Source organism: Vicia villosa, unplaced genomic scaffold (assembly GCF_029867415.1).
Source record: "Vicia villosa cultivar HV-30 ecotype Madison, WI unplaced genomic scaffold, Vvil1.0 ctg.000345F_1_1, whole genome shotgun sequence".
Taxonomy (NCBI): Eukaryota; Viridiplantae; Streptophyta; class Magnoliopsida; order Fabales; family Fabaceae; genus Vicia; species Vicia villosa.
This window is the reverse complement of record NW_026705154.1, coordinates 760,831-811,538: the sequence shown is the minus strand read 5'-3', so window position 1 is coordinate 811,538 and position 50,708 is coordinate 760,831. Positions and strand designations below refer to the sequence as shown.

Below are 50,708 nucleotides of genomic sequence, written 5' to 3'. Positions count from 1 at the left end.
TTAGTTTTTTTCCTATTTCCATTCTAAGATAGTAAAACGAAAAGTAATGAGAAAGTTTTAAGATTGTACAATTAGAATTAAAACTTTCTCAGTACAGTTTTAATTCTCACCATACGTTAAAGTAACTAGAATGTTAACCCGCGCGTTGCGCGGTTGACCTATAATATATTATTGTCATTGTATAAAATATTTTAAATTTCAAAATATTATTGTTATATTTATTATTATGATTATAAAATCCAGAAAAAAATATATTTAAGGATGTTAATTCAATATTACACATTTATATTCACACAATTATGAATATAATAATATAAATAAATAATTACCTGATTTAAAATGTAACTCAATTCCCATCAATTTTTTTACACGGAACTTAATTAAATATAATTTTTTTCTTGAATAATAAAGTATATATAACATCAAATTCTTTAATTCTTACTTTATTCCTTTTACTTTTCATTTTTCTTATATAGTATTTATTGTTTTAATTAAATCTTATTTTTAATATTCATGTATTGTCTATAGTGTGTATTAGTTATAATTTTTAATTTTATTGAGACACTATATTTTTATAATATTAAAGTAAGAGCTATTAAGGTGGGATTTAAAGATTTCATACAAAAAATGAGAGTTAAAAGTTATAAAGATTAATAAAAAGAAATATTTTCAAAAAGTAGTTTTTTTTTTATAGTGACACTCTTTTTAAATAAGATTTTATATCGTCATTTATTTATTTTATTAGACTATACACATGTGCTTACCTGAATGAATATTAGACTTCCCAACAACAATAATGTAATACAATTTTATCATAATCTTTTGATTCACATGGAAAAAAGTCATATCACATCAACCAATAAAAAACTATAAAAATAGTTAGAATATCAGACTAACAAAAGTTATATCAAGTAGGTTATGACCTGCGCGATGCACGGGATTATTATTATTTTTTATAGTTCATATTTATTTTTTTATATTTCAAAAATATTAAATCGCAATTATAAAAATCTAAAAACATCATTGTTATTGAAAATGTAAGTACAATTGAATTTCAATTATTTGGCTCTCTACTTATTGATTTTATTCAATCACATAATAAACTTGTAAATAAATAAAAATAAAATATTATGTGATTTCAACCGAAAAAAGATAAATTTTAATGTTCAAATCACTTATAAGATGTAATTAAAATGATGAATGAAAAGTAAGACAATAAAAAAAAAATTAATTTTCACATCTTTTTTATTTTTTTCGGTTAATTATAGTAAAGAGAAAGTAAACTATAATTATTATGGACATATTAATATAATTTATTTAATTTTATATAGTATCATCTCCTATATTTAAAAATTCTAAAATCAAATTTTATAATTTCAAGTTTAGTCGATGCAATTAAAAGGGTTAGAGACAAACTTACCTCTAAGATTCGTTTGTCATCGATTTCTTGAACACTAAAGATACAATTGAAACCACAATATAAAGATGAGATAAAGTTACTTAAGTTAGTATTATATAACATTAACTAATGAATAGTCACGATAATATGAAAATTAAGAAAGATAAACAAAAATTACATTACAAAATTAAAATTCTACTACAAAATTACTGCTAAAAAGTGATTACAAATCAAAGTCAAACATTAACTAATGAATAGTCAAGATAATATAAAGATTAAGAAAAATAAACAAAAATAACAATACAAAATTAAAAAGCTGTTAAAATATTGCAACTTTTGTTAAATGATCACAAATCAAAATCAAAACCAACATTTATATTTAATATTTAGTATATATACATGATTGGATGAATATTTCTTGAAAGAGACGTAGTTGTCAGAGTGACAATTTCTAAAACAATTTTGCGACAACAGTTCTACATAAAATAGAAATTCTGGGGACAATGAAATTTGTGGATGGCTTGATCTAGCAGAACAAACATGATCAACAGTGGCACGGAAGATGAATTTTCATATTGACTTAAGAGATGAAAATGGAGATTGGGGAAAAGTTAACAGATTAAAGAGGAAACATGATTAGTTGGAATTTAAATAGAGTTAAATTGTGAATGGATCATATTAATTAAGATATAGATGGGAATTAGTGAAAAATTCTAAACGTTTATTAATTAGAAAATTAAAAGTGAGAAATGAAGTGTAACAGTGACTAAAATAATGAGTTAATAAATATTAAAATATTATTATTATTATTATCGGTTACAGTTAGAACAATAATTAGAATATATTTAAGAGTAAATATATTATCGGTTACGTTTAATAATTAGAATATTATTATTTATAAAAATTGTAACTGATAAATAATAATAAATATTGCATAAAGGACCTATTAAAATAGACTTTATGATATCTTTAATGAATATAAAAAAAAATGAATAATGATAGGAAGTTATGGAATAGAAAAAATTTATTATATGTTTAGAATAATTCAAAGACTATTATAATATTATTATATGAAATATTATTATAATTTTATTTAGTATAACAAAAAAATTTGATTACTCATTAATAAATTATAAGTTTAAAGAGAATTATTTATTAACATTGTAGCAATAATAAAATTATGTAACTTTCATTATAATTTTATTTAGTATAACAAAGACTATTATAATTTTATATTATACTAAAATATTTTTACTAATATTTTTGACTAAAATTATATTGTCTTCATAATAAGAATATAATTTATTTATTAATTTTCTAATAAGAATACATTTTAAAATAAATAGAATATAAAAATGTTACATATTAAATTTTCAAAGAGTCGTGTATTTAATTATTGAGTTATAATTCTATAAAATGAAAAACTAATTAAACTATGTATTTCAAAATATTACAATACAAATAGTTAACTAATATTAAAAAATTTAAGAGATTGACACGTCAGCATTGGTGTTATATTAGAATGACACATCATTTTTAGGGTTTAAGGTTGTTGCAAAGGTTGTCATCATGACAACCTTGCATTTAGATTAAGTAGATGAGAAAGTTTATTTGCTTGTTGCCACTTTTATCTTTTAAATTCAGAAACCATGCTCACCATATTTTCATTCACAACAATTAACAACCAAAGAAATAAAAAAAAAAAACGAAGATAACAGTCACCAAAATCATGGCTCTGAGTCTGAGCTATGTTGTAATCTGGAGTAAGGTGATAGTGGAAGCATTGTGAAGTTTGTAAATTTCTAGATTGTGTGGAGTTTCTCTGTCGTGCAAGTTTCCTACCTAGTTTCAATTTTCATTTTATGAGTAAAGAAAAAAGATAGTGCATAGCTTTCTAACTATAGTTTTTGTTTTGACAAAACAATTGGTGAGGTTTGTTCTATCCTGAGCTTCCCACTTAATTAAGAAAATATTAATTTTAATTTTAGGATCTTTATTCGAATGGAGGACACATGAAATGATGATGGCAAATTCTGTCCCATAGATGCCAACTTTTTGGATCATCCTCAATTACATGTTTACTGTAGCTTTCTGGTGGCGCAAAGAACAAAGGTTAAGAAGCGCTAATTCTCCCGTTTAATCATTCTGGTTACACTATTCTTTCTTAAAAAGCAGTGCTAATTCTATCTTACCATCTTTCAATTCTCAGGATTTATTGAAAATATATCTGAATGTTAAGTTTTGTTTCACTCTCGGCAGCCCCAAAATAAAGACTTAACTTTCAGTTATATTTTCAGTAGGTCTTGAGGATTGAACTGATAGAATAGAGTTAGCCTTTTTAAGAAAGAAAGAATAACCAAAATGATTAGAGTAATACATACCTTGCAGGAATAACAACCTGCGGTAGAGTCTCAACCCTCGGCATTGTTCTTGATGCTCTAGTAAAAAGCTACAATAAAAAAGCAAACATGTAAGCTCCTATATAGCTAAATTTATAGCATTGTTTTTTGCTTTTTTTTCATACCGCTGTTTATAAAGCATTCTCTTTACCACAAGAAGCTGAGAAGTACCTTGTCTCACATGCTCTTGAAAGTGCTACTTGCTCTATTAGTGCTAGTAGTGCTGCTAATGTAAATGTCAGTAGTTTAGGAAAACTTGTTCTTTGTTCTTATCATGTTTGTTTGAGACACTCTTTGTTCTTACTTTTGTTCTTGTCTTAAACTTGTTGGGATGGGATTAAGACCTAATTGGATTAAAACAATACACACTTGAACCTTTATTAATGCAGGATGGAGATGGATCATCTTCATTTTCAACATATTTGCAACTAGCAGACTTGTCTCCTAATATATGCGTAAGCTTATTTGTTGGTTATAAAATTGAAACTTCGATATCTTTATAAATTTTGTAATTGATCATTTTTTTAACATCATTCATTTTCAACATATTTGCAACTATGTTATGAACATAACTTTGGGGCTAAGAGAAATAGAGAGAAAACTACACTAAAAAGATAATAACAATTCTAAAATTAATTTCTTCATTCATTTCATTTGATGATCTATTACATTCACAAGGCATCTATTTATAACATTACAATCCATTAATTAACCACTATCTAGATCCTTCTAAATAGTAATGACTCATCACTATTAATCCAAATGGGCCTATAAAACTTGGGCCTTAATCATTACAAACTAGTAGACTTGTCTCCTAAATAGATGCGTAAGTTTAGCCTGAAGCTCCATATATACTAACTGCGTCTGATTTTCTTAGCTTATTTGTTGGTTATAAAATTGAAAGTTTTTATAGTGTTAGACATTAATCTATACTATAAATATAAGAAAGTAAATGACCATCAATTTTATAAATTAATCCTAATTAAGTCTAATTAAACAGCTATATTTATGTTCCTAATTGTCATTTTCCTATAGACGGCATATCATATGAGAATGTCTTTTTTATAGGAGAATGTGAGAATTAATCTGAACCATTGGATTTTAAAATAAATGGAGAAGATTATGGGTGAATCTTTTTTTCTCTCTCCTACATTTTGAAATATATGCTTTTTCACCCTACGTGAAATAATGTGTAAGATCTCTTTTTAAATTTGATGTGAAGTATACTTGCTATTATATGGAGCATTTTCCAACACAATTTTTGCAACTTCATCATTGTAACACGCTAAGAGTTTTATCAATTCAATAAAATTGCATTGGTTTAATGATTCTTTACTTTCATCATGACCTCTAAACGCACAAGCTTTAAAAGTTAACCAACGAACAATATCAATTGAAGTCCTGAGACGTAGTCGATTCTTCATAATTTCAGTGAAACTTTGAGTTAGAATAATATTCCTAATGTACCCATCTTGATTCAATAAATTTCGACAAGCTTGCATAACATTGTTGTGTGGTGAACAAGGATCTTTCCCTATGTGTTTAAGAAATGCACAATGCTTTTCATTTCTAACTTTCTTCCAACCTCTAAAACCAGTAGAAATGTATACATCTGAACCAAGACGTCCACTTGGACTTTTGCTAAAAAATAACATGGTGAACAATAACAACCAAAGAAATAAAAAAAAAAACGAAGATAACAGTCACCAAAATCATGGCTCTGAGTCTGAGCTATGTTGTAATCTGGAGTAAGGTGATAGTGGAAGCATTGTGAAGTTTGTAAATTTCTAGATTGTGTGGAGTTTCTCTGTCGTGCAAGTTTCCTACCTAGTTTCAATTTTCATTTTATGAGTAAAGAAAAAAGATAGTGCATAGCTTTCTAACTATAGTTTTTGTTTTGACAAAACAATTGGTGAGGTTTGTTCTATCCTGAGCTTCCCACTTAATTAAGAAAATATTAATTTTAATTTTAGGATCTTTATTCGAATGGAGGACACATGAAATGATGATGGCAAATTCTGTCCCATAGATGCCAACTTTTTGGATCATCCTCAATTACATGTTTACTGTAGCTTTCTGGTGGCGCAAAGAACAAAGGTTAAGAAGCGCTAATTCTCCCGTTTAATCATTCTGGTTACACTATTCTTTCTTAAAAAGCAGTGCTAATTCTATCTTACCATCTTTCAATTCTCAGGATTTATTGAAAATATATCTGAATGTTAAGTTTTGTTTCACTCTCGGCAGCCCCAAAATAAAGACTTAACTTTCAGTTATATTTTCAGTAGGTCTTGAGGATTGAACTGATAGAATAGAGTTAGCCTTTTTAAGAAAGAAAGAATAACCAAAATGATTAGAGTAATACATACCTTGCAGGAATAACAACCTGCGGTAGAGTCTCAACCCTCGGCATTGTTCTTGATGCTCTAGTAAAAAGCTACAATAAAAAAGCAAACATGTAAGCTCCTATATAGCTAAATTTATAGCATTGTTTTTTGCTTTTTTTTCATACCGCTGTTTATAAAGCATTCTCTTTACCACAAGAAGCTGAGAAGTACCTTGTCTCACATGCTCTTGAAAGTGCTACTTGCTCTATTAGTGCTAGTAGTGCTGCTAATGTAAATGTCAGTAGTTTAGGAAAACTTGTTCTTTGTTCTTATCATGTTTGTTTGAGACACTCTTTGTTCTTACTTTTGTTCTTGTCTTAAACTTGTTGGGATGGGATTAAGACCTAATTGGATTAAAACAATACACACTTGAACCTTTATTAATGCAGGATGGAGATGGATCATCTTCATTTTCAACATATTTGCAACTAGCAGACTTGTCTCCTAATATATGCGTAAGCTTATTTGTTGGTTATAAAATTGAAACTTCGATATCTTTATAAATTTTGTAATTGATCATTTTTTTAACATCATTCATTTTCAACATATTTGCAACTATGTTATGAACATAACTTTGGGGCTAAGAGAAATAGAGAGAAAACTACACTAAAAAGATAATAACAATTCTAAAATTAATTTCTTCATTCATTTCATTTGATGATCTATTACATTCACAAGGCATCTATTTATAACATTACAATCCATTAATTAACCACTATCTAGATCCTTCTAAATAGTAATGACTCATCACTATTAATCCAAATGGGCCTATAAAACTTGGGCCTTAATCATTACAAACTAGTAGACTTGTCTCCTAAATAGATGCGTAAGTTTAGCCTGAAGCTCCATATATACTAACTGCGTCTGATTTTCTTAGCTTATTTGTTGGTTATAAAATTGAAAGTTTTTATAGTGTTAGACATTAATCTATACTATAAATATAAGAAAGTAAATGACCATCAATTTTATAAATTAATCCTAATTAAGTCTAATTAAACAGCTATATTTATGTTCCTAATTGTCATTTTCCTATAGACGGCATATCATATGAGAATGTCTTTTTTATAGGAGAATGTGAGAATTAATCTGAACCATTGGATTTTAAAATAAATGGAGAAGATTATGGGTGAATCTTTTTTTCTCTCTCCTACATTTTGAAATATATGCTTTTTCACCCTACGTGAAATAATGTGTAAGATCTCTTTTTAAATTTGATGTGAAGTATACTTGCTATTATATGGAGCATTTTCCAACACAATTTTTGCAACTTCATCATTGTAACACGCTAAGAGTTTTATCAATTCAATAAAATTGCATTGGTTTAATGATTCTTTACTTTCATCATGACCTCTAAACGCACAAGCTTTAAAAGTTAACCAACGAACAATATCAATTGAAGTCCTGAGACGTAGTCGATTCTTCATAATTTCAGTGAAACTTTGAGTTAGAATAATATTCCTAATGTACCCATCTTGATTCAATAAATTTCGACAAGCTTGCATAACATTGTTGTGTGGTGAACAAGGATCTTTCCCTATGTGTTTAAGAAATGCACAATGCTTTTCATTTCTAACTTTCTTCCAACCTCTAAAACCAGTAGAAATGTATACATCTGAACCAAGACGTCCACTTGGACTTTTGCTAAAAAATAACATGGTGAACAATAACAACCAAAGAAATAAAAAAAAAAACGAAGATAACAGTCACCAAAATCATGGCTCTGAGTCTGAGCTATGTTGTAATCTGGAGTAAGGTGATAGTGGAAGCATTGTGAAGTTTGTAAATTTCTAGATTGTGTGGAGTTTCTCTGTCGTGCAAGTTTCCTACCTAGTTTCAATTTTCATTTTATGAGTAAAGAAAAAAGATAGTGCATAGCTTTCTAACTATAGTTTTTGTTTTGACAAAACAATTGGTGAGGTTTGTTCTATCCTGAGCTTCCCACTTAATTAAGAAAATATTAATTTTAATTTTAGGATCTTTATTCGAATGGAGGACACATGAAATGATGATGGCAAATTCTGTCCCATAGATGCCAACTTTTTGGATCATCCTCAATTACATGTTTACTGTAGCTTTCTGGTGGCGCAAAGAACAAAGGTTAAGAAGCGCTAATTCTCCCGTTTAATCATTCTGGTTACACTATTCTTTCTTAAAAAGCAGTGCTAATTCTATCTTACCATCTTTCAATTCTCAGGATTTATTGAAAATATATCTGAATGTTAAGTTTTGTTTCACTCTCGGCAGCCCCAAAATAAAGACTTAACTTTCAGTTATATTTTCAGTAGGTCTTGAGGATTGAACTGATAGAATAGAGTTAGCCTTTTTAAGAAAGAAAGAATAACCAAAATGATTAGAGTAATACATACCTTGCAGGAATAACAACCTGCGGTAGAGTCTCAACCCTCGGCATTGTTCTTGATGCTCTAGTAAAAAGCTACAATAAAAAAGCAAACATGTAAGCTCCTATATAGCTAAATTTATAGCATTGTTTTTTGCTTTTTTTTCATACCGCTGTTTATAAAGCATTCTCTTTACCACAAGAAGCTGAGAAGTACCTTGTCTCACATGCTCTTGAAAGTGCTACTTGCTCTATTAGTGCTAGTAGTGCTGCTAATGTAAATGTCAGTAGTTTAGGAAAACTTGTTCTTTGTTCTTATCATGTTTGTTTGAGACACTCTTTGTTCTTACTTTTGTTCTTGTCTTAAACTTGTTGGGATGGGATTAAGACCTAATTGGATTAAAACAATACACACTTGAACCTTTATTAATGCAGGATGGAGATGGATCATCTTCATTTTCAACATATTTGCAACTAGCAGACTTGTCTCCTAATATATGCGTAAGCTTATTTGTTGGTTATAAAATTGAAACTTCGATATCTTTATAAATTTTGTAATTGATCATTTTTTTAACATCATTCATTTTCAACATATTTGCAACTATGTTATGAACATAACTTTGGGGCTAAGAGAAATAGAGAGAAAACTACACTAAAAAGATAATAACAATTCTAAAATTAATTTCTTCATTCATTTCATTTGATGATCTATTACATTCACAAGGCATCTATTTATAACATTACAATCCATTAATTAACCACTATCTAGATCCTTCTAAATAGTAATGACTCATCACTATTAATCCAAATGGGCCTATAAAACTTGGGCCTTAATCATTACAAACTAGTAGACTTGTCTCCTAAATAGATGCGTAAGTTTAGCCTGAAGCTCCATATATACTAACTGCGTCTGATTTTCTTAGCTTATTTGTTGGTTATAAAATTGAAAGTTTTTATAGTGTTAGACATTAATCTATACTATAAATATAAGAAAGTAAATGACCATCAATTTTATAAATTAATCCTAATTAAGTCTAATTAAACAGCTATATTTATGTTCCTAATTGTCATTTTCCTATAGACGGCATATCATATGAGAATGTCTTTTTTATAGGAGAATGTGAGAATTAATCTGAACCATTGGATTTTAAAATAAATGGAGAAGATTATGGGTGAATCTTTTTTTCTCTCTCCTACATTTTGAAATATATGCTTTTTCACCCTACGTGAAATAATGTGTAAGATCTCTTTTTAAATTTGATGTGAAGTATACTTGCTATTATATGGAGCATTTTCCAACACAATTTTTGCAACTTCATCATTGTAACACGCTAAGAGTTTTATCAATTCAATAAAATTGCATTGGTTTAATGATTCTTTACTTTCATCATGACCTCTAAACGCACAAGCTTTAAAAGTTAACCAACGAACAATATCAATTGAAGTCCTGAGACGTAGTCGATTCTTCATAATTTCAGTGAAACTTTGAGTTAGAATAATATTCCTAATGTACCCATCTTGATTCAATAAATTTCGACAAGCTTGCATAACATTGTTGTGTGGTGAACAAGGATCTTTCCCTATGTGTTTAAGAAATGCACAATGCTTTTCATTTCTAACTTTCTTCCAACCTCTAAAACCAGTAGAAATGTATACATCTGAACCAAGACGTCCACTTGGACTTTTGCTAAAAAATAACATGGTGAACAATAACAACCAAAGAAATAAAAAAAAAACGAAGATAACAGTCACCAAAATCATGGCTCTGAGTCTGAGCTATGTTGTAATCTGGAGTAAGGTGATAGTGGAAGCATTGTGAAGTTTGTAAATTTCTAGATTGTGTGGAGTTTCTCTGTCGTGCAAGTTTCCTACCTAGTTTCAATTTTCATTTTATGAGTAAAGAAAAAAGATAGTGCATAGCTTTCTAACTATAGTTTTTGTTTTGACAAAACAATTGGTGAGGTTTGTTCTATCCTGAGCTTCCCACTTAATTAAGAAAATATTAATTTTAATTTTAGGATCTTTATTCGAATGGAGGACACATGAAATGATGATGGCAAATTCTGTCCCATAGATGCCAACTTTTTGGATCATCCTCAATTACATGTTTACTGTAGCTTTCTGGTGGCGCAAAGAACAAAGGTTAAGAAGCGCTAATTCTCCCGTTTAATCATTCTGGTTACACTATTCTTTCTTAAAAAGCAGTGCTAATTCTATCTTACCATCTTTCAATTCTCAGGATTTATTGAAAATATATCTGAATGTTAAGTTTTGTTTCACTCTCGGCAGCCCCAAAATAAAGACTTAACTTTCAGTTATATTTTCAGTAGGTCTTGAGGATTGAACTGATAGAATAGAGTTAGCCTTTTTAAGAAAGAAAGAATAACCAAAATGATTAGAGTAATACATACCTTGCAGGAATAACAACCTGCGGTAGAGTCTCAACCCTCGGCATTGTTCTTGATGCTCTAGTAAAAAGCTACAATAAAAAAGCAAACATGTAAGCTCCTATATAGCTAAATTTATAGCATTGTTTTTTGCTTTTTTTTCATACCGCTGTTTATAAAGCATTCTCTTTACCACAAGAAGCTGAGAAGTACCTTGTCTCACATGCTCTTGAAAGTGCTACTTGCTCTATTAGTGCTAGTAGTGCTGCTAATGTAAATGTCAGTAGTTTAGGAAAACTTGTTCTTTGTTCTTATCATGTTTGTTTGAGACACTCTTTGTTCTTACTTTTGTTCTTGTCTTAAACTTGTTGGGATGGGATTAAGACCTAATTGGATTAAAACAATACACACTTGAACCTTTATTAATGCAGGATGGAGATGGATCATCTTCATTTTCAACATATTTGCAACTAGCAGACTTGTCTCCTAATATATGCGTAAGCTTATTTGTTGGTTATAAAATTGAAACTTCGATATCTTTATAAATTTTGTAATTGATCATTTTTTTAACATCATTCATTTTCAACATATTTGCAACTATGTTATGAACATAACTTTGGGGCTAAGAGAAATAGAGAGAAAACTACACTAAAAAGATAATAACAATTCTAAAATTAATTTCTTCATTCATTTCATTTGATGATCTATTACATTCACAAGGCATCTATTTATAACATTACAATCCATTAATTAACCACTATCTAGATCCTTCTAAATAGTAATGACTCATCACTATTAATCCAAATGGGCCTATAAAACTTGGGCCTTAATCATTACAAACTAGTAGACTTGTCTCCTAAATAGATGCGTAAGTTTAGCCTGAAGCTCCATATATACTAACTGCGTCTGATTTTCTTAGCTTATTTGTTGGTTATAAAATTGAAAGTTTTTATAGTGTTAGACATTAATCTATACTATAAATATAAGAAAGTAAATGACCATCAATTTTATAAATTAATCCTAATTAAGTCTAATTAAACAGCTATATTTATGTTCCTAATTGTCATTTTCCTATAGACGGCATATCATATGAGAATGTCTTTTTTATAGGAGAATGTGAGAATTAATCTGAACCATTGGATTTTAAAATAAATGGAGAAGATTATGGGTGAATCTTTTTTTCTCTCTCCTACATTTTGAAATATATGCTTTTTCACCCTACGTGAAATAATGTGTAAGATCTCTTTTTAAATTTGATGTGAAGTATACTTGCTATTATATGGAGCATTTTCCAACACAATTTTTGCAACTTCATCATTGTAACACGCTAAGAGTTTTATCAATTCAATAAAATTGCATTGGTTTAATGATTCTTTACTTTCATCATGACCTCTAAACGCACAAGCTTTAAAAGTTAACCAACGAACAATATCAATTGAAGTCCTGAGACGTAGTCGATTCTTCATAATTTCAGTGAAACTTTGAGTTAGAATAATATTCCTAATGTACCCATCTTGATTCAATAAATTTCGACAAGCTTGCATAACATTGTTGTGTGGTGAACAAGGATCTTTCCCTATGTGTTTAAGAAATGCACAATGCTTTTCATTTCTAACTTTCTTCCAACCTCTAAAACCAGTAGAAATGTATACATCTGAACCAAGACGTCCACTTGGACTTTTGCTAAAAAATAACATGGTGAACAATAACAACCAAAGAAATAAAAAAAAAACGAAGATAACAGTCACCAAAATCATGGCTCTGAGTCTGAGCTATGTTGTAATCTGGAGTAAGGTGATAGTGGAAGCATTGTGAAGTTTGTAAATTTCTAGATTGTGTGGAGTTTCTCTGTCGTGCAAGTTTCCTACCTAGTTTCAATTTTCATTTTATGAGTAAAGAAAAAAGATAGTGCATAGCTTTCTAACTATAGTTTTTGTTTTGACAAAACAATTGGTGAGGTTTGTTCTATCCTGAGCTTCCCACTTAATTAAGAAAATATTAATTTTAATTTTAGGATCTTTATTCGAATGGAGGACACATGAAATGATGATGGCAAATTCTGTCCCATAGATGCCAACTTTTTGGATCATCCTCAATTACATGTTTACTGTAGCTTTCTGGTGGCGCAAAGAACAAAGGTTAAGAAGCGCTAATTCTCCCGTTTAATCATTCTGGTTACACTATTCTTTCTTAAAAAGCAGTGCTAATTCTATCTTACCATCTTTCAATTCTCAGGATTTATTGAAAATATATCTGAATGTTAAGTTTTGTTTCACTCTCGGCAGCCCCAAAATAAAGACTTAACTTTCAGTTATATTTTCAGTAGGTCTTGAGGATTGAACTGATAGAATAGAGTTAGCCTTTTTAAGAAAGAAAGAATAACCAAAATGATTAGAGTAATACATACCTTGCAGGAATAACAACCTGCGGTAGAGTCTCAACCCTCGGCATTGTTCTTGATGCTCTAGTAAAAAGCTACAATAAAAAAGCAAACATGTAAGCTCCTATATAGCTAAATTTATAGCATTGTTTTTTGCTTTTTTTTCATACCGCTGTTTATAAAGCATTCTCTTTACCACAAGAAGCTGAGAAGTACCTTGTCTCACATGCTCTTGAAAGTGCTACTTGCTCTATTAGTGCTAGTAGTGCTGCTAATGTAAATGTCAGTAGTTTAGGAAAACTTGTTCTTTGTTCTTATCATGTTTGTTTGAGACACTCTTTGTTCTTACTTTTGTTCTTGTCTTAAACTTGTTGGGATGGGATTAAGACCTAATTGGATTAAAACAATACACACTTGAACCTTTATTAATGCAGGATGGAGATGGATCATCTTCATTTTCAACATATTTGCAACTAGCAGACTTGTCTCCTAATATATGCGTAAGCTTATTTGTTGGTTATAAAATTGAAACTTCGATATCTTTATAAATTTTGTAATTGATCATTTTTTTAACATCATTCATTTTCAACATATTTGCAACTATGTTATGAACATAACTTTGGGGCTAAGAGAAATAGAGAGAAAACTACACTAAAAAGATAATAACAATTCTAAAATTAATTTCTTCATTCATTTCATTTGATGATCTATTACATTCACAAGGCATCTATTTATAACATTACAATCCATTAATTAACCACTATCTAGATCCTTCTAAATAGTAATGACTCATCACTATTAATCCAAATGGGCCTATAAAACTTGGGCCTTAATCATTACAAACTAGTAGACTTGTCTCCTAAATAGATGCGTAAGTTTAGCCTGAAGCTCCATATATACTAACTGCGTCTGATTTTCTTAGCTTATTTGTTGGTTATAAAATTGAAAGTTTTTATAGTGTTAGACATTAATCTATACTATAAATATAAGAAAGTAAATGACCATCAATTTTATAAATTAATCCTAATTAAGTCTAATTAAACAGCTATATTTATGTTCCTAATTGTCATTTTCCTATAGACGGCATATCATATGAGAATGTCTTTTTTATAGGAGAATGTGAGAATTAATCTGAACCATTGGATTTTAAAATAAATGGAGAAGATTATGGGTGAATCTTTTTTTCTCTCTCCTACATTTTGAAATATATGCTTTTTCACCCTACGTGAAATAATGTGTAAGATCTCTTTTTAAATTTGATGTGAAGTATACTTGCTATTATATGGAGCATTTTCCAACACAATTTTTGCAACTTCATCATTGTAACACGCTAAGAGTTTTATCAATTCAATAAAATTGCATTGGTTTAATGATTCTTTACTTTCATCATGACCTCTAAACGCACAAGCTTTAAAAGTTAACCAACGAACAATATCAATTGAAGTCCTGAGACGTAGTCGATTCTTCATAATTTCAGTGAAACTTTGAGTTAGAATAATATTCCTAATGTACCCATCTTGATTCAATAAATTTCGACAAGCTTGCATAACATTGTTGTGTGGTGAACAAGGATCTTTCCCTATGTGTTTAAGAAATGCACAATGCTTTTCATTTCTAACTTTCTTCCAACCTCTAAAACCAGTAGAAATGTATACATCTGAACCAAGACGTCCACTTGGACTTTTGCTAAAAAATAACATGGTGAACAATAAGCAGCATCTTCTGAAGGTGAATATGAAGGCTAAGAAAAACACAAGAAAGGTGGGTTTGAATTGGGTTTTCCAAAAACTTTAATTCTTTTGAAGAAATATTTCAAGAAGTTGGTGAGATAGTTCGAAGGGAGAAGAAGAATAATACTTTCGATTATCCAGGTTCACCTTAGAAAATGCTAGTCTTGTCCACCCACTAAGGTAATTTCGCCTTAAACAAGAACTTAATATACTAATCTTGAAAGATTACAAACAACCACTAAGAGTTTAGAAAGACACATTAGCCCTCTCAAGTATACAGACTAACAACCTAGTCACTTGAGGAATACAAATCTCAACAGATTAACAAATGAAAATGTTTAAAAGATATTTCTTCTAATAAACAGATTGAAATATAAATAGTTTAACTCAAATGTTTAACACAATCTATGAGCAACAACTCTTGTGTTTATATAGATTCTTAGAAATTAGATTTCTCACAGCGGAGTGTTAAGTGCAAATTCTTTAAGATCTTTCTTTTTCTCTTTTTCCCCTTTTCTCTTTGAAGTTTATTTGTTGAGTTTTAAAATATAGCTTGAATAACGTTGTTGATCGGCAACTTCTTCAAATAAGACTGTCTCATACATATAGTCTCATGAGAAGATGACTGTCGAGAGAGGACAAGACGATGTATTCCTTGATGCAACGACTCCAAAAAGTCTTAGGGAACAGTGAGTACACGAAAGACGGAATCCTACACTACGTACTGCAATAGATCAAATAACGTAGACGTTCCAAGAGAAACTAATCTTCAGATTCAAAATGAAGTCTTTAGAGTCGAAAGCAGCAACCTATTTGAACGACGCATTCAAATTTCTGAACTCAAAGCAAGAAGCGTATTTGAACTGAGATCTGATCTTAAGTAGTCGCTTACCTTCAGAAAGATTGTAAATCCTTTTTTCTAATGAGTCATTCAACATTCTTGAGAACTGCTGATGTCACTTCAGAATTAAGATGAATAGTTCTTCTAATGTGTGATGATGTTGATTTTGATGATTATCTGGACAACAATCCTAATCAACCGAAATAGTGAATCTGCACACTTAAGAAACTATTAGAGTATACGATTGTTTCATACAAATATATGTATTGTTATCATCAAAACTTAAAGATTGAATGCAGAACCAAATCTTGTTCTAACAATCTCCCCTTTTTGATGATGACAAAACCATATATTTTGATGTAACAATTTGACAGGGTAATATCACAAAAAATAAACAAATAAGCTTTTAAATAGAGTAAACTCCCCCTGGGATATATAAGCTCCCCCTGAGTCAAATACATATAAATTTTAGAAGGAATGAATATCTGAAAATTGTTTGGAAGACTCCACCTGAGTTAAACAATCTCCCCCTGAATCTAAGACTTAAGACTTTAACAAAGATGAAGGGGTTTTTGCGCCTTGTTTACATTTCATTTGATCTCATTATAAATATTCATTATAGTCGGAGCATCAGATATCAAAGCATTTAGATTAGTAAGTGTCAGAGCTCATGATTATTCATAAGTTATAGTACATATTTCTCATGTATCTCATAACTTAGTGAATTATATCAGAGCAAAATAAAGTCAGATCATGCTTGATAGAATAGTACAAGAACTTTTGATTCATCAGTAGCAGAGCATTATAATATGTGAATGATATTTTTCTGATCACTAAAGCATGGTTAAAAGGATTTTATCTTATCAGATAAATTGACTGTCCTAGTCTCTGCATGTCTTTAGATATTCCAATAACAAAATTTTATCAAATAAAGTTTTTTTAGATATTTCTGACTAACTATCAGAAGTTCTCTCATCTTATTCAGGATTCAATTCGTTTATCAGAGTTGGTGTATTCCTGAATCTCAAATTTAAATCTCATTTTTGAATTTGAAATGTAAGCAGCGAGATTTCTTGAGAATGAATATTGATCAAAATCATAAATACATTTCTCCCCCTTTTTGTCATAGTAAAAAAGATTTTAAAAAATTGATTCCGTCATTAATAAATATTCCAGAGAGTAATTTTGAAAGATAATATAAACATGAAATGGTGAAAAATTGACAAAAGAAGTGGTATAATCACGTGACCAATATGTCTTGAAAAACTCAATGTATTTTAAATAGATTAAAAAATCATTTAACTCAAAAAATTGCATGGTTAAGCTGTGGCTAAAAAGGCCTAAAAACATTGATTATGATTAAACAATAACAAAATAGAGCTTCTTTATTTTTACAGTTAAGCTATGGTAAATCTACACATAATCTTTGAAAACTTAAAACCATATTAATTTTTAAATTAACTAATCATACAATATATATCTTAAATTGTTGTTATTTTTAATAGATTTTATTATTTAATTAGTTTATAAAATAATTTAAAATGTTAATTAATTAGATCTATATAAATATAAAAAATGAGATCCTAAATGGTAGTCTTGGTGAGCTGACCCTCCTTAGCAGGTATATAACATGTTTTAGTCATGAGAACTTGTTCACTACGTACGGTGGGTTTTAAGGTTATTTAGGTAACCACATAAATTAATCAACAATAAATAGTGAAAGAATTTATTTACAATAAGATTTTTGTTATGAAATAAGGAGAAATAAGATCAAAGAGAAGAGAGAAAGATAGAATGATTTTGTATTATTTCATCGGTGTATTTCCACAAAGAGATTGGTCATATTTATAGGATAATATTCAGACAATGTAATAAATACAAATTATTATAAATAAGGAATAAAATTATTGGGAAACAAATATCCAATTATTCATAACACTCCCCCTTGGATGTTTGTTTTGGATATGTCTCGTTAAAACCTTTACTAGAAAAAACCCAGTGGGAAAAAATCTAGTGAAGGAAAAAGAGTACAATATCCTTTTAAACAAATTTATTTCTCCCCCTCAGCTGAACGTTCATTTCTTTGACGATGAAGACCAAACTTTTGTACTAGTTGATTAAAAGTTCTACTTGGAAGTGACTTTGTGAAAAGGTCTGCAAGATTATCACATGAACGACTTTGTTGTATGTTTATATCACCATTCTTCTGAAGATAATTAGTGAAAATAACTTTGGAGAGATGTGTTTTGTTCAGTCTCCTTTAGTGTGATGATCTTGTAATTGAGCAATACATGGCGTATTATCTTCATATATGGTCGTTGTATTTTGTTTTTCCATAAGACAAACCACAAGTACTTTGTATGTGTTGGATTAAGAATCTCAATCAAACGTATTCTCAACTTTTCTCATGTAGTGCTAAAAGTTCTGCATGATTAGATGAAGTTGCTGCTATTGTTTGTTTCACCGGTTTCCATGAAGTAGTTGTATCACCACATGTAAGTAAATAACATGTTTGTGATCTACCATTGCGAGGATCTGACAAGTAACCTGCATCTTCATAACATGTTAATTCGAGTCTGGATACTTTGGTATAAAACAGACTCGTGTCTATTGTAGCGCTAACATAACGAAGTATATATTTGACTCCAGTCCAATGTCTTCGTGTAGGTAAAGAATTGTATCTTGCTAATAAATTGACCGAAATGATATATCAGGCGTGTATAGTTAGCAAGGTACATCAGTGCTCCAATTACACTGAGATATGGTACTTCAGGACCAAACAATTCTTCATCCTTTTCTCAAGACCTGAAAGGATCTTTCTCTACATCTAATGATCTAACAACCATTGGAGTAGACAACAGGTGATATTTGTCCATATAGAAGTATTTTAAAACTTTTTCTATATAGCATTCTTGATGTACAAATATTCATTTGTCAAAATGCTCAATTTGTAAACCTAGACATAATTTTGTCTTTCCTAGTTCCTTCATCTCAAACTCTTTCTTTATACAATTCATAGCTTTTAGAAGCTCTTCAGGAGTTCCAATAATATTTTTTTATAAAAATACAAGGACAAATGGAGTTATTTGTATATCTCACTCTAAGCAAATATTTACTAAGACGGTTATACCACATGCGTACAAATTGTTTCAAACCATAGAGAGACTTATTCAATTTTATGGAATAGCTTTCTCGAGATTCGGAATTATGTGTCTCTGGTATATTAACCCTTTAGGGAGTTTCATGTAAATGTCACTATCAAGTGATCCGTATAAATAAAATATTACAACATACATCATGTTCATATTAAGCCCTTCAAGTACTATAAGGCTAATAAAATATCGAAAAATTAATTGAATCCACTACAGGTGGATATGTTTTATCAAAACCAATCTTAGGTCTTTGTGAAAATCATTGAGCAACAAATCAAACTTTTTACCATTCTTATTCTGCTTTTTCACAAAAACTCATTTATATGCCATTGATTTTTACACCTTAAGGTGTTCGGACTACAGGTCCAAAATTGGGTCACTTGTAAAGTGAGTTTAAATCTTATTCAATTGAATATGTTTATTTTGGTAAATTCTTACTTTGTCTACAATCTTTAATAGACTTTGACTCATGATCCTCTTTGTCATTTAGCGTTATATTGTACATAAATATATTATCAATGTTGACTTCGTATCGATTCCATTGTATTCCATTTTGGACATAATTTATCGAGATCTCTTTATTTTCATAAATTTTAGGTACCTGATCAATATCTTCTGGAGATGAAATTTTTATTATGTCCGAAGATTCTTTTAGATTTTCTATATCCTCACATGGGTCATCTTTAATTTTAGCTTATTTGCTTGGTAGAGGATTATTAATATTGGAACCGACTTTTCTACCATGCTTCATGCACGGTTTCAATTCATTTGCTATATTAGATTATCCAACAGGGGAATCCACTTTGATTGTGATATTAGATTATGTAAATGGTTGTATATAATTTGCAAATGAATAATATTTCGAACTTCTGTTTCATATTGGTTTGTACGAGGATCAAGAATTAAAATTGTTCATTTGAACTTCTTGTTCATGATTTCAGCTGCTTATTCTCTCCCCCTAATATTGCGAAAATTAATTTATCAAGTGATAATCAGCCTATTGGGCTGCAATCAAGTATTTGATTATTTGCTCAAATTATATCCTCAAAATTGAGATTCATATTAATTATATTTTTTCAATATTCTTTCATGACTCATCTTAATGTATTATATTGGAGCAATTGGAACATACGCAACACATCCAAATGTTCACTTAGATGAGAAGTATTAGAATAAATTACGGAGGACTAAGATATAATATCTTGTTGGCTTGATGCGAATAAATATCTTAATATCATACTTTGGGTGTTTCAACTATATACTGTATAATTGATAATCCCATAAGTATAAACCATATAATTAACTTTAGACGTCTAAAGAATGGATCTTCAGGTCCATTTTCTTTTTATGAACATATATTACATGATGTTCTATATCAATTTTAATAATATATGTGATACTTATACATGAATTTCTAAAAAATTCAGAAAACAAGATCTTAGTCTAATTAGTTGAGAAAATAATTTCACAAACTTCTGGTTGTGAGTAGACATATGCATGATCTTTTAGTCGATGCAACAATTAATGTCATAAAAACTCAATTTCTCAATTTTTCTTTTGGAAACACAAATTTTAATGGATTGAAGAAACTTCTGGTTCTTCAAAACTAATTCTCGCATCATAATACATCTGAGATGACCCAACCAATTTTGCCAACAATACACTTAAGTGTGATCTCTAAACTTTTGGTTTACAATAATGCATAAGATTCTATTCTTTTAATTTGTTTCAATCTCTAAATGACTTGGAAGGTATTGATTTTATCATCATAAAAATATTTTACAATACGCATTCATCGTACATAAATTGAATATAAATATTTATTTTCATAAGATCAATTTCATTAATCATCATATTATTAATATAGTAATTAATCAATAAATACTATATATAATAATTTGTGATATCTCACAAATATTTTGGCTCTGTTTGGTAAGACGTGTTTTCGAGCTTGTAGCTTATGTCTTATGTCTTATAAGCTCATTTGATAATTTAGACCCGTTTGGTAACGGTCTTTTCATAACGAACTTATAGCTTATTTTACTAGCTTATAGCTTATTTTCCAGACGCTATTTCAAATAGCGTTTTAGCTTATGTCTTGTAGCTTATTATATTTTCTTCCTTTTTATCCTTATTATTTTAATTAAAATCCATTTTTGACCATTATAATTTATTTTAGTTTAAAAAAATAATTATATATTAAATATCTTTTATGTCATTTTACATTTATAAGTTAATTGAACCGCTAATTTTACCAAACACTTCAATGGCTTATAAGCTATCAGTCTCAATCATCCGCTATAAGCTATAAGTCAACAGTCATCAGCCATCAGTCATAAGCTATAAGCTATCAGCTAGATTATCAGTCAACCGCTATTTTTACCAAACAGACCCTCTATGATTCTAACAAATATCCAAAAAATATATTCAAAAAAAAATCTATTTCACTTATTTATCTCAATCATATCATATATAGATCTTTGAAAATTATTTAATTTATTTTCAATAAATTAATTGAGTAGTATTTAACAATAAAATGAAATATCTTAAATCTTATTATTTATACATATAAATACATATATCAAATATATTATCACAATATTAATATTATATGCACGCCCTCACAATAAATTATATTACACTCAAATTGAAAGTAGATATTAATATATTTTATACACACAAAACTTTCAGCTATAATAAAATATATTAATTTTTTTTAATTAAAATATCACAAATAATTTTAAAATCAAAGTTATTTTAAAATTTTAATTGATAAAACATTCACTTTAAACTTTTCATTTATTTCGGAATAATTGTATTTTCAAAATCACAAAAATAAATTTATCCAACTACTAAGGAGACATGCTTTTATATTTAACAAAATACTAGCTTTTCAAATAAACAATAATTAATATAATCTATAATATTTCAAATCGGTAATAATTGGTACCCTAACAATTTTAGAGAGTTCCTAACATAAAAAAACTTCTTTACAATAATACAAATGTTTATAATTCTTCAAGAACTATAACATACACAAATATTTATAATTCTTCAAGAACTATAACATACATGTTTGTATAATTCATCAAAAAAAATTCATTGTGCAATCCTGGGATATTTTATAAGTTCTCCAAGAATCATAGCAAACAATTATTATTGGCTATCCTTCAAGAATGTTTGATAAGTTCTTCAGGAACTCAATCACACAAATATTTTATTAATAAAAATAATAATATTTGCAATCCTTCCGGGATGTTTGATAAGTTCTTCAGGAACTCAATCACAAATCTTTTATTCATAAAAATAATAATATTTGCGATCCTTCAAAGATGCTTTATAAGTTCTTTGCAATCCTTCAAGATGCTTTATAAGTTCTTCAGGAACTATATAAATATCTTGTTTTGCTATCCTTTAGGGATGCTTCAAGAACTATATAAGAAATTCAATATATTTCGATCCTTTAAGGATTCTTCATATGTTCTTCGGGAACAATATAAGAAATTCAATATTTTTCATTTTGCTATCCTTCAAAATAGTTTGGTAATTTCTTCAATAGTTAAAACTTCAATTTTTTTTCCATGTTTAGTAGAGTTTTTTTTTTCTTCATGTTTGGTAGAGTTTCGTGCTGATAACATGTTAATGTTATGAAATAAGGAAAAAGAAGATAAAAGAGAAAGATAGAATGATTCCGTATTATTTCATCGGTGTATTTCTATAAAGACATTGGTCCTATTTATAGGATAATATTCGGACAAGGTAATAAATACAATTTGTTATAAATAAGGAATAAAATTATTGGGAAACAAATATCCAATTATTCATAACAATTTTATATTTTTATAAAAAAAATTATTAGTTGAAATTAATTGTAATGGATTGTTAGTATAATCTTTTTTATCATAAACACTACACTATTGTATAAATAATTAAAAAAATCAAATATTAATAAATATTCATGATTACAATAAAAAAATGCAACCACAATAATAAGAGTAAATTTAAACAGTGTACTATATATAATTATGGATAGCGTGTGTGGCCAGTCATGACTAATAAATTTGAATTGAATAATGCGTGTGTGACAACATATGCAAAGCACGTGGTCGCATATGTTATACCCCAATTCAAAAATTTAAAGCATCCAATGTTAATTTAATATTTTTATTTAAAGGTGCATGTATATCATAACTGACACGCTTTTATAATTATTCACACATAAAAATATTACACATTGATTCAAACAAAATTAATAATTTAATTGGTAGAGTAAATAAATAAATAAATAATCACTTAAACTTAGACTCCCTAAATTCCTTTTTTAATTATTTTATTCTCTTAATGTTTTTTTGGTGTTTATTGCAACATTTACTAGTCAATATTTATAATTATTTATTAAAAAAAGTGGCATGAAATAATAATTCGTTAAGAATTCTCTTGAAATTGTTTTTATTTATAAATGATTTACAAGTTTTTTTATTTATTTATGTGGTTAAATAATTTCAAACTAAATAGATTAAATAAATACATATATTCAATTTTTTTCATGAAGATAAAAGGTTTCTCTTGAGATATATTAATAACATAAGTACATATTTGAAAAATTTTCGAATAATTTTACCATAAAAATAGATAAATTCTAACACCATTCATTGGGTCTCTTATGCACCATGCGCGTTATCAAAAATGCTTATATAAAAATTTGGTTTATTCCGTACATACGCATCTACGGAGACGTTAAAAACATAGTTAACGTTAAAAAAAATGCAAATCATTTCAGTTTAATAAACTTTCAGAGATATATCTATGAAACATGTTAAAAACAAAGTGTTATGTAGATTCTAAATTCTAATTTTTTAACAAAACATCAAATTATAGTACAATTTATATGTATACAAGTACAATGTATTCTTTTAGTGTAATAAGATATTCTCTAAAAATATTAAAAAATTATTAATTTAATATTTTTTTATATAAATCAAATATAATTTGTATGATTAATCTTCTAAATTAAGGAAAATTACAGAATCTCAATCAAAATATAATTTATGTGTTTCAATAGAAATTAGTGTTAAGAAAATATTCGGTTTTAAAAAAAAGAATATAGACATTATCATTGTTAACATAAAATTGATTATCTCAAATATCCAAAAGATTCATCAGTTATGAATAATTTAAATCAAATAGCTTTAAATACAAAATAATAAAAGTCAATTTTAATCAATTTTCATCAATTACAAAACATACCTTAAATAAATCAATTTTCACATTTTGCTTGGGACCCAATATTAGGTAAAAGAGAAACTCATAAGAAATTTCCTAATGTCAAAATTCCAAAGACAGAAGTTGAATAGTCTGAACTCTGTCACATGAAAATGACATCATTACAAACCGCGTTTCATAGGTTTTTTTTTCTTTGTTCCATTTAAATAACACTTTTCCTTAACCCTTGTCTCTCATCTCATTCATCTTCTTCTCTTTTCTAAATCCTTAACTTCTTCCTTCAATCACTATAATCTTCTTTTAGTCTAAGGTTTATAGTTAGTGATGTTCTTTCTATCTAAATCATCTCTTTTTGTTTTCATCTTTTTCTCTTCTTTTCTTCTCTTTCAAGTGAATGCTATTAGATCTAGACCCAACAAAATCACAATCAAAGCCAATGAATTTGAGTCCAAAGATGATACCTTTATGATATTCAAAGAGGCCCCAGAATATAGAAATCAGCACAAATGCAAAGTGGTTGATAGAAGAATTGATTCTTCTGTTGATCAATTTGTGTGTGATTCCTCACTCGTTCATGTTTCAATGACTATTGATTGGGATTACTTGAGAGGCTCTATGGCTGCTATTCATTCGGTTCTTAAACACACTTCGTGTCCTAAGAATCTGTTCTTTCATTTCATTGCATCAGATTCAAGATTGGTGAAAAAAGATGAGTTTGATAGGATTGTTCATAGTTCTTTTCCTTCATTGAGATTCAAGGTTTATGTTTTCAATGAAAGTTTAGTTGAGAATTTGATATCGCCTTCGATAAGACAAGCTTTAGAGAATCCTTTGAATTATGCAAGAAGCTATTTGGCTGATTTGCTTGAAGAATGTGTTGAGAGAGTTATATATCTGGATTCAGATGTTATAGTTGTGGATGATATTCAAGAACTATGGAAAGTTTCGTTGAGTGATTCGAAGGTGATTGGTGCACCGGAGTATTGTCATGCGAATTTCACTAGGTATTTCAGCTATGAGTTTTGGTCGAGTTATGAGTTTTCGGAAGAATTTAAGGGAAGAAAATCGAGGCCGTGTTATTTCAACACGGGTGTGATGGTAATGGATTTGGCGAAATGGAGAGAAGGCGAATACACGAAGAAGATTGAGAAATGGATGGAGATTCAGAAGGAGAGGAGGGTTTATAAACTGGGATCATTGCCTCCTTTTTTGATGGTTTTTGGTGGTGAGGTGGAAGCTATTGATCATAGATGGAATCAACATGGTCTTGGTGGTGATAATGTTGTGGATAGCTGTAGGAGTTTGCATTCTGGACCTGTTAGTTTGTTGCATTGGAGTGGGAAAGGGAAGCCTTGGAGAAGACTTGATGCAAAGAAACCGTGTTCTGTTGATTTTTTGTGGAAGCCTTATGATTTGTATGTTCCTCATTTGGGATATAAACATTCATTGGTTTAGGAAAGTAGAATTTATATTGATTCATTTGTTAGTGAAAAGACATTCTTTTATTCGAGTGTATAGACACAGCAACCAAAAGATTTTTTGGTGATACATACAATTTCAGTCTTTTTTATCTTCATGTTCACAGACAATCAATTATACTCATTTTATCATGTTATGATGTTATTTCTTAGAACATGTTTATTATGTCATTTTATTGATGACAGTTTGATGACAGTTTGCAGCTGCAGTTCAAATTGGATTCAATCATAAGGGTCTCCAACTTTGACTCACAATAACTATTTTAATAGCCTCTTATTTTGACAATTACATGGATGGTTAAGATGAATTTGACTTGTTTTAAAAAAAACAATAAGATGAATTTTTAGAAAACATGATGAATTGTTACATTTTAATGCTTGCGATTTACTCCTATCTAAATAGTGATTTGATCAAATTCTTCTACGCCACAATGTTATAGCCCCTCTATAGTGTTTTTCTCATCATTGACTGGCTTTGTCCGGTCAGTTCTTTTCTGTTTGCATCAATTGTTCTTTTTGTTGTGTTCAAATTTCTTTGAAAGCAAAGTACCTCTAGTGCTCTCCAATGTCTTCTCTTATACCATCAAAACCATAGCGCTACACCGCCCATGTAGGCCTCTATAGCTGCTATTTGTTCAAATTCGCCGCTACTATAGTTGCTATTTATCAACACTATGTAGAATCTTTATTATAAAACTCTATAGTTGATTTAGTACTAGATTCTTAAAATGTGATATGATTTCATGCTTAGCATGATGAATCAAGAGAAGAAGTGCTTAAAGTAAGGATTGTCACTGATTATTCCTTTCACATATTTCCAGTTTTACATTGAACTTGTGTCAGAAAATTTTTTATAGGGATTTGGGGGTTGAAGAAAAGAAGAAGAAGAAGAAGAAAAGAATATACAAGGCTTCCACCATTACTCTCTATAAAAGTCCAACAACACAGCTCAAATGCAATCTGTTTTCCAATCCTCTTAAGTGATGACCCAATAACATACACCTGCAAATCGAAACAACACATCAACATCATTAAACACAGTAAAGAACTTAACTAGTTATTAAAGAGACCTCAGAAAATGAATGATTCATCAATTCTTCGGATTTGTGGACATGACTCACAGAACCACGCAAAAAATGTTGTGAAGGCATTGACAGTGGAATTTACTAACCAGAAAAGCAACTTCGCTAGGTAATCGCGAGAAGTGGCTACTGTATCACTTAGCTCGTCACTATCGTCAAAGTGATAGTCTACGTTTCCTTCTACCGATTGTTCCATAAAGTTAGAGCTAGCTTCGTCGACAAGGAATCTTCTCATAATGTTTTGAACAAGTTGGTGAATTATATCCTCCACTTCAACTGACGAAGGTCGAGACATTTCATTGACCTGCCAAGACATGCAATGTGAATCACAAAGTTGAATTAAACTCGGCACCATGAATAGAAATAAGCTAAAAGAAAAAGGGAGATATTTTCAATTGCAAGTTGAAATCCAGTGTTATCAATAACAGGTTGAGAAGATAGTGATTTGTTCAAATTTTGCTATTCTATATAGTGCTATAAGCACCATTTGACAATACTTCGTAAATATAAATTAAACAGAAGGTGAGAGACATTACCCTATCAGGATCAAAAGAGCGGAGATATTCCAGTAAATTATTCCGAATTCCCCTGTCATGTTCTAATTGCATCATTTCTTGCTTCTGGGCATTCAGCTCCTGAAAGAAAATGAACATTCTCACATTATGTTTGGCTCTTTGAGCTTGCCTTTTAGATGGTCTATGAGTAATAAAACCATATGCATACATAGACCGGTGAAAATAGAATCAACCTTTAAACTGAATAACAATAGTGGTGCCACTTTAACTTAGACATTTCTAGAGAATGTTAATAGTGTGGCATTAATACCTACATGGTTAATCGCAGATAGCGTTGTGTAACACCGGCCCCTTAAAATGCTATAGTGGTATAGCATGTTATTGACAACATAGATTACTACTTCTGGTTCTAGCGGGAAGTGATGAAAACAACTACTGACAATTCGGAGAAGCTTGAGAAAATAAGTCGGAAATAGTTTTTGAACACAAACCCAGGCCCTGTTTGAATAAACTACTAAATTAAATGCTTGTAGCATAAACGCTTATCATATATGTGCTTATGTACAAGCTTTTTTTATCATAAAAGATAAATTAAAGTTGAAGCTATAAGTTGGTTTTCATATAAGCTATAAGCTGGTTTTCATATAAGCTATAAGCTGGTTTTCATATAAACTATAAGCTGTTTTTATAAACTATCCTAGAGAGTTTAAGAAAATAAGCTTAAAGCAGATTATAGACATATCATAAATCGTATCCATAAGTTATCCCTAAGTCTAACAAATCTTTAAGTCAATACATAAGCTCAAAAAAGTCAATCCAACAACTAAAGATGTAAGATCATATGGTGCAGTGGAGTTAGAAGATCCAGTTTCAGAAGACAGCTGGACTGTTAATCGACAAAGATTGAAACTCTATCTTGGTGGTGAAATTGACCGGCACACCACAACAATTCCACTACACGATCCTTGAATTCACATGAACACGCGTCGAACTAATGATGTAAAACAAGCGCTTTGTAAGTATTTAAGTTTCCATTTCATTATCATATGAACAAAAATGCGAACTAAACAAGAAAATTAAAAGAGGTTTACCTCCTTCGTGTTTGACAACTCAGACTGCAACTGTTGAATGTATTTCAGAGCCTGGGGCGGCAAATCTCCAAAGACTCCTGTGCCACTACTGCTGTTGTTCCAAGTTTCCAAACCGTTGAGTCCTGAGTCAGAAACAACCTTCGTATTTTTCCCATGTTCTTCTCCTCCACGCTTGACCTCCAAACTCTCCAAAGGCGTTTCACACTCTGACACTCCATCCACACAAGACATTTCCAGATTCCTCGTCAAGGACATCCTATACTCCGCATTCCACAGCGTGTACCTAATAAAAACAACCAATTCAAAATTTATCAATTTCTCACACAAAAACGCCAACTATGCAGACAAAACCAGAAACCAAACAGTTACAAAAATAGAGCAGTTTAGCACTCTACATTATTCTCACAGTAATCGTCTAAAAATTTAAAATTTTACAAAATTAATCCTTCCCCGACCCTTCCAAAACACACAGATTGACACCAAATTCATAAATCATGACACCAAGGAGATGCATTTGGTGTCATCTTAATTTTAATATGGAGCAGCAATTAATATACAGTAACACCAAAAAAAAATGGTGTATTGGTACACAACCGGTCGATTGCACTCGTCACAGAACCATTCCAGCACTGCTCCAGTGATCATTGCTCTAGGCTGCCTTGCACCTATGTTATCAATCTCGGATAGTAGCACGGCACGGGAGCGGGGAGCAGAAGAACTGACGTTTAAGTATTCATAGTTAGAAAAAAAATATCATAAGTCTTAACCAAAACATACTTGTAAATGCCATTAAAATAAGCTTGCTATCATTAAAAAATTAAGGTTACTATCGTATACAGCTGACACGGCGCTCTCGGACGCATCAGAGCAGTGTCGTTGCAAATCAAATCCCATTATTGTGGCCGTTCCAGCCGAGTCACCCCCCGAACGGGGCAGTCTTGCCCGATTTTCTTGGCTGTGTCAATCTGTGCCGAGATAACGGTCAAAACGCCGAGTTTGATAACATAGCCTTGCACTATTCTCTCATACTTTGCATCCAGCAACATTACGCTCGAGCATCCCTCCCTCCTTTCATAGAACCCCTCCTATGTTTTTGTGATATTTACTCCAATGAATCTAAACATTGGCCTCGGCTAGCACCAACTCAAGGTGCCCCGCCCTGAGCTTTGGTCAAATAAATCCATTCTCCAATCAGTACTGCTACTCAAGCCTCCCTAATCAGCCACTTGTGCACTGGTACCCAAAATTCATATTTTGTGCACAACATAGAGCACCTTGAGTTGGGGTTAACATTTTTGAATGAGACTAATTCAACAAAAATAATAATTAGAAGAGACTCTAATGTTTTTTAGCGTTAAATTGAGAATTTTGATTTGTCCTAGTATGCTCCTATGTTATTAATCTCAGATGGCGTCGCGTAGCACCGACCCCTTAAAATGGGATAGCAGGATAGCCGTTATTGGAAAGACTATAAATCAGTGTGAAAAGTAAACGTCAATACTCAAAAATAGAAAATACACAAAATTAAAGAGGCTTTTATAGTTAAAAAGTAAAGAATCTAAAGTACTACATAGCAATAAAAATTAAACAGAGAAAAAAACACAACAGAACTGAACCAAAAGTAGAAAGACCATAATGATTGTTTGTGAGAAAAAACATAATGGAATGAAGAACATAGTTTGACTCTTAAATGGATCAAAATTAGCATTTATACCCTTAAAATAGACGGGGTTTATAAAGAGGCGTTGTGGAATTTTGCCCCAAAACCCTATTAGATGTTTGGGCCGCAAATAGCGGAAGCTACACCGGCTATTGTTGATGGCGGCTCACAGGCCAAAAGCGTCGCGCCGAACGCTATCACCGCTACGCTATTATGCTATTGTGTGCCATTGACAAAATAGGTATCCTCCACACTCAACTGCAAAAACTAATCCGTTTAAGTATCCACACTGCGATAAAGAACCACCTCTCCCAAATGTTCAAACTTCTAATCACATAGAACTCGAGCTCCCTCGGATCACACCAATTTGGTTTAGTGTCCTCCACACTCAAGTGCAAAAACTAATCCTTTTAAGAATCAAAATCAGAATTAAGAACCACATCTCCCAAATGTTCAAACTCAACATCACTAGTCTAATCTCACACACATCATTACGCATCAAAATTAATCTCTTGACTAAAATAATTAAATAAAAATACATAAAAAAAATGAGGTAGATAAGGACTAAGGTAGTTATAGTTACCCTGTGATGATGGAAGAAACAAGCAACCGATGAAGAGGCTGAATAGAAAGACTAACAGTAACCGAAAAGTGATCAGAAGGCAACAAACCAAGCATAGTCGAAATAGTTTGTTTCATAGAATCCTTAGCAGCGGTAGAAACACCAATAGAGATAACGGAGTTATCGAGGGGTTTGATACGGCGAAGCATGTTAGCGATGACGGTAAAGCCTCTATCGAAACTCGAATTACGAGTCGAAACGACGTCGTCTCCGTCGACGTGGCAGGATATGAGAAAAGGACGGTGACGGGAGCGGCGGAGGAAGAAGAGAGAGGGAAGTTGTTTGGGTTTGGGGAGAGGTGGTGGATAGAGTGATGTGTTGGTGATGCGGGAGAGGATGAAGGGTTGAGATGAAATTGATGATGCCATGTGGAATTTGATGATGATGATAATGGAAGAAGAAGAAGAAGGAAGTAACGATGGAATCTGTATCGTTACAAAAAAATAAAAACCTTCAACCTTAGCCTTGACATTAGCTTGTGTTTTTGTTTTGTGTTGTGTGGGTAAGTTGTATATAGTATACAGTAATGTTTTCAACCTCAACCCAGCTCGCCGGTTCAACCGGTTCAACTCAACCTAAACTTATATGATCTTAAATTATTCAATTATTTTTTAAATTAAAATTTAAGTCTATACTTTCATTATAGTTGATTATTTTAATATTAAAAAGAGTGAAGACCCATTTTGGTCCCTCACAAAAACTACAGAACCCAAATTAGTCCTCCACAAAAAATAGGACCCGATTTAATCCCTTACAAAATATAACCGGGTCATATTAGTCCTTCTGGGGATATTTTATTCAAACCGGTTTTTTCTTCTACTTTTAAACCGTGACTGGACCGCCAAGTCGTATTTTATTTTTCATTTTTTAAATACTAAATTGATTTTTATTTTTAATTTCGATTTTATTTTTAAACAATTCAGATTTTAAAATACAAAAAAAAAAAGATAAGATTTGTTCTGAAAAGGAATCGAACTTAAGACATTTAGGTCACATCCTATGCCTTTACCACTATGCCAACGTACACTTGTGACAAATAATTCGCATGATTTATAGTAATATTAAACAATTCTAAATTTAAAATATAAAATATAAAATTTGTACCCATGAGGTCTCAAACTCAAGTCCCTTCAAATTTAATGATAGTCACTTCACTGTAAATATGAAAAGTGATTTAAGAGCGGGTGAATCAGTTAGATTAATCGGTATTAGTGCATTTTTCTCGATTATGAATGTTAGCAATATTGTTCTAATTTTTTCGAAATTGTTATAATAGTTTCAAAAAATCAAAACATTGTTAACATTCATTATCGAGAAAAATTCACTAATATCAATTAATCTAATTCATGCAACCCCTCTTAGATTACTTTTCATATTTACAATAAAGTGACTACCATTTAATTTGAAGGGACTTGGGTTTGAGACCCCATAGGTATCAAAATTTATATTTTTTGTTTTAAATTCAGAATTGTTTAATATTACTATAAATCATGTCAATTATTTGTCATCAATGTATGTTGATATAGTGGTAAAAGCATAGGATGTGACCTAAATGTCTTGAGTTCGATTCCTTCTCAGAACAAATCTTATCTTTTTTTATATTTTAAAATCTGAATTGTTTAAAAATAAAATCGAAATTAAAAATAAAAATCAATTTAGTATTTAAAAAATGAAAAATGAAAAATAAAATACGACTTGGCGGTCCAGTCACGGTTTAAAAGTGGAAGAAAAAACTGGTTTTGGAAAAAATATCCCCAGAAGGACTAATATGACCCCGGTTATATTTTGTAAGGGATTAAATCGGGTTCTATTTTTTGTGGAGGACTAATTTGGGTTCTGTAGTTTTTGTGAGGGACCAAAATGGGTCTTCACTCTATTAAAAATAGAATATTATTGATCGCTAAAAATATTAAAGTCTAGGTCTGACATGTCGTCTATCATAAATTTATTTTTATTTTTAAGTTTCAGTCTAACGTTTTTAAAGTTCGATGAATCTATTAATCTGTTTAAAACCTATTTTATTTTATTATATGTAAATAATCAATTTAATTAATGTTTGTATAGACTAAAAAACTCAAAAAATATATATTATAATACTAAAAGTTTGTTTGCATTGATTTGTTTAATATTATTTAATAGTATAAATTTTGTAAGACTATTTATTTAAAAAAAAATAACTTATGACACTGTTTTTGAGATATTTTTCAGTCTATTTTTTTTCTTTTTGTATTTTAATTAAGAGTTAAAAGGTAGTGCACTGACAGTGTAAAATAGTTTTACACTGTCATCCAATAGAAAGTTATCAATTAGCCTTGTCATTAAATTATTTTTTAAATAAAATAATGGTTTAATTAAATACATGGTGGTGATTGGTTGACTGTGTAAAATATTTTTACACTGTCAGTGCATCATCCCTTTTCTCTTTAATTAAAACTACAATACGCAATATAATAATAATAATAATAATAATAATAATAATAAAATTATTTATATTTTTTAAATAGGTTAATTTGATAGGCTTATAAACATTTTCATTGTTTGAGGTCTAGCCTTTTTAATTTAATAGACGTATGAATAAGATCATAGACTTATGAAAATAGTCGGTCCTTAGCATGTGTAAATTAAACCGTAGACTCTTGTTAGTTGACTGTCTTATTTTCATACAAAACTAAAATTGTATATGTATTAATAAAAAATAGATATAACATTACTAGTTCAATATTTCTAATTCGGTTTATATAAACAGAGAGTTTTTTTAAGGAAGAGATTTAGTAAAAAAAAATATGACAATTGATTAAATGAATCTACAAATTAATTAAGAAATTCTTTTTTAGATATGATCCCTAATAAAATGTGTTTTGTCTAAGAGTGCAGTACCATATTCTTCGTTACATTTACGACACTAGACTTGTCATACTTAATCAGACAAGTTTGAAATTAATTTCATAATTATTTAACTACTGTTTCATTCGGATAACTTGTGAATAACAACTACCCGTAAGGACGTATTCCATTTCGACTATAGACATTGCAACACTTGCTTATGTTTTTTACTATGTTAAGAAACAAGAGACTTAACAAGAAAACGACATGTTCTACTTGTATTGTTGGGTGAGAATATGAAGTTAGGGAAACGGTCTATAGGGGTGAATAAATCTTTATTAAAAATTCGACTGATTTTCCAAAAATAAAATATTAGAAGTTTTTCAAAAATGCGTTGAAGGCTTAAAGCGGAAATAGAGATCTTATGCTTTTATTGAATTCAACCACGTTGATAAATATATAATTCACAAATCATATTGTTCAAACAATGATTAATTGAGCAATTGTTGATTACACGAGATATGTCATGTACAATAATTTAATTAATATCGAATTCTAACGTCACTAGTTTTCTAGAGTTTAATCCGCATTAAAGCTCAATTAGGCACTAATTCTCACAAAATCTAACTTTATATAATAAATTGCTACTGACAGAATTGAATGATAAACGACGCTAAGAATTGATAACCTAAGAGTGCAATATCCTACGAAAATTAAAATACAAGAGTGAGTGATAGAGGGGGAGATAGAGATAGAGAGAGTACATTGGAATATATAGTGGTTCAGCTTTATCGTCCTCGCGGGAGCCTACTCCACTCTTTAATGGTTTCCCATTAGAACTACTTTTCTTCCATTAAGTTTTGAAAAATATTATTCAAGTTCATACAATCACCAATCCATAATAATGATGAGAAAATTAAATTTCCTATCTCGATATTGACTTGTGTACAACTTAATGCCGAACTCTTTTGTGAAATCTTTACTCGATTCTCGCTTCTTGAATCTTCCAGCTTCAACAATCTGCTCATAGTTTTTGTGTGTGGCAACCAACTTTGATCCCACCGATTTCTTAAACAATGAATTGTCCAAAGATGGAGAAAAACTCCACCTTGTTTGTAGCCTTTCACTAGTATTTTTGTTTACTAATATGATCTTTCCCAAAATACCCCTACAATGAAAGATTTCCACCGCTCCTACAAATTTATAGTTAGGTTCACCAAGGCTAACATGTACGAATTCTTTTATAATCATTCTCCTATCGTTATTAATACGAAAAGTTGTGCTAGGAATGAAATAACTAAGAAACAAATCATCATAGAAAGAATAACACTAACAGAGAAATGACTTTGGCATAAAAGAGTAGCCCATATTCATATGGAACACTTAAACAAATTAGTTAGACGTGATCTAGTCGTTGGTTTACCAAAGATAAAATTTGTCAAAGATAAATTATGTGATGCTTGTCAAAAGGAAAAGCAAATCATATCAACTTTCAAGCCAATGAATGTGGTATCAACTACAAGGCCACTTTAATTGTTGCACATGGACTTGTTTGGTCCATCAAGAACAAGAAGCTTCATGGACATTGTTTTTTGTGCAAAAAATTGATGCTTTCAAATCATTTAAGAAGTATGCAAAGCAATTTCAAAATAAAAAAATCATTACATATTGCATCAATTAGAAGTGACCATGCAAGTTAATATTATAATTGCACTCATGCACATTTCATTTCCAGGAATACAAAGAAATTTCGATTCGGAGGATCCAACAGCTTCAAAGTTTAAAGCATAAACCTGATCGATTTACTGTCATAGTTCGTGAAATTCCATTACGCCTTGAACACAAGGCTTATGATTGTTGTCTTGATCACTTTTTCTCTAAACATTATCCCAACACTTACTATTCCTATCAAATGGTGTACAATACTGAAAATCTTGACAAGTTGATGGTACGAACTACAATGTAAATTCACCCAAAAATAAGGAAACTCTCAAAGAGTATATTGATAGGTTCAAAATATCGGAAGTATAAGTAGGAGTATCCAATGACTTGAAGAATTGTTAGATATTTAAGAAATGATTGAGAATGAACTACCTGTTTTGTGAGGAATTATGGCTAGAGGATTCGAGAAGCATGGGCAATTTTTTCACAAGAGTCAATTTGTATATTAATTATGAAGAAAAGATATTAGTTAAAGATGTGGAGAGAAATAAAGGGTCAGAGAACCCTGCAAATAGTCAGTCTAAGGATAACAAGCACTATGAAGGAAAGGACAAAGACGCACACCATGGGTACAATCCAAGTTCTTTTCTCAATATCCTCTCAACACCTCGAGAGAGAAAAATCTTACGAGAATGGGCCATAACCAAATTCGAAGATGCCAAAGTAAGAATCTCACATCCCGTCAAGGAGTCGGCTAGGATGGACAAGTTAAGGTTTTATCGCATCTACAAAAGCCATTGGCATAATATGCATAGATGTGTCCATTAGAAATACACTATTAAATAATTGATTAACAAACCAAGCATATCCGAAAACAGTTTATTTCAATGATTTTCTTTTCTTTCACCAACAGTATCTGACCCATTATATTGTTTAATTTGGTTTCGGAGTCAGTTCTGACATCAAGTGATTCCAGCCCCTTCTCGATCGTAGTTGTAGGGAATCAAATGAAGATGCTCATCTCATAATCTATCGAATTATTGGTGACCATAATGAAAACTAATGTAAATTTTCAATAAATGTGAAAATGATTGGTGTTTGTTGAAAATTTATTTGTTGAGGAAGTCATATATCACCTAGTATTATAAATAAAGAAGAAGACCAAGACTAGATATTTGTTTTTGAAAAGTGTTGGTGTATGTGAGATTGTGAGGATATTTGAGCGTAATCTATGCATTATAACAAATTTTACACGCTGTTATTGTGATTATAATTTTCATTTTATATTTTTGTACTGTGTATATGATTCTTTTTATTAATTAATTTATGTTTGAATATATTTGTATAAAAATTAGTTGAATAATAAATTTTAATATAAAAGACTGTTTAAATTTAAAAGATGCAAATTATATATATATTTTTAAGTCACAATCAATAGTAAAGACAAAATTAATTTTGTTTCAGTGATAGTTCTAAAATTAATTGTATAGCTCTAAAGGTCGGTAATTACGTGTTAATTTGTCTTCTTTATATAAGTGGCATAGAGAGATAAGCACTGTATCTTATGTCGGCTCAATTTTGCAATAGTGCAGTTTTTAAACTACCATTAGGAGTATTATTATATGTAGGTATCCTTCTAATTTATACCATACAAATAAATATTTAAATATTTAATAAGATTCAACTATTTAATTGAGTAAAATAAAATAAAATATTTAAGTTAATAAGTCAAATAGAAAGAAAATACTATCTGAAAATATATTTTTAGAAGGTTGAAAAAATATTTTTACTAGTCGCTATGAGATGATAAAAGAAGTAGTGGATTCATTCAACTCTACCGTTCAAGACAACACAAATTTTGGTTTTATATAAATTAATTGTCAATGTATTTTATTGTCTCTTTGCGTTAACTCTTATTTTAAATTTTTAGAAGAGACTAATATTGTAACTAATATATATAATGCCAGTTATAATTTTTGTTTTATTCAAAGACATTTCCATTAACGATAACAAGGAGGAAAGTCTACAACAGATAATTCAGAGGAGGGTTCACCTAGCCAAGTCCTAGAATCCACTCTGTGGCCAATACCAACAAGATTGTGGTAGGGATGGCAAAACGGGCCGCCCGCCCCGCCCGCCGCCCGCCCCGCTTTATGCCCGCCAAAAAACGAGCGGGGCGGGCATGCCCGCCAAGTAAAATGGGCATCAAAATCATGCCCGCCCCGCCAAGATGGCGGGTTTGCGGGCGGCGGGCTTACCCGCCTATTTTTATTTATATTTTTTTAATAGATTAATATGCTTTTTTTACCTTTTAATTAAACTTTTCACTTATTTTTTAAAACAATTTTTTATAAAAGTAATTTTTTAACAAATTTACTCTAAAAAATATTACATATATTTATAAATAAATGTATAAAATAAACCATCAAGAATTGCAATTACTAGAATTAACTAAAAAAAAGTGAGTTTTGGAGGAGGAGCGGGTTTTGGCGGGGCGGGTATGGCGGGCGGCGGGTTTTGGCGGGGCGGGCTTTGGCGAGCGGCGAGCCTAAAATCCCAACCCAACCCGCCAATTTTTGGCGGGTGCGCGGGCGGCCCGGCTGGCCCCGGCCCGTTTTGCCACCCCTAGATTGTGGGCATCCATGTTACAATTTCTACTGATATACAAACAAACTGCAACAGAAAATGATTCAAGCAAACCTAAGCAATCAACTATTATGGGCTCCAAAACAGAATTGAAAGATAAACGGTTAATACAATCCACTACTGACATTGCATCCGAGTGAAAGACAGCTTTAGTGATCTTGAGATCCACGGCAGTTTTTAAAGCCCAACGAAGCGCCAAAGCTTCCGCCATAGAAGGGTCCACATCCATTGCAATCTTCCTTGTAGCTGATAGGAAAACTCCTCTGTTGGCCTCCTTCATTACACACCCCATAGCAATTGTACCATCTTCAAAACAGCCTGCGTCCACATGTACCATCGTTGTCGCGTGGTTCGCACCTTCGCTGCCTTCCACCGTCCCTATCGCTCTATTCTCTCCTTTACCAGGATTTGAAATATTATACTCATGGATCCATTCAGTTGCTTCATTGACCACTCGTTGTGGGATAAAAGCCTCCTTATTAAAAACCACCCGGTTCCTCCAGCTCCACAATTTCCACAAAATGACACTAAACAGTTGGGATCCATAGGAGTCCCCAACATTCAGCATCTTATCAATCCAATAATCCAGCCCGGTTGAGGGAGGTATCCGTAAACCAAGAGGAGAAAGAAACCAAACCTGCTTGCTGACATTACAGTGAAGGAATAAGTGATCAGAAGTCTCCACCTGAGTTTGGCATAAAGGACATTCTAGGGACAAATCAACCTTCTTCTTGCTCAAATTCATTTTTGTAGGGAGAATATCCTTTGAAGCACGCCAAAGAAAATTTCTAACTCTATTATGAACCGGTGCCTTCCAGATACGTTTCCACAACAAATTTTGCGAGTGACTAGAGGGGCCAGGAACTGCAGCGTCACGCTTAGCCCGCAGGAGATGGTAGACAGATTTGACTGAAAAATCTCCATCTTTCTCAGGAAACCAAATTAACTTATCCTCCATATTGTTCCATGCCAGCGGAATGCTCAGAATTTGGGAACACACCAACGGGGAGAAACACTCTTTCAAGACATCCTGCTTCCAACAGCGAAGGTCCTCATCAATAAGGAAACTGACAGTTGCTTCATCGCAAATACCATGCACCGGGCCAGAGACTTTTGAATCTGGGGCAGTAGGAATCCACCTGTCACGAAGAATGTTAATCTGATCCCCCACACAAACTCTCCATCTAGATCCCATTGCAACTAGGTCCTTTGCTCCAAGGATGCTCCTTCATGCGTAACTCGGCGCGTAGCCCAACTTGGCATCAGCAATAGAAGTGCGAGGATAATATCTACTTTTAAAAACCTTTTCCAGCAAAGAGGAGCTGCCCACCTGCAATCTCTAGAAATGCTTCCCTAACAAGCTGACATTGAAATCCCCAACCCCCCTAAAACCCATTCCACCCACTCCTTTGGCTTTTGCCATCTTTGACCAACTCAACCAATGGATTTTCTTTTTATCCGTCGAGGACCCCCACAAAACTTAGCCAACAGAGATTCAATTTCTTGACAGCACTCCTCTGGAAGCTTGAAACATCCCATGACATATGTGGGAATTGCTTGAGCCACTGCCTTGATCAATATCTCCTTCCCCGCTCGAGACATGGTTTTCTCTTTCCATCCTTTCACCTTTTTCCAAACTCTACTAATGACTTGAGAAAAAACCAGCTTTTTCAATCTACCAAACAAAGCTGGCAGCCCCAGGTATCTTGAATGAGCTTCCACAGTCTTAACCCCCATCCTGTTACATATCATATGTTTTTCACTTTCTGCCACATTTCGACTAAAGGAAACTTCAGATTTATCAAGATTGACCATCTGCCCCGAAGAGGCCTCATATTTTTTGAGGATGTCCAGAATCTTGGCAGCCTCATTACACGATGCTCTAGCGAACAGCAAGCTGTCGTCCGCAAAGAGGAGATGAGAAATAACCGGAGCCTTCCTAGCCACCTGGATACCATGGATTTTAGAGTCCTGCGTCTCTTTCTTAATCATTCCGGACAGAACATTCGCGCACAACACAAAAAGATACGGTGAGAGAGGGTCTCCTTGACGGAGCCCCCTTTCAGGTTTGATAATACCCGAGGCCTTACCATTCAGCAAAACTTGGTATGAAACAGTCGATAAACACCTAGAAATCATATTCACCAAGTTTACGGGAAAACCCATAGAGAGAAAAACCTCCACCACAAAACCCCATTCCATCCTGTCATAAGCTTTGGACATATCAAGCTTTAAAGCCATCACACCCTTCTTTCCTTTCTTTTTCTTCTTCATCCAATGATAGCATTCGAGAACGATCAATGCGTTATCGGTAATCAATCTCCCTTTGACAAAAGCACTTTGCTCCTCATCAATGATCTCGGGAAGTACTTGCTTCACTCTATTCGCAATCGTTTTGGTAACCAACTTCATAACCACGTTACATAGGCTTATAGATCTGAACTCCTTCGGGGACGACGAATTTTTGACTTTTGGGATGAGAGCAATGAAAGTTCTGTTGATATCCTCCACAGAATGATTATTGTTGAGAATACCCAACACAAGCTGCTTAACGTCTTTCCCAACCACATGCCAAAATTTCTTATAGAAAAGAGCTGGTAAACCATTCGGCCCAGGGGCTTTCAAAGGGTGCATTTGATGCAAAGCCATCTCCACTTCTTCACCTGAAAATTGTTTCGCGCAAAAAGCAGCCTGGTCAGACTGCAGCTTACCCTTTACAACCTCACAAATAGACTCCCTGTTATCCTGCAGTGAACTTGTAAAAATGTCAGTGAAATACTCTTTGAGCAGCCTTTCACAATGTTTCTCACCACTCCACCATACCCCTCGGCTGTCCTTCAGTTTTTGGATTCGGTTTGATTTACGCCTTTGAGATGCTTTCCCATGAAAAAACTTTGTATTCCTGTCACTGGCATTAAGCCAAACCGCCCGACTCCTTTGACGCCAAATAATCCCCTCAGTCTTTTGAATAGAATCTCTTTGCTTTTCGAGCGCTTTATAGGTCCTGATATCATTTACCCCCGGGTCCCAAGTGCTAGCTTTTCTAAGTCTTTCCTCTATTCTAATGAGTTCCTTCTTCACCGCCCCCGAACGATACTCTTTGAAAGTATCTCCCAGGCCCTGAAGAGCTTTGATTTTATGGATCCCACCATTACCCCCGGTGTCCCAACATGATTTGACAGCCTTCTCGCAAATAGGATCCTGTATCCATGCTTCTTCAAACCGGAATATATAGTTGGGTCTGGAATTCAAAACTTCAGGAATAACGTCAAGGTCAATTCTAATGGCCGCGTGATCAGAACCATAACGAGGTAGATGAATAACCCGCATAGGGGAGAACAAATCAATGAAACTATGGGACGCTAGAGCTCTGTCCAATCTGCACTGGATATTATCTTCCTCAGTCCTACCATTTGACCATGTGTAAGGATAGCCTTCAAAATCAAGGTCCATCAAACCACAACTCTGAACAGCCCCTCTTCCCCATGACAGTTGGCTTGGAGTCCTTGAAGACCCCCCCACTTTTTCATTCTCCTGGAGCACATCGTTCAGATCCCCAAATACAATTATATTTTCTCCAGCCCCTCTAGCCACTTCTCCAATTAGATTCCATGTCCTCCTTTTGTTTTGTTCCTCAGGAAAACCATACACCCCAGCAAGTTCCCATCTACACTTATCTTCTTTTGCAGCCACCGAACCAGTAATATGATTGAGGGAAAAAGACTTCAGGGTAAAATCAGTGTCATCATTCCACAACAACATCAAGCCTCCATCTCTATCCTTCCCCAACCCCCTACACTCCACAGCATGAATACAGTGAAATCCATTCCTATCATCTTTATTTTGACATATGTAGTTGTATTGATCCTTTGGTCTTTGATAGAATTAATTAGTTTTTTTGTTGTAAAAGAATTATTGGAATAATTAATCTGTCTGTGTTAATTTGATAGATTTATTTCTATAATTTTTTTAGGATTAAATATATTTTTAGTTGCTATAAATAATCTAAATTTTAATTTATTCTCAACGAAAAATGGGAAATGTTATTTTCACTCTTATATGAGCTTAAACATATTTAAAATTGTCCTTTAAATATTCGGAGATGCATCACCGAACGCACTTAAAATTAAGTCAATCTTTTCTTTCCTGATCACCCCAATTTATAAAAAAAAAGTAGTTTGAAGATGCATCTCCGTAGACTGTTTGGGCGTATCCAGAGATACGGCTCCGAAATACCCCTTGCATTCAATTATGGGATTTTTTTATTCATGCAACTGATTAAAATTGAGTTGATATTTCCAGATATGCATATCCAGAAATGTCCAGTGGGAAGTCGATAAAACACTAGATTGCATAAGCTTCTTCTTCATGCTAAAAAAGAAACTCCATTGCAATTTTTTTGAAAAACTTCAGCTTTTTCTCAATCAACTTTTCAACACCAAAGCAATAAAGCATCATTCTTGTATTTCATCACTTCAAAGGGAGGAAAACAAACTGGAATTACATATAAAGATCATTCATTTCATCTCTTATTCCTTGCATTAATCCAAGTTTGATGCTGAAAAATAAACATTGAGTCTGGAAATGCATCACCGGTCGAAGTTTGGTGTGGTCCGGATGTGTATCTCTGAAGTGTCTTGATAGTTTAAATTTTAACAATATTCTCAACTATTGGTGATTGTTGAAGGAGAAGAAGTTAAAAGCGTGATAGAAAGAAAACGATTTTGTTCATGAAAGTTATGAAAGAAGAGAAATTCATAAAAGGCAAATGGTTTTCTTTTTACGAAGGCAAACGTTTTTACGCGGCTAGCAAAATATAAAATAAAAAATGATTAAAAATAAAATGGATCGTTCTGCATGAATATGTGGACTGTGTGGGCTTCATAAAACCATTTTTGGTTTGTTACTTCAAACGATTACTAAGAGTTTAATGGATTTTACTAATTTTAGCCCATCATTTATGTTTTAGCATGAAGGGATTAACTTTAGTTCTGATTTCCGAACCCACTAATTGAATCGACGATCCAATTTATAAAACTTTATTTTTTAAGTAATTTATCACTTATCTAAATAAAGTAGTCAATACTCGATTGAGATTTATGACTTATATCAATTTTTTTAAAGAGTAAAATGTATATCATACACTACACCAACGATGCAGCTGGGGAATTCTCTAAATGTATACATTACAAAAATATATAAGATAAATTATATTTGTTAGAAATAATGAACAAATATATTAAAAACAATATTCAAAAAGCATAAATATTTTATATGGTAGATAAAATACTTTTATTTTTCATCCCTTACATTTTATTACTTATTTAATATTTAAACTCAAATAGTCAATGAATCTTTTACAAAGCATAAGCATAACACATCATAACAATAATGAACATTAGATTCACATGATGCGAATGATTTGAAAGATGTGTTCAAATGTTTCTCGAGTTAAAGGTTTCTGAGTATTGCCATTAACTCCTGCTTCAAAAAACATTTGTGAATTATGACCATTAAAGTTTGACAACATCCCTATTATTTTGCTTTGAATCCCCAGTACACGCATATCCATCACGAACTAAATAAAATACAATAAAAAAAAATTTAGTAGTAGATATAACAATTGGTATCTGATATAGAAAAGAAGAAAGAAATTATTGATACCTGGGGTCCACTTATCATGGGCAAATCAAAATCAACAAATATGACGTCAAAATTCACCCCACTAAGCAACAGTTGCATTGCTTCATGAGCGTTATTCGCAGGTTCTGTTTGAATGCCTATTGATTCAAGTATTTGATGCTCCAAATGTCTATTTGCATCCACACTATCTACTAGCAATGCAGTCATGGGATAAGAAGGTTCATCTGAATCATGTTTTCTGATTCTCATTCTTGTCTCCTCTGGCTTTCTCAGCCGTTTATATCCAGTTGTTCCTGCACTCATTGTTTGACCAATTGTAATTTCTGCAACAAAAAATAAACAAACAAAATAATTGATATGTATAAAGGATAAAGAGGGTGGGAATATGAAATATATTTCCAAGTCTCTACAAAAATTTATTCTTAAACATTTTAGTGATGATATTTTTATCAATGAAAGTTTGCCTCTAACCTTATAATCTATGAAAATTTGTATTTTTTATCAAGGACGAGAAAATGTTTATATAGACAATGTATTGAAAAGATATAATTAAAATTAATTCTAAATGTAATACAATAATATTAAAAAATATTTATGAAAATATTTAGTCAAATATTAACTTAAATTGAAAAAGGGAAAAGTCACATAATCGATTCATACTTTGTTGAAACGCGCACTTTGTTATCCTAAGAATTTAATTTGTAATTAATATTCTTAAATAAAGTTTGATACGTATATTATGACTTTAAAAACTTAATTTTTATATATTGAACAATCGGAAGTAAAAAAACTTCAACATACTGAAGGTATAAGAAACACAAGAAAGGAGAGGGTTGAATTGGGTTTCTAGACTTGAAACTTTTTCTACCCAAACAAACAAAGATAAAACAAGAACAAAAATAAATGAACATAATTATTTTTATCTTGGTTCACATTTAACAAAGCTATCTCTAGTCCACCCGCCAAGATGACTTTGCTTTATCAACAAACACTGTATTTTTATGAATAATTTTTACTTGGTTTAATCACATAAAACATATTAGAGGTTCCTCTAGAGTTGTATGCCATCAAATATTATCTTGGTTTGTTCAGAGGCTCCCTATGAGTTCAAGACTTATAAAATATTTTTGACATATAAAACACTTTAATCAGCATAAAAGAAACACTTCCCTGATTAATATACTTATTAACTTCTCAGAGTCTGATAGAAATTGTCTGGTTCGTCATCTCAATTATCTCAGAGCCTGATTGGGCATGCCTGGTTCATATATCTCACTTTTTCTCAGAGTTGGCTTGCAATAAGGGCGTATGAGGTATCAGATTCTAGTTGATATCATAGTCTAGTTGAATTTCCTTTTGTCAAGGTTTGGTTCATGACTCATATCAGTATGGTTTTTTTATAAATGCAACTCAAAGCACAAGTTATCTTCAGAAAGCATGTCTAGAAATATTCAGTGAACTTTTTTAAAGTTCTTGATCAATCAAACATTGTTAGATCATATGCATAATATATCAGAACATATGTATAGTATAAGCAATTGGAAGATAGATAATATCAAAATCATCTATACTTCTCCCTCGTTGTCATCAATAAAAAATGCAAAAGAATAAGAGTGAAACGAAGCAAAATTTTCTTTAATCTTTAAAAAAATAAAGATATAGAAATTAATATGACGATAGAAAGATAAACTAAAAAAGGTAAAAAAAATAAGCTGGGGGGTGGTAATCTAGACATAATCATCTCAAACATCCTAATAATCTTGGAATTTGTTTTAGCTTGGTCCTTGAACATCTGATCTTGTTTATCCAAGCACAATATGACAACAATATTCTCTTCCTTGATCTTGTCCAGAGTCTTCAAAAGAGTCGGGGCAGAGCAACAAACTCAAAAGTAGTAGACTTTGTAACTTCAAAAGCAACCACGATCTCAAATGATGGTGCAGAGGCAGGTTCCTCGCATGAGGCTTATCATAAGCATGTCCAGAAGAAGAGGATTCAATCATATGAAGTTTTGGCACAGAGGCAGAGTCTTCAGGTGCAAAAATAACTTCTGGCTCATGACCAGGTAGATGCTTTGGGTTAATCAGCTCCATAAATGGTTCTAAGGTTCTAGAGAGCTTCTCATGGAATGATCTATGAGCAGAGTCGTGAAAAATCTCATTAATCTTTCTGGTTCTAGACGTCATCAATTTTCTGAAATGACTATAGACTGCATCACTCTTAGCTAGATTTACACAACTTCTGCAAATACATGTCACGGAGCATAAACTTGCCTTCACCTTAAATTCAAAGTCCAATAATAATTTATCCAGGGTAGGTTTGGTTGGAATGATATTGGTTGTTAGAAAGTCTAGGTCAGAAGGGGTGGTATAAGCATTTATAAGAGTTAGGTCATCTGCCATACTCATGATAAAGTATGGTTCATAGGTATAGGCTTCTGATAAGATTTCATTTTCAGAGTCATAAGAAATAGTAATCGATGGGATGGGGTCTTATTTAGAAAAGAAAATTTTAGGTGGAATGATTTCAAACAGTAGTTGTTATAGAATGGGAATTTCATTTGTTAAAATTTGAGTTAACAGAGTTTGAGGGATGGTTGGTGGTTGTTTTATATCAGGTGTTTTTGAAGGTTAGGTATTTGTTTGTTGAGGTAAAGATGGTTGTGTTTGAGAAATAGAAATAGATGGTTGGATTTAATGGATTGAATATTGGTCGTAACATCAAAGGTGGTGTGAGAAGGTGTTGGAATAAGTGTTTCAGTAGAAGATGAAGGAGGTGTGGATGAAATGTTATTAATATTATTATCTGAAGTAAAAAAAGTCTCAATAGTATGAAACTTACTAGAAGATTTGACTTAAGAAACTTAAGTTTGAGCGGGAGTTGCATAAGCTATCTTCATGCTTTCAGAACCAACAGTAACTTCTGGAATTGTTTCCAAGGGTCTTCTAGTAGACGCGAAAGTCTTAGCCCTCTTGGATGAAGATTTTGTTGTCCTAGAAGGACCATCACCATTATTTTTCTTGGAGGCTTTTTTATTCCTTTTTCTTGGAGACTCAGAAGGTGCATTAAAACTCTTCTTTTGATTTCCATCATCAGTTATCTTCTGAATGCTTTCTAGAAACTCCATAGAGTCGAAAGCAAGAAAACTTTCTATGATCAACCTTATGGAAATGACAGAAGTCCTAGCCATAGCATCGGGAAGAACAATTACTTCTGGGATCAAAGCCATATTCTTCATATTTCCGGTGTCCAGAGATATGCCAATTTCAATTTCCAACTCGTTGGAAAGACCTAGACACACCATTAGCTTACTCTCAACAAGGATGTCAAAAATAAGTCTTCCCATGGGAATTCATTTTTTGTGCTTGGAGCCAGTGTCTCTAGTCTCTTTGATGATTTCCATCAGATACTTGAACAAGATTGCTAGCATATTTAGTTTGACTCGAGAAGCTAAGAAGAATAGTATATACTTCTGGTTGGTGTTAACATAGTCAGGAAAGTTGGTGGACGGACGATGATGAATGCAACCCAGAAAAATTTTGAGCCAAATTCTAAAATTTTTGTGAATATTATTGGCATGACTTGAATCTTTACCATTTTGAAAAATAACATCAGCCATTTCATCCAACTTCTCCATAGTGGGAGGCATTTCGTAACACCTCTTTCGAGTACCATCATGGTTGATAAGCTTTGCAACCATTTCTTCAGTGACACAAATCTTCTTCCCCATAACGCATGAGAATATTTGGTTACTTGGAGATACACAAAGAACCCTCAGTTTAATGGTTGAAGTTGATAATTGGAGTCTGATCTGCTGTCGCACGCGGATAAAAACGAGTAACTTTAAAAAGCGTAGTATAACGACAATGGTTCGAGTCATATCGCAAGGAATCTTGTATTTTATTAACTAATTAAAATCGATTTAGAGGGGTTTGGTTTAGGATCGATTTAATAATAACAGAGTGAAAAAGTGATTAAAATAAGTGATTATGTAAATAAGCTAAAACGACAATTCTACTGATTCGATTACCGACTTATCACTGGTTCAATAAACTTCAATTCCCTAAGCGGATTCTATTCCCCTACCGATTACAACACCAATTAACAAGTGAAATTGACATTATAAGGTTTCATTCCTATTTTTCTAATAAAGCAAACATATTAAGCACAATCACGAATTAAGCAAACGTGATTCTAACATACACACTTTAACGATTAAGCAACGATAAAGTACGATAAAAGTCAAGGAACATAAATCAATCGGTATAAATCAATAATATTCTATATAACTCGAATTAAGCAAACAATACATATAGATTAATATCGAAAGGGAAAAGAAATTGAATTAAAGATTAAAAACCTCAAAGTATTGGAAACCGTAACCAGTAGAAATTGCCTTCGGGGATTAGTTCCTCATTATTCGTACAAAGCTTTCAAAATTATCTCGTGAAAAGTAAAAAGTGACCGAATTAACTGTACGGCCAGACCTAGGTACTAGAGAGAACCAAACGGTTTTACAGCCCAACTGGGTCAAATACATAACCCAGGCCCAATACAAATGACCCAAAACGAAAATAACTAATGCTGCAACTTCAAACGAAATTCTGGAAAATATGCGCTCTGAATCTGACTTTGACTCCAACATGAAAGTTGTAGATCTTTCTCTTAGATTTCCAGCGATTATTAGAACGCGTCAATCGAATTCCCATAGTTCCAGTTATGATCATTTTAGTACAGACTACTAATGCTGAAAATTAAACAAACCAAACCATAGAAATGCCTAAGTACAAACATAAAGGAACGTGCATCAAAATGCACTGATCAAATTCCCCCACACTTAAACTTTTTCACTCCGAGCAAAATAAAATCAAACTCAAGAAACACACAACATCAGTTACTCATTCCAGGCTACAAACTCTTCTTCGGTTAAGATTGCGTCGATAGGTACTAATCTTGCACACTAAGGATATGGTAGGAACATTAATCCACAATTGTGCAGACATAAGCCTCCTGAACACACAAACCATTTTAAATCATGTTATTATGCCAAAGCCTAACTTACTCATCCTCATTTTTGCTTCTTTTCATTATGGCGCAATCACATTAAGTCTGTTATCTCTACACACTCATAGTAAGGCTACCGGTTAGTGACTCTGATCCTTTTTGCATGGGGTTTTGGTACCTAAGTGGTATACCCCTTTTATTCTCCAATTGTAGTTGTGGGGGATCGGGCCGTAATCCACCCTACCAAGTTCAGCACCAGAAACCTCTGAGCCAACTAACAACGGGTCTTGAAATAATTTTTTTGTAGGTTCTACAACCGTTGGGTTAAATGATCGGGTGAGGGTCACCAAACTTAGAAGGTGCATTCCTTTTCTTTATTTATTTTTTTTCAAATAAAACTTGGATCACTCACTTATTTTCATCGGCTTCCTTACGTAGAGCATGTGTGAGATGGTGCTGACTGCAAAGATAAACTACTTAAGAGCTATTAGAGAATGAGAATTCAAGGGTATGTCATAATAAGTATTCAAATTAACTTCCATATGCAGGAGACTTACGGTGTTAAGACAATACCGATCTTGTGAACTTTTCCCAAGTCTCCACAATTAACCACAAATTAATCTATAGCCTAAAACTTTCAAAAAGATGATTTTTTTATTAAGAACTGAAAACAAAACAAAAATTGAAAGAAAACAAAACAAATAAAGTACGATAAAACTCAAGGAACATAAATCAATCGGTATAAATCAATAATATTCTATATAACTCGAATTAAGCAAACAAGACATATAGATTAATATCGAAAGGGAAAAGAAATTGAATTAAAGATTAAAAACCTCAAAGTATTGGAAACCGTAACCATTAGAAATTGCCTTCGGGGATTAGTTCCTCATCATTCGTACAAAGCTTTCAAAATTATCTCGTGAAAAGTAAAAAATGACAGAATTAACAGTATGGCCAGACCTAGGTACTAGAGAGAACCATAGTATCGTGTGAAATGATGCCTAATCTCAATATGCTTAGCTCTTGAATGTAAAATGGGATTCTTAAATTAACATATAACAAATTTATTATCACAAGGAATAGGAACATTACTCTCATATATTTGAAATTATTCTAGTTGGCTCTTCATCTAGAGGATCTGAGTGTTGCATCCAGGAACTGCAATATACTCAGCTTCTACCGTTGATAGCGTAATTATTGACTCCCTTTTGTTGGACCATGAGTTTAGATTGTCGTCCAGAAACTGACACCTTTCAGAAGAGCTTTTCCTTTCTAGTTTATCTTCAGCATAGTCAACATCCCAATGATCTACTAACTTGTATTATTTGGATTTTCTATAACTCAAACCAAGGTTAGTAGTACCTTTTAGATACACAAAAAATCCTCTTAACATATGTTAAGAGAGATTCTATAGGATCTGATTAGAAGCGAGTACATAATCATACATTGAATAAGATGTAAAGCCTAGAAGCAGTTAAGTATAAGAGAGAACCTATAATAAATCTGTATACTTTCTGATATAACTTAATGCTTACCTCATCCTTCCCAAGAATACATGTATGATGCATAAGAGTCTTCGCTACCTTGCATTATGATATGTCAAACTTCTTCATATTATTCTTTGGTGTACTTGCTCCGATGGATAAATGTCCCTTCAATACTTAGGTTAATCTGGATTCCTCAAAAGAACTTGAGTTCTCCCATCAGACTCATCTCGAATTCAGCCTGTATAGAGGATGGTTAAAAGTGTGGTAAGGGACCTTTATTTATATTCTAGAGGATGACACAAAAAAGAAATATATTTTATGGCCTTTTATGACTTGCCAATCAATTGGTAACATACTCCTATTGATTGTTTGCCTTCAAATGAATAAATTACTAGGTTAAAATGGAAAGGAATGATATTTATCTATTACACCTCATTAAGATGTTGTCTTAATCGCTTATGATGCATTATTTAACTGACCCAATTAATTTGGTTAAGGTGCCAATAGATTGGCCTGGACAAAAAATTGCCAAGAGCTCTTTTGGTATCTCTTAACTCAGCTGATACAACTTCAAGGAATTTATATAAATGTTTTCTTGAGAAAAACTAGTTTGTGTGTGTGTGTGTGTGTGTGTGTGTGTGTGTGTTTGTGTGTGTGATTTAGACATGCACTTTTCCAAGATTGCCTTTATGCGTTTACAATGTATTCACTCAAATGTTGTGGTCGTTCTTTCACATATTTCAAATCTTGTCAGCTGTT

At 31.8% G+C, this 50,708-nt stretch overlaps 3 protein-coding genes across 3 annotated transcripts; 1 reads left to right on the top strand and 2 right to left on the bottom strand.

Annotated features, from left to right (window-relative positions):
• The first annotated feature begins 24,455 nt into the window (after nucleotides 1–24,455).
• Nucleotides 24,456–26,354, top strand: LOC131627043 (probable galacturonosyltransferase-like 10). The gene has a single exon (XM_058897882.1). It carries the CDS (start codon nucleotides 24,558–24,560, stop codon nucleotides 25,686–25,688), a length of 1,131 nt encoding a protein of 376 aa, XP_058753865.1. The 5' UTR covers nucleotides 24,456–24,557; the 3' UTR covers nucleotides 25,689–26,354.
• Nucleotides 26,355–26,487: 133 nt separating this feature from the next.
• LOC131627044 (uncharacterized) lies at nucleotides 26,488–31,169 on the bottom strand. The gene is made up of 5 exons (XM_058897883.1): nucleotides 30,643–31,169; nucleotides 28,400–28,682; nucleotides 27,330–27,428; nucleotides 26,883–27,097; nucleotides 26,488–26,713 (listed from the first exon to the last, which is right to left on the bottom strand). Exons 1-5 carry the CDS (start codon nucleotides 31,047–31,049, stop codon nucleotides 26,638–26,640), a joined length of 1,080 nt encoding a protein of 359 aa, XP_058753866.1. The 5' UTR covers nucleotides 31,050–31,169; the 3' UTR covers nucleotides 26,488–26,637.
• Nucleotides 31,170–43,194: 12,025 nt separating this feature from the next.
• On the bottom strand, nucleotides 43,195–43,853 carry LOC131627010 (two-component response regulator 24-like). Its single transcript, XM_058897847.1, has 2 exons — nucleotides 43,477–43,853; nucleotides 43,195–43,390 (listed from the first exon to the last, which is right to left on the bottom strand). Exons 1-2 carry the CDS (start codon nucleotides 43,756–43,758, stop codon nucleotides 43,217–43,219), a joined length of 456 nt encoding a protein of 151 aa, XP_058753830.1. The 5' UTR covers nucleotides 43,759–43,853; the 3' UTR covers nucleotides 43,195–43,216.
• Between the last annotated feature and the right edge of the window lie 6,855 nt (nucleotides 43,854–50,708).

Excerpts from the sequence above, each read along its gene's own strand:
- LOC131627010 (XM_058897847.1), bottom strand. The coding sequence starts at position 43,758 with ATGAGTGCAGGAACAACTGGATATAAACGGCTGAGAAAGCCAGAGGAG. Across the intron at positions 43,391-43,476 it reads CCATGATAAGTGGACCCCAG|TTCGTGATGGATATGCGTGT; the intron begins GTATCAATAATT and ends TATTTTATTTAG.
- LOC131627044 (XM_058897883.1), bottom strand. The coding sequence starts at position 31,049 with ATGGCATCATCAATTTCATCTCAACCCTTCATCCTCTCCCGCATCACC. Across the intron at positions 27,429-28,399 it reads AGTTGTCAAACACGAAGGAG|GAGCTGAATGCCCAGAAGCA; the intron begins GTAAACCTCTTT and ends ATTTTCTTTCAG. Across the intron at positions 26,714-26,882 it reads CTAGCGAAGTTGCTTTTCTG|GTGTATGTTATTGGGTCATC; the intron begins GTTAGTAAATTC and ends TTCGATTTGCAG.
- LOC131627043 (XM_058897882.1), top strand. The coding sequence starts at position 24,558 with ATGTTCTTTCTATCTAAATCATCTCTTTTTGTTTTCATCTTTTTCTCT.